The sequence below is a fragment of the Ambystoma mexicanum genome, chromosome 10 (assembly GCF_040938575.1).
Source record: "Ambystoma mexicanum isolate Mex_15411 chromosome 10, UKY_AmexF1_1, whole genome shotgun sequence".
Taxonomy (NCBI): Eukaryota; Metazoa; Chordata; class Amphibia; order Caudata; family Ambystomatidae; genus Ambystoma; species Ambystoma mexicanum.
In genome coordinates this window covers 1,200,605,944-1,200,678,032 of record NC_090932.1, presented here as the reverse complement: position 1 = coordinate 1,200,678,032, position 72,089 = coordinate 1,200,605,944, and positions in this window count along the sequence as shown.

Below are 72,089 nucleotides of genomic sequence, written 5' to 3'. Positions count from 1 at the left end.
ACACACACATCTATGAGCTCTCTGAGGACATCGTTCATAAAATATTGAAAGGCGGCCGGGGCATTGCAAAGTCCGAAGGGCATGACCTGATATTCAAATAGCCCATACTTGGTGCGGAAGGCCGTCTTCCATTCATCGCCCTCTTTTACTCGTACCAAGTGGTAAGCTCCTCTAAGATCCAGCTTTGTATATATGCATGCTTTTCTGACTTGGTCCAGGAGTTCAGGGATCAAAGGTAACGGATATCTATTCTTAACGGTGATCTGGTTCAGGGAGCAATAATCTATACAAGTTCGAAGGTCTCCTTCCTTTTTTGGAACGAAGAACAAAGCTGAAGAAGCAGGGGACTTGGAAGGACGAATAAACCCATTTGCCAGGTATTGATCCAGGTATTGTCGAAGGTGAAGGTTCTCCGGCTCGGTGAGGGCATAAATTCTACTACAAGGAGGAGTAGATCCAGGTATCAGGTCTATCTGGCAGTCATAAGACCTATGAGGAGGTAGAGAGTTAGCCTGATCCTTCCGGAAAACATCTTGGTATTCTAGGTATTCGGGAGGTAACTGGGGAGTCTCTGAAGAAATTGCTGCCAGTGCAACACCAGGTGGAGGGTGACAAGTAGAGACACATTCTGGAAACTGGACCGTTCTAGCTCGCCAATCGATCAGAGGATTGTGTTTCTCTAACCAAGGTATTCCTAGAATAATCTGAAACTGAGGGGCCTTGATCACATCGAACACGATCTTCTCATGGTGTCCATCTTGACTTACTAGCGTCACCTCTTGAGTGGTATGCGTTACTGGCCCGGAGGCTATCTCCGTACCATCCACCGTAGTAATGACGTCCTTTACATCCTTGGGACAAAGAGTTAGATTCATCCTCAAAACCATTTCATGATCCACATAATTGCCGATGGCACCGCTGTCGACGTAAGCTTCAATTGCATGTAATCGATCCGGATTATCAGGGCTAATGAGGACCATAGGTATCACGAAATGCGACGTCACGGAACTGGTTTTCACGCTCGGCAAGAGGACCTCTATTCTTGTCGGGCGAGGTCGTTTCCCTGCTCAGAGTTTGTAACTTTGGTAACTGCAGCTCCTACTGCCTTCTTGGCAGGTTTCACCGGACAGTCTCGAAGAAAGTGCCCTGAGTTTCCGCAATAGAGGCATAATTGCAACTGTTTTCTCCTTTCCCGCTCCTTTTGTGTTAGAGGACCTTTCAGACCCCCTATTTGCATGGGTTCCCCGGAGTCTACTCCTTTGGAAGGAGTTGGCGGTTTGGAAAATACTCGAGCATCAAACTTGGAACGATCGGCCTTCCTGTTCTGCAGTCTGTGATCTATTTGAACGACTAAGTCAATATAGTCCGAACAATCTTGTGGGGGATTCACTACTTGGGCTAACACATCTTTGAGCTCTCCACGTAGACCTCTATAAAACAGCGTAATCCTTTTGTCCTCAGGCCATTGAGTTTCCACTATCAGTCTGTTGTAAGACGCAATATAAGCCAAAAGGTCTTGATTACCTTGTCGCAACGAAAGAAGCTCATTGTCCAAGGCCTGCCCCTGTGAATGTCTTGCGAACAGTTTTTCCATACTGAGCTGAAAAGCTTGAAAATCATGGTGGACCGGATCATCTTGATTTACTAGAGGGATCGACCAGTCTGCCGCATTGCCACTAAGGTACGAAAGCTACTTTAGCTTGATCAGTTGGAAAGGCTGCTGGCCGGCATAAGAAATGCAACCGGCACTGATTGATAAATACTGCAAACCTCTTTGGGTCACCAGAAAATCGTTCGGGCGGAGCCAGAGGTACATTCCCAGGTAGGTTGATCTGCACTGGATTCATAGAGGATGTAGAAGGAAGATTTCCCCCAGATGCGGGTAACGGGGTCTGTCCGGCTTGTGACTGTAGCAATTGTCTAGCGAGATCATCTGTTCGCTCCTTGGAAATAATCAGTTCCCTTCTTAGAGCGTTCGTTTCCTGACGGGCTGCATGCACTTCTGCCCTTAGTTCCCCAAGTAACTGGGCTAGCTGGTCGGTATCCGAGGTTTCCATAGCGCCTGGACGGGAGTTTTGTGGTAGGCTTTGCGTTCTGTAACGCTCACCTGATTCCCGTAGAGGGGCCGGTCTTGACTGGGCGTATACCGTATCTTCAAAGGTGATGTGTAACACACGGCTGGCTCTTTGGGCTGGACCTCTGTGCACTGTATGTCTGACTCGAAGGGTAAGATGTCTGCAGATAGAAAATATGGGATTAAGGAACTGGGTTATTGAATGTCTCTCTCTTCTTCCCTTTCTCTTCTCCTGTAGGACCCCAAAGGTTAACGCTCTCACCTTAGGTAAGTGAACGCCGTGCTCTCCATCTGCCTCGGGGCAGGGTGTTGTAACCAGTTTCTTCACTGGATAAGGGGAGCAGGCCTCTTGACTTCAGAGGACTGCTGTCCGTCGTTTACTGCACGAACGGTAAGTTTCGAGTAATTCTAATGTCTTTAAAGTCTTTAGTAATGATGTCTCTTGTTTTGCAGGGTTCCGGCGATGGCGGATGACGGGCTGAAGTGAGTTGAAGATGGAGCCCGTGTGATGAATAGAAGCGCCTGGAAGCACGTAAGTAAGCGCTTGTTGCCTGCTTCATGATGCGCTCTAACTGTCTTTTTATTTTGCAGGTACAAGTTCGGAGCGGCTGCAGGGTGCCGGAATACCCACTGGGTTAGATGTGGAAAGGAGTAATGGCACGTGAGTATTAAAGTTCCCCAATGTCTTTAAACGCACCTTGTTTTGTCTTTCAGATGCGGGATGCAGTGTGAAGACCTCCGGAGCGCACGAAGAGTAGGTAAGCCTTTGTCTTTTAGATGCCGGAATGCAGCGCGAGGCGTTGGTGACAGCCGATGGACCAGGTGAGTGAAGAGCTGTCACTGAAGACCGTAATGCTAACCTGTTCTTTCTTGTCTTTATAGGTGTTGCTGAAGACTGGATTCAGGATGGTAAGCCTTTTTCCTTAGGCCCAGGATCAGATGCAGAAGACACGATGAGCGTTCTGCTGCAGAGGATGCAGAATAACGCAAAGCAAGATTCATCCATCGGGTGTGGTTTAAATAGCCTCCTGTAGTGCTTAAGTGTCTCCTTCCACAGCCACGCCTAGGTAAGAAAAGAGTTCCTGCTTTCCAGAAGAGTTCCAGTGTTCTGAATCTAGGGAGTGGCTCCTGCCCCACCCAACAGGAAAAGTAGTTCCAAACAGAAGAGGATCAGAGGCTCAACTGGCAGGCAAGTAAGCAGCATGGTCTGCTGCAGGTAAGTCCACCCAAGCATTATGAGCCCGGCGCTTCCAGCGCTGGGACTGGGCATATTTATGAGCCTGGTGCCACTGGCGCCAGGACTGGGTCCAAAAGGTCCCAATTGGGACTGGTTGGCACTCGGAACCTGGGTTATGGATCTGCTTCCAAGGGAGTTGGGAAAACCCTGACCTTTTGGAAGCAGAGATCATGACAATCACGTAGATACCTCGGCTCGAGGCCTTATGCTGGGGGTTCATACTTCACGACAGGCGTGGCTGCATGCCACCAAATTCTCAAAGGAAGTATAGGACAAGGTGTTGGACCTTCTGTTTGATGGTAAAGTGCTCTTTCATTCTACAACAGATGTAGAGCTAACCAAGACGAAGGATAGCACTCAGACAGCTAAATCCTTGTCGATCCTTGTTAAAACTCCTTTTAAGACACATCGGCCGTTGTCGCAAAGTCAGCCCTTTTCTGGTTTTAGGGGCTTCCTAGACCGAAATCTCGCAGAGTGGATACCCCTTCGGGGAATAACCGCCGGAGGCAACAACGGACTCGGTTTTTCTCCTACTCCTCAGCCTCCTCCTCGGGTTTAGGTGGCAACACCACCGAAAAACCTACAAAATGAGGGTTCTCCGCGCTCGCATGAGACCCCGGTGGGAGGACGCATTGTGTCTCATTGGGAGGCGTGGCAGACCATCACCGAAGACAGATGGGTCTTGTCAGTCGCTTGGGTGGGCTTCCGCTTACCCCTACCCCACCCTTCAACCCTCCCTTTCAACTGTCGGGTTCGCCCTCCCTCAGCGCCGAGGTTCAGAAGCTTCTGGACCTCAGAGCTGTAGAACCCGTTCCCCTTGGGGAGCGAGGGGAGGGCTTCTACTCCCGGCTGTTTACGGTGCCCAAACCCAACCAGGCTGGCCTGCGCACCATCTTTTCCTACCCCAAGAGAAATTCAAGATGATCACGCCCGGCCAGATACGGTCCTCCTTACAGATGGGCAATTGGCTCAGCGTGGTGGGTCTTCAGGATGCGTACATGCATATCCTGATTTGGAATCCACAAAGGAGGTATCTCCCTTTCTCCTTGGGAGAGGAGCACTTCCAGTTTCGAGTGCTTCCTTTTGGCCTCAGCTCTGCGCCGCGTGTCTTCACGAAGATGATGTTGGTGATTGCGGCCTATCTTCGTCTGCAGGGTATCCATGTGTATCCGTATTTGGACGACTGGCTCTTACGCAGTCCTTGCCTGTTGAAAGCAGCGTGCAATCTTCAGTCTCTCCTTCAGCTCCTGTTCCACCTTGGGCTGTCTGTGAACTGGTGGAAATCTTCCATGACGGTCTCGCAGGACTTGATTTTCCTGGGTTTTCGCTGGCACACGATCGACTGCAGAGTGTATCTGACCATGGACAGAATGGCAGATCTGTTAGCCACGTGTCAGATTTTTGCGCAGTCGGAGAGCATGTCGGCTTGGTGGTTCCAGAGGCTTCTGGGCCTCATGGCCTCGTGCGTGTTGGCTCTTCCTCTTGCTCGTCTCAAGATGAGGAGGACTCAGATGGCTCTTCAGAGTTCTTGGCGTCAGGCTGTGGACCCGGATTCCAAGTTGATAATGATTCCGGCTTCCATGAGAGTGGACCTGGAGTGGTGGTCATCTCTCAGCAACCTGTCGTTGGGTGTGGGGGTTCCAGGACCCAGCCCCTACGGTGACTATCACGACGGACTCCTCCCTTCTGGGGTGGGGCGCGACGTTAGATCTTCTTCCGGTCTCGGATCTCTGGTCGCCTCAGGACAAGCTCCTCCACATAAATCATCTCGAGCTTCTGGCGATCTTCCTAGCTCTCGGGGCGTTCAGGCCGATCATTGCCAACAAGTGGTCCACATATGCACGGACAATGTGGTGTCGATGTATTACATCAACAAACAGGGGGGAACAAATCCCCCCCACCCCCCTTCGTGGACCTGTCCATCCAGATTTGGGAGTGGGCTGTACTTCATGGTGTTTTATTGCTGGCAGTGCACATCCCGGGCCAGCTGAATAACACAGGGGATGCCCTCGCCGGCGGACAGTGGTCAGCTACGAGTGGGAGTTGAAGGCGGAGGTCCTCATGTATTTTCCTGCATTGGGGCACACCCGATGTGGACCTCTTTGCTACGGCGGTAAACAAGAAGCTTCCTCAGTATGCCTCCAGAGGGGGGCTGGGAGCCTCCTCTCTGGGGGATGCTCTCGAGATTCCATGGCACATGAGAGCTTACACCTTCCCGCCTCTGCCTCTAGTTCATTGAGCAATTTGCAAGTTGAAGAACTCGGTGAACTGTTCCCTTCTACTCATAGCCCCGTGGTGGCTGGCCAGGTTTTGGTTCTCAGACCAGTGACCCCCAATCTTCTTCATCAGGGGGAACAGCAACTATGGCACCCCCCCCCCCACAATCGCTCAGCTTGACGGTATGGTGCCTGAGTTCAAGTCTTTAGAACATCTTAACCTGTCTGCGGATAACATGCGTATTATCCAGGCAGCCAGGAAATCCTCGACTAGGTCCCAGTACAGAAGCAAATGGCTCAGGTTCTGTCATTGGTGTTTAGACAAGCTGTTGGACCCAAGGGGGGCTACAATTGACACAGTGGTGTCCTTTGTATCCTTCTTAGCAGAATCGGGTGTCCACATTCTGTCATGCAGAACTTGCCTTTCAGCGGTTTCTGCTTACCTCTCTACGGACCAATGCTCTTATTCTCTGTGTAACCCAGTGGTTAAGTGGCATTTTGCAGGCTTGACACGACTCTATCCTCCAATTCGTAGTCTGCACCCGTCGTGGGATCTAAATGTAGTCCTGACGGCGTTGTGCCATAAGCCTTTCGAACCGATGGCCACGGTGGACCTCAAGTACCTATCCTGGAAGGTGTCCTTTTTAGTCGCAGTTATGTCAGCAAGGTGGGTGAGTGAGCTCCAGGCTTTGTCGGTGGAGCATCCCTTTTTGTGTTTCACAAGGATAAGGTAGTCTTAAGGACAAATCCTGATTTCCTGCCGAAGGTGGTATCGGAGTTCCATCTGAACCAGTCGATCTCCCTGCCGGTCGTTTTTCCGAACCCTACCTCCGAGGCAGAAAGGGGTTCTGCATTGTCTCTATGTCAGAAGGGCTCTTAAGTTCTATCTGGACAGAACAGCCAAGCTTAGGAGTTCTCAATTGTTTGTGACGTTTGGTAACCCTCAGGGTAAACGGGCATCTAAGGCGACTATTTGTCGATGGATCGCCGCTTGCATTACGGAGTCTTTCACCGTCCAAGGGCTGAAGCCTCCTAAGGGTATTCATGCGCACCTGGTGCAGGGCAAGGCAGCTGCGGTTGCTTTTCAGAAATGTGTCGCCTGGGAATCCATCGCTAGAGCAGCTACTTGGGCCTCCCCTTCTGCTTTTTGCAAGCATTATTGTCTTCATATGAGCTCAAGAGCTGATGCTCAGTTTGGTCAGGCTGTGCTGAAGAACCTTTTTCAATAAGGGGTATTTCCATCCACCCATAGTTCCTGTAAGGAGTGCTTGGGAATCTCCCATAAGTATGGAGGAAAGGGGACGGGACGTAGGAGTATAACCAGGTTACTCACCGTAGTGACCACCTTACTCCTAGTCCATAGTCCCCTTTCCTCTATACGCACGCACGACCGCCGTACCCTCTAATAAGGTTCCTCTGTTATTGCTAATAGGTCTTAGACCTGGCGATAGAAAAGGACTGATGAGCGATGCGTGGGGCGGAACCAAGGTGGGCGGGGTTACGGCCACTTGCTAGGCTCCGCACAAGAAAGAGGAAGGACACATTTTTGCAACTTTTTTGGATGCTTTTTGCAAAGTGCTCCGGTCCCGTCCCACAGAACGTAGAGATGTCCCATAAGTATGGAGGAAAGGGGACTATGGACTAGGAGTAAAGTGGTCACTACGGTGAGTAACCTGGTTATTACTTCTGCTGTTGAATCACTCCTAAACCAGAGGATTAATATCTTTACTGTCAGCTACTGTACCACTCCTATACTGCTTGTGAAAAAGCCTGGCAAGTCCACTTGTTTTCTGCAAGAGTTAAGAGCTGTGAATGCAGTAGTAGTTCCATCATTCCCAGTGGTACCAAACCCTGCCACACTATCCTATCACGTATCCTTTGTGAGGCCACTCACTCCCTGGTAGTGGATCTTTGTTCCCCATTTTTCTCTGTCCCCATACACCCCAATTGTTAGTACTTTTTGCATTTTCACACTAAGATGACCAGTATACCTGGTGAAATTACCCGAGGGGTACACAGAGTCCTCCACTCTTTTCTCTCAGCAATTGAAGAAAGATTTGGATGATGTGAGATTGCCTGGAAAATAGTGCTCATTCAATACGTTGATGACTTTGATTGCTTCGTCTTTGGAGTTTTGTAAACTGGACACATACATTAACTTTGCTTTGTCTGAGAAAGGGCATAAGGCATCCAAACAAAAGTTACAACTATATATGCAGAGTACATTATTTGGGACATGACATTATGGAAAGTCACTGACTGATATTGGCTGCCGGGAATGAGGTTGTTTATAAAATCCCAAAGCCCTAGAATGTCACAAAGATGAGGGCATTCAGGGAAGAGGTTTTCTTGGTTACTGCTGACAGTGGATTTTGAATTATTGAAAGATAGTAAATCCTCTCCAGCAATATACCAGAGTCAAAATTGTGTAGCTGCTGCAATGGCCTCTGGGGGTTGAGGATGCCTTCTCGGGAATAAAGATTAGTTGAAGCACCAGCACTGGTGCTCCCAGATTACAAAAATATGTACTTTGTATTGTCATGAGAAGAAAGGGTTTGCACTGCCACTGTGCACCCAGAAGAACGATATCCACCATAGTCCATTGCATATTATAGTAAAGGAATTGATCCTATGGCTGTAGGAATGCCACTCTGTTTCAGATCTGTTGCTGCAGATGCATCAGTGGTAGAACAGAGTGGAAATATTGTGTTAGGATTTCCTTTAGAGGTGGCAGTCCTTGTTATTGAAAACTAAGATGCAACAAGCAAGCAAATATGATCTAGTTCTTTTAACTCTACATATATTAACCCGATGAGCTGCTCTGTATTGAACACAATCCCTACAGAACCACTTTGCAATACCCTAGATGGCTTTGTAGCCATTTCAGATTGTCTGTTAATGCCCCCTACCGATCTTGCTGACACCTCTCCTGGAGCCAGATCTGACTTACAATGGGCTGTGTTATCAAGACCAAATTGGTAGACTGAGGTGTATGCAGTGGTAGAAACTTGGGAGGTGGTGGAGAGTGTAAAGTTACCCTATGTCATCTATGTGCAGGTGGCAGCTTCTTACCAGAGCGTTTAGCTTAGTGACACAACAGTTGGTTAACATCTACATAGACTCATTTTACGGCTTTCGTCAGCTCTGGAAACAGGATTCCCAACATCAACAGGGACTCCCATTAAGAATGGGCAGTATGTGAAAGCCTTGCAAGATGCTACCATTTTACCTGAGAAGATTCAATCATTAAGTGTGCCGCACACCAGTCACTGGATGACTAGATCAGTTGTGGAATCTATTTTGCAGGCTGTACTGCTAAATTGGCTGCTGCATCAGATTATGAAGATACAGATATATATATTCTCCTTGTTGAAACCAGTAAAGAACTATCATCGTACACAAATTTTGAGGATTTAGGTGCAATGCAAGGAAATGTCTCATCTGGTGAAAAGGATAACTAGATTCGGAAAGGATGTTAGCTAAATGAAGACTGTCGGTGGATAGATGACCAAGGTCGACTACTGGCCCCTAGCATACTAATAGGTCACTTTGTAAGGCTGTACCACAGACGGGCACCAGTGGGGCAGAATAGAATGGTTATGTCTATGGACCGTACCTGGCTTGCCCTCAAGATGGAAAAAAATATTGTCAGCGATGTATATTTTGTCTTCAAAATAAAGTGGGCAAAACTGTGTCCTCCACACCGGAGGCACATCTTCATGGCCGCTTTGTGGGTGTTCAAATTGACTTCCTGCAGCTGGCACACTGCAATAGCTTTCAGTACCTTCTTGTTATTCTGGATGTGTATTCAGGATGGTCAGAGACTTCTCCAGCATGGGGTCTGGCATGGATTCTCATGCTCATGAATATTCCCTGTCGTCAGGCCGGGAATCCTTGGTAAAGAAAAAAATCAGTATCTGTTTCGTTTCTGATCTGTCTTTCTTAGTAGTAACCAATCACCGATCTATGGGTCATACTGCCCCCAGCCAATGACTGCTGTCTTCCCAAGCCCCTCCCCTGGCAGCCATCCTCAGATTTTTACCGCACGTTCAAGTGTTGGGAGTCCTCGTGTTTTAGCTCTCGAGCTTTTACTGCGTTTTCGTGCTTTTTCAGGAGAATTTTCTCATTTTTTCGGTTAATCGAGCCTCAAGCTCCACTGTTTCTACTTCCGATAACTGGGACCAGTTTCGGAATTCTTCTACGCCCCTCAAGAGTGAAGTTTTCATCGAGTTACGCTTCTTGGAAGATTCCGGAAGATCTGTGGCCTACCTCAACAGACCTGGCCCAGGACAAGGGTAGCTCGACGCCCAGATCCAAGCTGTTCAGGAGCTGCCCAGGATGCGGATTGCAAAATGTTTTCAAGGAGGACGACCATTCGAGATGTCTCTACTGCCTTCAGGAGGTCAAGACGCACGTGGAGAAGGACTGCGTTCTGAAAGAACCTGTCGGAATGGACCAAGCAAGATCGTCGTTCCCGCCTCGCTGCCTGGCTGGAGAAAGGCACAGCAGGTGAGAAGGCGAAGAAAAAGTCTGAGTGGTCTTCTAAGTCCTGTGAGGCCAAGCACCGCGAGTCTGCGGGCACCGGAGTGCCGAAAGGTCGGGCTCCTCGGCTGCCAGGCAGGGCGCGACTTCCCCGGCACGATCAACCACGAGCCAGCGCTCTGGTTCGGGGAAGAGGAAGTCCGAGAACCCGGGTAAGCTTCTGGAGAGGCCCGGTCGATCTCGAAGGGAGCCGAGGGAGAGCGAGGCGATGACCCTCCCCCCAAAGCGAAGGCACAGGACGCACCTAAGGTGGTGAGGGCCTTGATCCACCCGGCAAAGGCCTCTATCGAGGTTGTCGCAGCGGCCCTGGCGAAGCCGTCAGAGGCTACGCCAGTGGAGGCGGCCTCGGGGCCCAGAGTTTCCCTGCTGCCGCGGAGGGAATCCTCTTTCCAGACCATCGTTAAGACCCCCGTGAAGACCCCGGCGGAAAAAGAGGGGGAGGGGGGCGCTGGCCATTACAGACTCTGATTCAGCCTCCGAGGAGGATCGGATGGAAACCGTGAAAGGCCTCAATGAGAGGTTCGAGAAGGTTCGATCCCAGGGGGAGGTTCCCGCTGATGTCATCGCCATCGTCGCTATCTTCGAACACAAGGGCCCAGTGGAGCAGCCATCCCGTCCGTCGCAGCCATTACCCCAGCCCCAGGATAGCTCGGTGGCCATTTTGTTGGCAATCCAATCCTTATGTACTGAGATAAGGACGAGGTTACCACGGACCCCGACGGAGGATCCAGAACCAGGCCCGTTGGGAAGCCCTCCGAACAAGCGGAGGAGAGTCCACCCCGCTCCTCCCTTCGTGCCTGCGAGGCCTGTGGACCCCTCATCCCCCTCGCCGGACCCCCGGGAGGATACAGCGACAGATACTGTTAGGGAGAATTCTCTGTTTAGGCTGAATTTCCTAACCTAGTGAGTCCCCCAGCAACTTTGCTGGATTTTTGGGGTTTATATTTTTCTCCTGCCAAGAGTGAGACTCTTTTACCCTCACTCTTGGGCATGATTTGAGTGTGTTTCTTTGAATCTAGATGTGTTTAATGGGGTATTTTACTCCATAGGGCTTCATGTGTTATTGTGATGTGTGTTACACAGCACCCTCTGTGCAGTAACACAGGGGTGTCATAGTGACCTCCCAGTATAGACTCCATACCCTGGGACTGACTGCTGTCTCCCAGGGCATGTAAAGTCACCATTGACTTTACTAGTCTTAAATTCTGAACAGAACCGGTACAAACCATCATATTGTGGACGTACTGGCTGGGACAATTCAATTGCCCCGGGGTCTGTTAGTCAAGGGGGCACGTCTCCGCCCACCCTGATCGAGTTTTGGCTGGTGGCAGTGGATACTACTTTTTATATTCAACCGTGAATATTTTCCTATGGGATTTCCCATTGTTTTAGGCTAATATCTTTATTTAATTATTTACAGTAGCCTCGAACATACCGCCGGTTTATTTAATTAATATTAATTCTCCGGTTGGTATTTTTTGCCAAAACTTGATTCGAAAATGGCGTTTGTGTTCTCTTCTGTGACTCCAACCCAAGTCGAGCCCTTTGTTCCACTTTTAGGCGGGCTTCTCCACAGAAGCCCTCCAAAGTGGTGCCACTCTGTCTGGGGTACTTAGGAGGGGTGGAGGGAAATTTAGACACCCTGGACTGAGTTGCCTAGGCAACTCAAGTCGCACTCCATCCTGATTGGCCCAAGTGGTGAGCCAGCCAGCTCACCACTTAGCATGTTTGAGTGACAGCTAGGCTGAGTGAATGGGGGTTTTCTGCATAAAAGCAGGGCTTTGGGGACTGGAACTTCAGAAGTCGCCAACCTACCACTACACCACCACTGGTGGAGCCCTCCTGGACTGCCTCACCACTTTTCCCAACGACAGAGGAGATCTCCCGCCGAAGAGTCTTCTTCCTTTGACTGGTGGGGATAACCAGTTTCACCGTCTTTTCGCTTTTCCCGACGTACCTCGTGGCCGCCTTTCCCGTGCCAAGCACCCCGGCAACCGGGATACCACGTTTTACCACGACTGCGAAACAAAGGTACCACCTTTAACCGGAAAACTCTGCGGCTGGTTTCCGCCCTGGTAGTGCAACGACCTTCATCTTTCCTCCAAGTCGAGATCTTCTCTTCCCCTGGACGACGACGCAACTTGCACCCACTACCAGGAACAACTGCCACCGCTGGAGGATCCTTCCCACTTAAGGTACCGTGTCCCGCCTGGCTTCCCTTGCTACCGACTGTACCGGGTAGATTTAGCCCCCGGCTTTCGAACCTGGGTTAGCCTGGGACACCCTGGCTAAACTTTCCTAAGCCTCTCTAAACTCTTTTTGAACCCTCTGCAAGACTTTCTAAGCCTAGTGTAACTGTGTGATCTTGGGCGCATTTGTGCTCTGCTCTCTCTAAGAGTGGGCCCAGGCTTTGGACTTTGGCTCACCAGTGACTTTTGCTCTTCTGCCTTGCTAATAGTGTTCCTGAATCTTAGAGTGGTGTACCTTTCCATATTCTGTCTTTTTCCCCCCCTTTCTCACAAACTTATTGGAGTGCCATCTAGTTAAGCGCTCACCTCTGTATGAAAATAAGTGGTGTTTTACAGTGACTTATCTGATAAGGAAAAAGGGGTGTATATATTACAATAGTAACTGTGTTTAGAATATTTTACAATAAGAGTGCTGGAGTGTTTCAAACTGTGTTTTTAAATAAATAATTATATACTTTGATACCAAAGCTCTGGTCAGTGTTTGCTTGTATTGTTGTATCTGAGTGCCTATTGTGAATACTTTGCATACTGCCTAACTCTTCTTGAGGGAAGTCTGACTGCTCAGCCACAGCTACCAGGTAAATCTGGGTGGTGCAGACTGCTACCAAGTGGGTTTACTGCCAACACCTGTAGTCTTAAATCTTTTGCAGTGTTCCCTAAAGGAACTGCACAGGTTTCTGCCTAACAGATATGACGATGGGGACGGACGAAGGCGGCGATGACACAACGGACATCCCGTCATCACCCCACCCTCGGGCCTCTCCGCCTGCCGAAATTGGCTCTTTTCACGCCATGATAGCCAGGGCATCCAAGCTCTTCCAGCTCTGCCCTGAGGAACAGAAAAAAGGTTTTCTTTACCAACGACGAGAGGCCAAGAGAAAGACTGTCCTCGCGGTGCTGTTGCTCGACGACATCTGGGACTAAGGGCTAGCTATCCTCAAGAACCCTTCCACAATACCCGCCAAGAGGGACAGGTACGAGAAGAAGTACCGGGTCCCCCATGCCGCCCCCTTGTGCCTCAGGGTCCTGCCTACGCCGGACTCTGTTGTCTCGGCAGCGGCCAAGAAGAAAGCAGAGGGTGCGGCGGCTTCAACTTCCATTTCCCCGCCGGACAGCGAGGGCAAGAAGTTGGACTCCATGGGACGACGAGTCATCTCGTCGGCGGCGACGATGACGATTAAGGTGGCCAATGCCATAGCGATTGTGGCCCATTGCGACAGGGAGCTTTGGTTCAAGATAGCTCCTCTGCTAGACTTCCTGCTGGATGACAAGAGGGCAGAGGCGCTACAGATTCTGCAAGAAGGAGAGGTGGCGTCGGATCACGCCCTAACGGTGGCAATGGACATTGCTGATACCGGATTTCACCAACTGGGCAACAGGGTTTGCCTCCTCCGACGAGGATGGCTCAAGGCAACAGATTTTTGCCAGGACGTCCAGACCAGAGTGTTGGACATGCCGTTTGACGGCAACAACCTGTTTGGAAAGACGGTGAATGAGTCCCTCCAGGCCATCAAGACAGACACGGAAACAGTCCGAGACTTAGGAGTCCTTCAGCAATGGCGGCCCTTTCTGAGCTCTGGAGGCAGACAGGGAGCCTCCAAGGGATCCAGCGGCGGCTCTTCTACTTACCGCCAGGCGGCCCGCTCCTCGTCCCAGCAGGCCTACAGAGGCCACGGCAAGCAAGGAGGGTCTCGCCGCCGTCGGCAAGGCCTCTTCCAAGCAGGACTGAACCGGCCATAGCGTCGGGCCCCCACCGAAGCACCCCGGTGGGAGGCCGGCTGACGAAGTTCGTCAGCGTGTGGGAGTCCATCTTCACCGACCGTTGGGTGCTGGACACCTGGCCCGCGGACACTCGCTGGCATTTCAAAAGAAGTGTCCTCACATTCCTCCCATGGCCAGGTAGGAGAATCACGTCCCTCAACTGCTGTTGGAGGTAAGGGCGATGCTCAAGAAGGGTGCCATCAAGCTCGTTCCCAAGAGGCTCCGGGGCGCCGGAGTATACTCAAGATACTTCCTCGTCAGAAAGAAGACAGGTGGTTGGCGCCCCCATCCTGGACCCGCGTCGGTTGAACAAGTACATCAAGGCACAGTAATTCAGGATGGTCACCCTCCAGCACGTGCTGGGACAGCTGGAGGAGGGCGACTTCCTATTGTCACTGCACCTGGAGGATGCTTACTTCCACATCCCCATTCTAAAAGGACACAAAGTTCCTCAGATTCGTAGTCCAGGGGCGTCACCACCAATTCAGAGCCCTGCCGTTCGGATTAAAGTCGGCACCCAGGGTGTTCACCAAGTGCCTCGCACCTGTGGCGGCGCGGCTGCGCCTGCAAGGGATCCACGTCTACCCCTACCTGGACGACTGGCTAATCTGTGCAAGGTCAAGAGAACTCGCCGTCGAACACACAGCGAGGACCGTCCGCATGCTCACGGAGCTGGGATTCGCCATCAACTACCCCAAATCCCATCTGGTCCCGTCGCAGGTGGCACTGTTTCTGGGAGCGAAGCTCGATACAGTGAAGCGATTGGCATCTCCGTCGGAAGAAAGGACGAAGGCCATTTTGGGCAAGGTGCAGCGCCTGTTGGCCATGCATGTGGCCAGAGTGAGATCCATCAAGTCCCTCCTAGGGATGATGTCCTCGTGCATCTACCTTGTGCCCCTTTGCAGACTTTGGATGCGTCCGCTACAAGAGTTCCTCGACACCCGCTGGATTCAAGCGGCGGGCAGCTTCGAAGACAGGATCCCGCTCGATGAGTTCTGTCGGGCAATTCTATGGTGGGGTGCCTGTGCGCACCTCGCGGCAGGCATGGACTTTCAGGCCCCGGCGTATCAGGAGACTGTAATGACGGACGTCTCCCTGGAGGGATGGGGGGGGCCCACAGCGGAGATCTCCACGCAAGAGGCCTCTGGCTCCCGGAGGAGAGGTCTCTTCACATCAACATCCTGGAGCTACGAGCCGTGTTCAGGGCGCTCAAATCGTTCCTCACCACTTTGTCCTTGAGGGACGGAAGGATCTTCACCGACAACACCACCACGATGTTCTACATCCGGAAGCAGGAAGGCACCAGATCCCCAGCCCTATCCAAGGAGGCCCAGGATCTGTGGCCCTGGGCCGTCGCCCAGGGGATGTTTCTGTTTCCCTTCCACCTGGCAGGAATAAAAACACCATCGCCGACTCATTCAGCAGGGAGCTGCGCTCGTGCCACGAGTGGGAACTACGCCAGGACCAGGTGGAACGGCTCTTTCGACGGTGGGGCAAAGCCCAGATCGACCTGTTCGCGACGGCGATGAACTCCAGTGCCAGAGGTTCGCCAGCAGTTTCGCACAACCGAGGAGCATGGGCGATGGTTTCTCGTTCCCTTGGGACAGCCTGTTCCTGAACGCGTTCCCTCCGTTGCCGTTGCTGCTCCGTCTCATCAACCAGCTCAAGAGGTCCAGGTGCAGGATGATCCTCGTCACACCGGCGTGGCCGAGACAGATCTGGTTCCCGGACCTTCTGGACTTGTCAGCGTCCCCACCTATCAAGTTGGCGACAGACGCAGATTTTCTCTCCAGAGAAGGAGGCGCCATTCTTCATCACGACCCGGAGTCGCTGAACTTGCAGGCTTGGCTCCTGCAGCACTAGAGTTTGGATGGTACGATATCCCTGCTGACTGCAGAGAGGTTCTTGCAATAGCCAGGGCGTCCTCAACTCTCAAATGCTATGGACATAAGTGAAAGAGGTTCTCTGTCTGGTGCCGTGCACAGAAGATTAACCCTCTGCGGATTACGGCCCCTCAAGTATTGCCGTACCTACTGTCGCTGGACTGGCTCACACCTCCATCAAGATACATCTGGCTACCATTTCCCGATACACCAGAACTACAGGATGGGCGTCCTTGTGGTCTCATCGCCTGGTGAAGGAATTCATGAAGGGACTATTCCGATCGTTCCTGCCGGTGAGGGCCCCTGCCCTGGCGTGGGAGCTCAACGTGGTGCTGACCATGCTCATGGGTGTCCCATTCGAGCCTATGCATTCGGCGCCGTTTAAGTTCCTGTCTTGGAAGACAGCATTTACTTGTGAGCACAAGGCATCGATTATAGGGGATACAGTTAAGAGTTCCTTGGCTACTTTAAATAGCTTTCACGCCGGACAGGAAGCTTGGCTACAGTTGGCATAATGTTGGGATTTATCCAGCTTAATTGATTCATGATATCGGGACACTGACTGTTTATAGGTCAGTTTAGACCTTACAAAGACCTCTCATATTTTACTTTGTCCAGATGGAGAGACTGTTGCCCCATAACATCTTGGATGTCAGAAAGAGGTATTTGCTACCGGTGGACGTATCCTTTTGCTACAGTGTTTGAGGTGAACAAAGCAGACTACAGAGTACCTATGGAATCTGAGGGTCAACAGGTGCTGAAACATCTCACAGAGAGCGGGAAGGAAAAGGAAGGGGGGGGGGCTTCCGACGGCTGGTGATGGGGGACCGGGAGCCAGAAGCCCTGAAAAAGCAACAGAGTTCCCTGAGGGATGACATTCAGGAGGCTTAACACGACACTGCCGGTGAAATGAGGAGGGCACGGTGGGGTCATGGACTTCCTAATAGGAGTTCATCCACAGTTTGATTCAGATCACAGTTCTGGGTTCGGGTACATATTGTTGTTGGAAATGGTTGTATGTTGAGTGGGTTGGGGCAAGTCACCTCTGGTGGCCCGTTCACAGATGGGTGTCTCATGTTCTGGAAGGTTTGTATCAGGGAGAGGAAAGGGTCGGGGGGATGGGTGGGGTGTAGTAGTAGGGGAACATACAGATTCTTTTAAAGAAGAAGGGGCATGTGGTAATTGGTCATGGCTATGGTTGGGGTGAAGGTCATTCGGGGTGGGGCGTGTAGACCAATTATAGATGGGGTCGTTGAATGTGAAGGGTATGAACGCACCCACCAAGCACCCCCTCATCGCAAGGGAGTTTCAGAGGTTGAAGTTAGACATTCAAATGATGCAGGAGACGAGGATGATAGCGGGGGAAGAACGCCACATCCCTTGTGGGCAGTCTGGGCAGGTGTGTTGGGCTTCTGGAGAAGTGAAGAAAAGGGGAGTGGGGATTTTACTTCACAAAAGATTAAGAATGAGGGAAACACGTGCCTGGAAGGGAGCCAGTGGTAGGGCACTGATGGTTTCGTTGAGGTGTGTGGGGTGGTTGCCACAATATATTGCCCTAACCAGGGCTAAATGGGCTCCATTGAGAGGACCTTACCTCATATTCTATGGAAATGTAGGGGGCGCCTGTTACTTCTTGGACATTTTAATTTGTGGGCTGACATATCGATGGATCATCGTGCCCTGGGACACGAGTAGGAACCAGACCTGCCAAAGGGAGAAGATGGGGGGAAAGGTTCCAGGAATACCTGGACACTCAAGAATGGCAGATGTTTGGCAACCGCTTGTTAGGGAGAATTCTCTGTTTAGGCTGAATTTCCTAACCTAGTGAGTCCCCCAGCAGCTTTGCTGGATTTTTGTTTTTTTTTTTTCTCCTGCCAAGAGTGAGACTCTTTTACCCTCACTCTTGGACATGATTTGAGTGTGTTTCTTTGGATCTAGAAGTGTTTAATGGGCTATGGGGTCTTTTACTCCATAGGGTTTCATGTGTTTTTGTGATGTGTTACACAGCACCCTCAGTGCAGTAACACAGGGGTGTCATAGTGACCCCCCAGTATAGACTCCATACCCTGGGACTGACTACTGTCTCCCAGGGCATGTAAAGTCACCATTGACTTTACTAGTCTTAAATTCTGAACAGAACCAGTACCAACCATCATATTGTGGACGTACTGGCTGGGGCAATTCGATTGCCCCAGGGTCTGTTAGTCGAGGGGGCACGTCTCCGTCCCCCCTGATCGAGTTTTGGCTGGTGGCAGTGGATACTACTTTTTATATTCAACCGTGAATATTTTCCTATGGGATTTCCCATTGTTTTAGGCTACTATCTTTATTTATTTACGGTAGCCTCGAACATACCACCGGTTTATTTAATTAATATTAATTCTCCGGTTGGTATTTTTTGCCAAAACTTGATTCGAAAATGGCGTTTGTGTTCTCTTCTGTGACTCCAACCCAAGTCGAGCCCTTTGTTCCACTTTTAGGCGGGCTTCTCCACAGAAGCCCTCCAAAGTGGTGCCACTCTGTCTGGGGTACTTAGGAGGGGTGGAGGGAAATTTAGACACCCTGGACTGAGTTGCCTAGGCAACTCAAGTCGCACTCCATCCTGATTGGCCCAAGTGGTGAGCCGGCCGGCTCACCACTTAGCATGTTTGAGTGACAGCTAGGCTGAGTGAATGGGGGTTTTCTGCATAAAAGCAGGGCTTTGGGGACTGGAACTTCAGAAGTCGCCAACCTACCACTACACCACCACTGGTGGAGCCCTGCTGGACTGCCTCACCACTTTTCCCAACGACAGAGGAGATCTCCCGCCGGAGAGTCTTCTTCCTTTAACTGGTGGGGATAACCAGTTTCACCGTCTTTTCGCTTTCCCGGCATACCTCGTGGCCGCCTTGCCCGTGCCAAGCACCCCGGCAACCGGGATACCACGTTTTACCACGACCGCGAGAAAAAGGTACCACCTTTAACCAGAAAACTCAGCAGCTGGTTTCTGACCTGGTAGTGCAACGACCTTCATCTTTCCTCCAAGTCGAGATCTTCTCTTCCCCTGGACGACGACGCAACTTGCACCCACTACCAGGAACAACTGCCACCGCTGGAGGATCCTTCCCACTTAAGGTACCGTGTCCCACCTGGCTTCCCTTGCTATCGACTGTACGGGGTAGATTTAGCCCCCGGCTTTCGAACCTGGGTTAGCCTGGGACACCTTGGCTAAACTTTTCTAAGCCTCTCTAAATGCTTTTCTAAACCCTCTGCAAGACTTTCTAAGCCTAGTGTAACTATGTGATCTTGGGCGCATTTGTGCTCTGCTCTCTCTAAGAGTGGGCCCAGCCTTTGGACTTTGGCTCACCAGTGACTTTTTGCTCGCTGCCTTGCTAACAGTGTTCTGGAATCGTAGAGTGGTGTACCTTTTCATATTCTGTCTTTTCCCCTCCTCCTTCACAAACTTAATAGAGTGCAATTTAGTTAAGGGCTCACCTCTGTATGAAAATAAGTGGTGTTTTACTGTGATTTTCTAATAGGGAAAAAGGGGTGTATATATCATAATAGTAACTGTGTTTAGAATATTTTACAATAAGAGTGCTGGAGTGTTTCAACTGTGTTTTTAAATAAATAATTATATTCTTTGATACCAAAGCTCTGGTCAGTGTTTGCTTGTATTAATGTATCTGAGTGCCTATTGAGTATACTTTGCATACTGCCTAACTCTTCTTGAGGGAAGTTTGACTGCTCAGCCACAGTGACCAGGTAAATCTGGGTGGTACGGACTGCTACCAAGTGGGTTTACTGCCAAAACCTGTAGTCTTAAATCTTTTGCAGTGGTCCCTAAGGGAACTGCACAGGTTTCTGCCTAACACCGCTCCATCCAGGGGTAAGGGGTTCACTTTTTTCTCTCAGCCACATGATACTTATACTCGCATTGCCTTTTTATGTGTTTATAAAGAAATGAAATGGTCCCGTGAAATGGTCCCAGTCAGTGGAACAAACCATGATGTGGTGTGCATGGGATTCTCAATGGTAGGTCTACGTGTGCACTATTCTTTGTGGAAGTGTAATGACTCACCGTGGGGGGATGCAATGTTTCAAGCGGAAATGAATGAGGCAATCTCTAACTATTTTGAGGTGAAGGACACTGGGGAGGTAGACACTTGCACTATATGGGAAGCATTGAAAGCAACCTGGAGAGTTCCATCAATTAGGGAATGTGCAAATAACAAAAGGGTAAGATACCTGTTGGAAAAAACGTAGATCCAAAATTACGGCTTTGGATGAGAAGACACAAAGATGGTCAAGGGAGGAGGTAGTTGATAAGTGAAGTGAGGGATAAATAAGAGGGAAGAGCTGAAAGCCCTGGAAATTTTCAAGGTGGTCTGTAAATGTCAATTTAATGAGCGTGGAGACAAGGCAAATATTCCACTAGCGGCGGAATTGTCTTCGCAGAAGGCAGAAACGTGGGTTGATGGGATTTCTGATGACATGGGGAATCACTACACTGCTTCGGAGGAGATGGCGAGCTGGTTTACAGCGTTCTATGAGAGGTTCTATGGGGTGGAAAAGGGCAGGACGATCTGGGAATTAGAGGAGTATTTAGAGAGAGTGCCTCTCCTCAGACTGAGGGGTGATGTGGCAGTGGAGATGGAAACCCAGTCTACACATTTTGATGGTTATTCAGAGGATGCAAGGGGACAAGGTGCCAGGTGAGCAGGGCTATACAGTGGACTTTTAGAAAAAAACGTGCAGGAGTGTTGGTCTCTTACATGGTCAAATTGTTTAACCATATTGTACAAACAGGGAGGGCGCTCAGGTCATTTTGTTAGGCTCTCATAGCAGTAATACGGAAGGGAAAGATCTGAGATTGTTCAAGTCATATAGGCCTATATCCCTTCTTAATGTAGACGCCAGGATCAATGTGAGGGTGTAGGCCTCCCAACTGGAAGTATTGATGCCTCGATTGGTCTACTCGGACCAGGTAGGTTTTATAGTAGGGAGGCAAGGGGCGGACACGTTAAGGAAGATGTCACATCTTATGGATGCGGCGAGCGGGAAGGGAGGTAATCCAACACTCCTAGCCTTAGATGCCAAAAAGGCATTTAACAGAGTCGACTGGGACTTCCTCTATGCTGTCCTTCGAAAATATGGGTTTGAGTAGGCCATTCACAATGGGATTAAGACAATCTATTAGGAGCCAGGAGCAAGAGTGGTGGTGAACAGGAGAATTTCACGAGGGATGCCATTAGCTGAGCCGTTGAGTGGTACTGTTCAGGTCGAGGGACTAAACATGGGACAGAATTAATTTAAGTTAGGGATGTACATGGATGACATTCTGCTGCACTTGAAACATCTGCTGCTAGTCTTGGTCCCGGCAGCACTTTGATGTAATTGAGGAATATAGCACTTAGTTAGGTTTTAAGGTCAACTGGCAGTATTCAGTGTTGTTCCTCTCTAAGGTAGACAAGGGATGCGATGTCGAGTCTCTTTGGGACTTGGGGATGGTGATACAGTCGGATGGGATATGTTATCTGGGGGTGAAGATTACCACGGATCTTAGTAAATTGTATGGTGCCAATTAACCACCGCTGCTTGAGAAATTATAGGGGGAAATGACAGGTTGGAGTGTGAAAACTATTTCCTGGATGGGGAGGCATAATGCCCTTGAGATGAATTTCCTCCCGAGAATGTTCTGTCCATTTCAAATGCTCCCTATACAAACGCTGGATGCATTATTCACGGAAGTGGGAGGTTGTATGCTTTGTTTGCATTGGCAGGGGAGGAAACAGCGTGTAGCATGTTATACATTGATCTTGCCAAAGGAGCGAGTAATAGTGGGATTCCGGATCTCGGTCTATACTAAAAGGCGGCACAGTTGAGGGTGTTGGTACCTCACTTAAGGGAAGAGGGGGATAAACAGTGGGTCTACCTCAAAAACTATCGCATGAGACTGGTGACAGTAGGGGAATGGTTGTGGGTTCCTCAGGAAAGACTGCCAAAAAGGATATGGGAACACTCTGTACTGGGAGTGCTTAGGAACATTTAGAAATGTTGCCAGGGGATGTGGAGAGTCACTAGGTGACCGTCATCGCTCAGCCACCTATGGATGCCTGTGATAAGAGATGATATCCCACACCCGGGATGATATCAGAGTTGGTTTGAAGCAGGGTTAGCGAGAGCGGGTCAAATGTGGTGAAGGGTAAATGCATCACCATGCAGGAATTAGAAGCATCGTTACAGACTGACCCTTTATCACAGTAGCTGTGAGGTTTGGCAATAGGTTTCTCAGTATAGGCCTTTTTATTTTGACACAATGCCACTTGGACTGCCTTATTTTCATTTGATGGTCGACGTTTTCTCCCATCTTATATTCAGGTTTAGTTTAGGCATTTTTCCACCCTTCAAACATTGTTCAATAAACACCCTTGAACTGTGATCTCTTGTGTCTGTCTTTAGTGTTGTCACCATGTGTTCCTCACAATGTCCACACGCCACTCCTCCACCCTCGTGGAATACCATGCGCATGACCCTTCCACTTGGGGACCCGCCGCCATACACATACTGTCTCGCCCGGCAAATGGATGCCACAGAAGAAGTTGTAGACCCGATGTACATACCCATCTATGGGCAAGACAAGCCCATTCCTGTGCATACAAATTTCAATGGCCGCATGGGCACATTATCGATGGAGTGGACACACTCCCTGCGGCACAGGACTGCTCACCTGATAAACATGGATTTCCATGTGCATCATGACAATCGCAGAGAGCGCCAAGTGAAGGTGCACACATTGGAGAATAAACATACTTGCCTCCCATCTAAATGACACACAAAGCCATACCAATGGACAAACCTACTGTGACCATGTGCAGGGTCAGGCCCTACAACATTCCACACAGCACAACCTACATGGCCACATACACTTAACAAACTGGACCAAGGGGGGAGGGGGGGGGGGGGGGGGGGGGCGGGGGGTGTGTGTGTGTGTGTGTGTGTGTGTGTGTGTGTGTGTGTGTGTGTGTGTGTGTGTGTGTGTGTGTGTGTGTGTGTGTGTGTGTGTGTGTGTGTGTGTGTGTGTGTGTGTGTGTGTGTGTGTGTGTGTGTGTGTGTGTGTGTGTGTGTGTGTGTGTGTGTGTGTGTGTGTCCGTGTGTGTGTCCGTGTGTGTGTGTGTGTGTGTGTGTGTGTGTGTCCGTGTGTGTGTCCGTGTGTGTGTCCGTGTGTGTGTGTGTCCGTGTGTCCGTGTGTCCGTCCCCCTTCTGGGGACTTGATTTCACTGTGGGGACCTAAACCATGGTAATGACTTAAAAGACATCTGTGCCAATTTTTAGACCTTTTTAAAAAAATGGCTTTGTGGGGACCTGTGTTTATTTTGGTGTGTTGATTTTTTACTCAGCTCTGCCCCCGCAGGCTGGGTGTGGTATTGCAGTCATCAACACACGGACAGGAATTTAAACACACTTGATAAATCAGATGCCCTACATGCTTAGACAGCAGATTCATGGGAACCATTTATACACAAATTCAATTGTGTTTTAAATGGCCTGAACTCTGCGTTTAAATGAAAAAGAATGAAATTAAGCTGTTTTTTGTGTATTTTGTATGTTTACAGAAATTAATATAATTGATACGCAACATAAGTCTTCCCTCATTGCACAACACACTTCCAGATTCATTTTAAGCATTGGCTACTTTGTAACAAACCAATCACAATGTGACCTACTTTAGTTCCTTATTTTTCTGTGATTTTGTTGAAGTCCCCATAGGGGTGGTGTGTGATGATATTGAATTCCACACTGTGAAGACAACACATTATGTGCACTGATGTCATCTTGTCCACACTGTGAAGACAACACATTATGTGCACTAATGTCATCTTGTCTATAGTCTAATATGTGAATTAATTGAATGTTGGCATCACATTTTGTCTGATTACACAAACATATTCACAGGGTTAATGTTTAATTGATACTAATTTGGTTTCATTACAAGTTCATCTCTAAGGGTCAAAGTGGCAGTAGTGGAATTGCCGCCACTTTGATCAGTCTGCTGATATATGGGTTATTGAAAATGGACGCTAATTCCTCTGGTGGAATTAACCCTGAAGAAATTAGCACTGGAGGAATAAGCAATGAAAACCAGTGATAATTCCCCCGGGGATACATCCTCCAGTGGAATTAGAGCTGGAAATAAAAATGCTAATTCTATCCTATCTTCAGGTTGAAATACTGAACGAAACACAGCCAAAAATAGTGGCCGATTTTAACCAAAAATACCCAAAAGGCGAAGGAAAATACATTCAGGTGATGAAAATGAAGCAACAGATGCACCCAATTGGCCATACAAGGGTATGTGAATACGAATAGTATGGCATGATGCTGAAGTCCCCATAGAGCTGATATGATGGTACTGAGTCCACCAAAAGGATGGTGCGTGGTCATGTTCAGGTCCCCACTGGGATGTTGTTTGATGACAAAGACGTCCTCACAGGGATGGTGTGTCATGGCATATTAGGCCCCATAAGAATAGTTTGTAATTATGCTCAAGGTCCCATAGAGATGGAATGCAATGATATTGAATCCTCCAACTGGATGGTGTGTGCTGATGTTGAGGTCCCCACAGGGTTGATATGTGATCATATTTAAGTCCTCAAATGGATGGTGTGTGCTAATGTTGAGGTTCCCACAGGGTTGATATGTGATGATATTTAAGTCCTCACATGGATGGTGTGTGCTGGTGGTGAGGTCCCCACAGGGTTGATATGTGATGATATTTAAGTCCTCACATGGATGGTGTGTGCTGATGGTGAGGTCCCCACAGGGATGATCTGTGATGATATTTAAGTCCTCACATGGATGGTGTGTGCTGATGTTGAGGTCCCCACAGCATTGATATGTGATGATATTTAAGTCCTCACATGGATGGTGTGTGTTGTTGTTGAGGTCCCCACAGGGTTGATATGTGATGATATTGAAGTCCTCACATGGATAGTGTGTGATGATGTTGAAGTCTCCTTAATGAAGATGTATAATGATATTAAAGTTTTCATACGTGGGCTCTTTGACATTACATGCCTTACAGATATATTATGCTTCAAGGAAGAAAAAGAGAGGTTTTGTGAAGATTTTGAATAATTTAAGAAAGTATTTATAGGCCCGAGTGTGTTTTATGTTAATTTGAACTCATGTAATGGTAACGTTACATCAAGCTCTGCTTAGTACATGACCAAATCAGCATCCGAACGAAATCTCACCTGACAATGGGGGTCATTACAAGTTGGGCGGTATTCTGTCTGTAAATACACTGGACTTTCGGTTACTTCCACTTGGTCTGGCAGATTTACCGCTGGATTAGACGTGGTGGTGGCGGAGTATGTTTCCATTTTTTCACATTGGACTATATGGGGCATTTTTGGCAGAATTACTGCAGAAGTAATTCTGCCGCAGTAATTTCACTGAAAATGGGTAGAAAGTCAGCAGAGTTAGCTCCAGTTCATAGCTGGAGGTGAATCCTTTACATTTCTGCCAAACGTCTGCCACATTTCACCTACTTCACTGTGCCCATTTATTTAACATGAAATTCACGACTGTCCTTCTTTACCGGCGAAGGAAAATGCATTCAGGTGATGCAAATGAAGCCACAGATGCACCCAATTGGCCATACAAGGGTATGTGAATACGAATAGTATGGCATGATGCTGAAGTCCCCATAGAGTTGATATGATGGTACTGAGTCCACCAAAAGGATGGTGCGTGGTCATGTTCAGGTCCCCACTGGGATGTTGTTTGATGACATAGAGGTCCTCACAGGGATGGTGTGTCATGGCAAAGAAGGCCCCATAAGAATTGAATAAGAATTTGCATGGCATGGCAAAGAAGAATTGGCATATTCATAAGAATTGAATAAGAATTTGTATTGTCATGGCAAAGAAGGCCCCATAAGAATCTTTGCAGAGCTGAGCGGGTGCGAGCGGTCGCCGCTAGCCCAGACTGCCGTTTCCAGCCCAGCACGGGCCCCGGGCCTCCAGTGAGTGTTTTTTGACTATTTATTTATTTTTATATATTTTTTCAAGGCCCACGCTCTTAGCGCGTTGTTTCTCCACCCCCCCTCCCCCCTGCAGCCACTTACTGGTCCTCCCTCCCTCCCGCCTACTGGCCCGCCCCCCCCACTCTGATTGGTGGCTTGTTGTGTCCATCCTGGACTAGTCGACGGCTGCTCTCCCCGCTCGCTTCTTTGCAGATCTGTGCAGGTGTGAGCGGTTGCCGCTAGCCCAGACTGCTGTTTCCAGCCCAGCACGGGCCCCGGGCCTCCAGTGAGTGTTTTTTGACTATTTATTTATTTTTATATATTTTTTCAAGGCCCGCGCTATGAGCGCGCTGTCTCTCCACCCCCCCTCCCCCCTGCACCCACTTCCTGGTCCTCCCTCCCTCCAGCCTACCTGCCCGCCCACCCCCCTCCCCTCCTTCCCCTCCTATTGGGTGCTTCTCTGGTTTAAACTGTCCCTCCTGGGCAGCCCCCCTGCCCGACAGCCCCCTCGGCAAAGGGCGGCTCCCTGACAGGCGGCTCCTGGTGGTGTCTGCAGGTGTCCGCAGGGGACGCCTGTTGCCTGTTGTCACCCTGCTCATTGGTCTGGTGCCCCCTGTCCACTGTGTCCACCTGGTTTGACCAACTAAGTCAGCTGTGCTCTCACTGTTTCAACTATGCACTGTCACCGTATTTAAAGTTGCTCTGTGAAACCTAGGCCTTTTTCGCCCTCTTTAGGATTCTCTAATTTAGGTGGGATTTTCTACCTGTTATAACATGCACTGTCACCGTATTTAAAGTTGCTCTGTGAAACCTAGGCCTTTTTCTCCCTCTTTAGGATTCTCAAATTTAGGTCTGTCTCCTTTCCTGTCTTAGAATGTCCTGTGCCTCTCTTGCGCTCGCCGCGTAAGTACCGTCGTCCTGTGCCACTCTCCTGCTCACTTGCCTCTCGCTGTCTTGTCTGCCTACTCCTTGGACCCCCTCCTCTCCCACCTACTCTATGGTGCTCTCTGTCTCCCCCATCTTTTCAAACTGTTTCACTATTGACTATCCTGCTCTTTTCTGTCTGGTAGGAAAAAGTTTAAAAAGGACATCCTGGTCTCCAACCCAGGCCTCCCTATCGCTGACACCTACATCAGTGCCTCCTCCAAGGAAACTCTCACCAACATCCTCTTTGTCGTTCCTTCTCCAGATCTATGGACCCCACATATGGTCTCTGTTCTCTCGCCTTTCTCCTCTTCTCCCATTAATGGTGGTACCCGTTGGGATGCCCTCCTGGCCTCCTTCCTTTCCTCTAAGGTCATCATTAATGTCTACTCTAATGGAACCATCTTGGTCCAAGGCCCTCAGGCCAACCTTCATCTCTTTGATAGATGCTTTCCGCGCCTCATCAACTTCCTTTCTTCTCCTGCTGTCCCCTCCCCCCTTTCCTTGGCTACCTTGCCTTCCCCACTCTCTCAATGCCCCCTCTCGGGAGCTTTCTACACCTCCGCAGGGCGTACCTCTGATCTGTACCCCTCCCCGGAAATCCTTCAAGGAGGGCAACCTTCTCCACATTGCCACTCTTAACTCCTGCTCCGCTGTCAAACACTCCTCTGATATCTGCCGCCTTCTTGAAGAACTTGACCTCGATGTCCTCGGTCTCACTGAGACATGGTTTACGGCCAGCTCTGTCACCAGCTTTGACACGCTCCTACCTGATGGCTACAAGATCCTCTCCGTGCCCAGGCCCAACCGATCTGGTGGGGGCGTAGCCCTTATCTTCCCTGAGTGGATTCCTGCCTCTATCATTCCTACGCAGGCCTACTCCTCTTTTGAATGCCTCGTCTGTAGGCTCCCTCTCTCACCTAGCCATTCCCTTACTGTGACTACTATCGGCCACCTGGTCAGGTTTCTTCCTTCCTCTCTGAGTGGGCAGACCTCTCCTCCTCACTCCTGGCCTCAACCACTCAACTCCTCCTTCTCGGAGAATTCAACATCCACCTGGATGCCTCCTGTTCCCCTTCTGAACTCTTTCGTGACCTCTGCGACTCTCTCTCACTCACTATTCTCCCCTCTGGCCTGACTCACTCTGCAGGGCACACTCTCGATGTTCTGATCTTTTCAGACCTTCCCCTCTCCATCCCTCTCTCCACTCCTCTCTCCTGGAGTGACCACTTTCTCCTATCCTCCCACCTCACCCTCCCTAACCCGCAGGCCAAGCCACCTCCGTCACTGCCACCCACCTTCTCGGTCACCCGACCCATGAAGCGCGTGTCAGTTGAGGCTTTCGCTGCCACCTTCTCACCTCCTCCTCCCCCCCTGGCTGACTCTCACCCTGACACAGCCCTCTCCACTCTGCTATATCTGATACTCTTGACATCCTTGCCCCTGTCATGAGAATCCGCCTGAAGCCCAAAGCCAAGTGCAACTCCTGGTATGACTCAGACCTCGTCAGCCTAAAACGCAAGTGCAGGGTTGCCAAGAGGAAATGCTGTGCTTCAAGTTCATCCTCTGACAAACTGGCCTGCCGCCTGCTGCAAAGGCAATACCGGCTCTCCGTCCTCACCAAGAAGAGAGCTCATATCCAAGCCTGCGTCTCTGCGGCATCTAACAACTCGGCTGAACTCTTTAAAATCTCCAAGGAACTGGCCAATCCTGCCGCAGTCTCTACCTCTCCTGTCCCTTCCCAAGCCCTCTGCACGGCATTGGCCTCTCACTTCATTTCTAAAACTCAGGACATCCTGTCCTCACTCTCCTCCTCTCATCCCCCTCCCGCTATTCCCTGCTCTTCCTCTGGCCCTTCTGCTGCCACCCCTCTTCCCTCCTTCCCTACCTTTCCCCTTTTCTCTCCAGACAAGGTTTCTAGACAAGTCCGATCTATGAAAGTCTCGTCGAAACAGGTTCACCCCTGTTCCTCCAAAACTATCAAGGATCACATTGACTCCCTGGCGGATTTCTGCAATCACTCCTCCGCCACTGGAGTCTTCCCTTCCCCCCTGAAGCACTCCCTTGTGCACCCTCTTCTTAAGAAACCCTCTGCCGACCCCTCCTGCCCGGCTAACTATCGCCCAATCTCCATAACTCCCTTCCTGGGCAAGCTCCTGGAGAAAATGGCCATCTCCCAACTGAATCTCCACACTGAATCTGTTGGTTGTCTTCATGACAATCAGTCTGGCCTCAGAGCTGCCAGAAGTACGGAAACTGCTCTCCTGAACATCCATGAAGACCTGCTCTCCAACCTCGACTCTAACACCCCTTGCGTTCTTATCCTGCTTGATCTCTCTTCTGCCTTTGACACTGTCAACCATGCCATCCTGCTCAACCGTCTCCGTGACAATCTGGGTATCACTGGTCAGGCTCTGGCATGGCTGACTTCTTTCCTCTGCGACCGACCCTGCCCGGTCAAACTTGGGTCCTTCCTCTATGACATCTTTTTCTCTACCTGTGGTGTCCCCCAGGGATCTAACCTCTCTCCCTGGCTGTTCAACCAATACCTGGCACTCCTTGCACACCGCATCACCGCTCTCTGTCCCAACTTTCAGAGCTATGCGGATGATACCCAGCTCATTTTCAGGCTACCCTCGGCCTCCTCCTCTCCTTCCCTCATCTCTGATTGTCTGTCTGCCATCCAGGATTGGTGTGCCGCCAACGACCTCTGCCTTAATGCCAGTAAGACTGAGATTCTACTCATCGGCACACCCACTCCCTCCTTCCCTGCAGCTCTCTGGCCGGCCTCTCTTGGCCCTCCTCCCTCTCCCACCTGCAAGGCAAAAAACCTTGGGCTCATCTTCGACTCTGCACTCTCCTTCTCCCCTCACATCTCTGACGTCTCTAAGAGGTCACACTACCAGCTGCACCTCCTTGGAGGTATTCTTCCTTTGCTATCCTGCCCCTAGAAGCTCACTGTCTCCAAAGCCCTGGTCCTCTCCAAGCTGGACTACTGTAAAAGCCTCTATCTAAATCTTCCTGCCTCCACTCTCCGCCCTCTGCAACTTATCCAGAACAGGACTGCGAGACTTGTCCTTGGCCTCAAGCCCAGGGATCGTATCTCTCCAGGACTGAAATCTCTGCACTGGCTCCCAGTGGCTGCGAGGATTAAATTCAAAACCGTCTGCATTGTACACAAGGCCTTCTGGGGTCTGGGGCCGCAATACCTTCAACTCTCTCTTCCTAAATATCTTCCTTCTCGAGCTCTTCGCTCATCTGCCTCCAACTCCTTCAGGGTCAGTCGCTTCTCCAAGCAACGAGTTGGTGGCAGATCACTCTCTCCGGCAGGGGCCTCTCTGGAACAGCCTTCGTGCCTCCCTGAAACTCAAGGAGAACCACCTCCGGTTCCGGAAACACCTCAAAACCTTCCTCTTTGCTTCTGCTTTCTCTCCTCCCCTCCCTTGCTGAATTCCTGACTGAAATTGCACTGGTTACCTGGCCACCCTTTCTGATCTCTGGCCCAGGCCCTGTCAACTGCCCACCTGAACTGCCTCCCTGGCAACCTCTGCACGTGGGGACCGTTTTCTGTATCCCTTCAGTCCCCTTTCCAGCACTTTGTCTGCACTTCCTTGCACTTGCCTGTTTTATGTGTTTTATTTATTTATCTTATTTATTCCACTTCCCATTTACTGCACTTTCCCCTCTCCCTTCCTCCCTCGCACTTTTCCTTTCCCCCCTTCCCATGCACTTGCGCGATCTGAATGACACCTGGCCTAGTAGGATCGTTGTCTGTCCTCCCTTTGTTCCCCCCCTTGCCTCGTCGCGCCTTGAAACACTTGTGTATAGGCGCGTTATAAATGCCATATCATATTATATCAATAGTATGTAATTATGCTCAAGGTCCCATAGAGAAGGAATGCAATGATATTGAATCCTCCAACTGGATGGCGTGTGCTGATGTTGAGGTCCCCACAGGGATGATATGTGATGATATTGAAGTCTTCACATGGATGGTGTGTGCTGATGGTGAGGTCCCCACAGGGATGATATGTGATGATATTGAAGTCTTCACATGGATGGTGTGTGCTGATGGTGAGGACCCCACAGGGATGAAATGTGATGATATTGAAGTCCTCACATGGATGGTGTGTGCTGATGATGAGGTCCCCACAGGGATGATATGTGATGATATTGAAGTCCTCACATGGATGGTGTGTGCTGATGGTGAGGTCCCCACAGGGATGATATGTGATGATATTGAAGTCCTCACATGGATGGTGTGTGCTGATGATGAGGTCCCCACAGGGATGATATGTGATGATATTGAAGTCCTCACATGGATAGTGTGTGCTGATGATGAGGTCCCCACAGGGATGATATGTGATGATATTGAAGTCCTCACATGGATAGTGTGTATTGATGTTGAAGTCTCCTTAATGAAGATGTATAATGATATTAACATGTTCATATGTGGGCTCTTTGACATTACATGTCTTACAGATATATATAATGCTTCAAGGAAGTAAAAGAGAATTTTTGTGAAGATGTTGAAATAATTTAAGACAGTATTTATAGGCCCGAGTGTGTTTTATGTTAACTTGAACTCATGTAATGGTAATGTTACATCAAGCTCTGCTTAGTACATGACCAAATCAGAAATCGAACGAAATCCCACCTGACAATGGGGGTCATTACGAGTTGGGTGGTATTCTGTCTGTAAATCCATTGGACTTACCATTACTGCCACTTGGTTGACAGATTTACCGCTGGATTACACGTGGTGGTGGCAGAGTATGTTCCCATTTCTTCAGAGTTCATTGGAATCTATGGGGCATTTTTGGCAGAATCACTGCAACAGTAACTCTGCTGCAGTAGTTTTGTGGAAAATGGGTAGAAAGTCAGCAGATTTACCTCCAGTTCATAGCTGGAGGTGAATCCTTTACATTTCTGCCCAACGTCTGTCACATTTCACCTACTTCACCGTGCCCATTTATTTAGCATGAAATTAACAACTGTCCTTCTTTACCGGCATGTTGAAGCTGTCCCTTACCTCTCCATTTAGGAGATTTGTTGTTGCTTCAGAGACCACAGCCCAAAATTCAAAAGATAACTTGGCCAAGGTGCAGGATGTATTTAGTGCTTTCAGAGCAAGGATGCCCGTAGTTAATATCTTGTTCCCGTAAGCATCCAGTCCCTTGCTCCCCCTGTCAGGAGACAAAAGGGGGAAAATTTGGTTTGGAAGCTAGCCATCATGACCATCACCACCAAACATTATGGGGATGCATGGGTGGAGCGCGGCAAGACCAACCCCCTTACATTTCTTGGAGGCACTGCTGAGCTCACCTCTGGTGTGCCTATACCTATCCTATCCTACCCTACCTACTGACCTAGCCATGCATACCCTTTCTCTTCTCGGGGTTAGTGTACATATTTCTAGTGTAAGTCCTCACATGGATGGTGTGTGCTGATGGTGAGGTCCCCACAGGGATGATATGTGATGATATTGAATTCCTCACATGGATAGTGTGTGATGATGTTGAAGTCTCCTTAATGAAGATGTATAATTATATTAAAGTTTTCATATGTGGACTCTTTGACATTACATGCCTTACAGATATATAATGCTTCAAGGAAGTAAAAGAGAGGTTTTGTGAAGTTGTTGAAATAATTTTTAAAAATATTTATATGCCCGAGTGTGTTTTATGTTAACTTGAACTCATGTAACGGTAACGTTACATCAAAAAAAAGTCAAACTTCCTACTGCACCTCCTCAGAGGTACTTTGCCTTTCCTCTCCTTCCCTCAGAAGCTCACTGTCTCTCAAGCTCTGGTTCTCTCTTAGTTGGACTTTTGTAACAGCCTCTTTCTAAATCTACCTGCCTCTACTCTCCGCCCTCTGCAACTTATCCAGAACAGGACTGCAAGACTTGTCCTTGGCCTCAAGCCCTGGGATCGTATCTCTCCAGCTCTGAAATCTCTCCATTGGCTCCCGGTGGATGCAAGGATTAAATTCAAAACCCTCTGCATTGTCCACAATGCTTTCTGGGGCCTGGGTCCAAAATATCTTCAGCTATCCCTCCGCAAATACCTCCCCTCTCAAGCTCTTTGCTCCTCTACCTCTAACTCCCTCCGGGTTAATCATTTTTCACAGAAACAAGCTGGGGGTAGATCTCTATCTTCGGCTGGGGCCTCCCTCTGGAACAGCCTCCCTGCCACTCTAAAACTTGAGGAGAACCATCTCCGGTTCCGGAAGCACCTAAAGACCTACCTCTTTGTTTCTGCCTTTTCTCCCCCTCTCCCCTGCTGACCCGCTCTCTCTTGGCACTGTGCACCTGGCCATCCTCTTTCCTCTGGGTCCAGGTACCTGCTCACCCTGCCGCCCTCCTGCACTGCCTCCCGGCCACCCCTTGCACTGGATGGACTGTATCTGTACCCATACAGCCCCCCCACCCCATTTTCTTCTTTTATGCACTTATCAGACTTACCCAGTCTTTCGCCATAAACACAGCACTTGCCACATGCTGGCTCACTGTTTATTGCCTCCTTTCTATTTTTTTTTAAATTAATTATTTATTTATCTACTCTCCTCTGCTGTGCACTTTCCACTCCCCCCCTTCCATGCACTTTCTCCCTTTTCCCCATCCCATGCACTTGCGCGTTCTCAATGTCACTGGGCCTCGTAAGATCGTTGTTGTTTTTGTGTTCTCCCTTGTTTCCCGTCCCTTGCCTAGTCGCGCTCTGAAACACCCGTGTAAGAGCGCGATACAAATAAAATATATCATATCATATCAAGCTCTGCTTAGTACATGACCAAATCAGAAATCAAACGAAATCTCACCTGACAATGGGGGTCATTACGAGTTGGGCGGTATTCTGTCTGTAAATCCACTGGACTTACCGTTACTGCCACTTGGTCTGGCAGATTTACCACTGGATTACAAGTGGTGGTGGCGGAGTATGTTCCCATTTTTTCAGAGTCCATTGGACTCTATGGGGCATTTTTGGCAGAATTACTGCATCAGTAATTCCGCCGCAGTAATTTCACTGAAAATGGGTAGAAAGTCAGCAGATTTACCTCCAGTTGTTAGCTAGAGGTGAATCCTTTACATTTATGCCAAACTTCTGCCACATTTCACCTACTTCTTGTGCCCATATATTTAGCATGAAATTCACGACTGTCCTTTACCGGCATGTTGAAGCTGTCCCTTACCTCTCCATTTAGGAGATTTGTTGTTGCTTCAGAGACCACAGCCTAAAATTCAAAATATAACTTGGCCAAGGTGCAGGATGTATTTAGTGCTTTCAGGGCAAGGATGCCCGTAGTTAATATCTTGTGCCCCTAAGCATCCAGTCCCTTGCTCCCCCTATCAGGAGACAAAAGGGGGAAAATTTGGTTTGGAAGCTAGCCATTATGACCTTCACCACCAAACCTTATGGGGATACATGGGTGGAGCGCGGCAAGATCACCCCCCTTACATTTCTTGGAGGCACTGCTGAGGTCACCTCTGGTGTGCCTATACCTATCCTACCCTACCTACTGACGTAGGCATACCTACCCTTTCTCTTCTCGGGGTTAGTGTACATATTTCTAGTGTACGTTTCCATTTTTCTTTCGTGCATATAGTTTTTTTGTGCACATTTGTGGATAGGGGTTTGTTTATATTGTTGTAATAATTGTGATTCACCACCACAGCAGGTAGACAGGCACTATCTTCAGAAATCAGGTTCCACTAGCCAGCTGGGCTGAGCGTGAGGGGTTTAAGACTGACCATTAATTCATTATAGGTGATGTCGCATGCAGCACACCCCTACAACAGGTGCTCAAAATTACGGTGTCCCTAGAGTCCCTTGAGTCCCTCACAGGCTAGGTCAAGTGCCTGGGTAAAGACCTTGGCCTAGCAGGGACCAGCATCCTGGTCTGCCATGGCCCTAAGAAATTTGACCCTGAGACATTGCCCCTTACCTTCCACAGGTGTGACTCAATAGTGTCCTATCCTCTTTGGGCATTAAACATCTGGCCAGTGTTAAAGGCTAGCCTATCATCCACACCAGCTATGCCTAGCTCAAGCCTTGCCCTGCCTTGACCAACACTGCATGCATTCACCCTGCAGTGACCACTGTAGGTGCCATCATAGCTGCACCCACAAGCAACCCTAGAACACCTGGGTGTAGCATGCACCAGTTCTACACCAGAGGATAGAGGCACTATACTGAACGACACCCCCGCAACCCCGTTCCCATTATAGTTAGCAAGGAGAGCGGGGGATGCCCCTGCAACCCCCATTCTCCTTGTTTGCTATAATGGAACCGTATGGCCTAGTTGACCGAATTTCTGATTGTACGATCATTTCGTACAGCCTAAATTTGGTCAACTAGGCCAAACAGTAATTTCTTTCGGTCAAATTGGGCTATTCCAAATCACCACAAGGATGGTATTAGTCATTAGATGAAAATAAAGCCCTAAAAGGGTAATGCTAAAGTCTGCGAAAATATGGTGTCTGCTGACTATCTGTGATGATATTGAAGTTTGTACAGGAACGTTGTGTGATAATAATGAAGAGCGGGATGATGTTGAAACCCCAACAGCAGATGCTGTATGATCATTGTGTAGTGCTCACAGAGATGGTGTGTGATGACTCTGAAGTCCTGATAGAGTTGTAAATCATGATATTGGTTTTAATGTTGTGATGATGATAAAGTCCTCGCAGGGAACATCTGTGCTAATAATGAAGTCCCAAAGGAATTGTTTGTGATGATACTGATAAAGGATGGTGAACGCTAAGATCCTCTAGGATGGTTTTCAATTTGTCACAGATCGATAAGAAAGACTCAGTGTCTCTCTGATGTGTCAAGTTTTTTTAAAGGTTTCTTGTGGCCCTGAGGCTGTCCCTCTCTTTCTCATGTAGAAAAGCACCTCCTCCGTAACGAGGGCATACCTAACCCCAGTTTAGTAGATATGGATTATTGGCACTTGCTATCTAGGTTCTGTCTTGTACTAGAGATGAAGACTGTGACGAACCTATGGATGTCGTCCCTATGCCCCTAGATGGGGACCTTTCCCACAGGGTAAGGGTGGCACATCCACAATACAATAGTCCCCCTGAGGGTGGAGTACCGGGGGAGGAGCACATGGAAGGGGAAACCCCTTATGGGATTAGGGACGACCATTCCCAGCGAATGTGGTATTCCTCTGCTGCATTAGACTTTCCCTCCTTCCCCAATCCAAACTCTCCTTCCCTGTTCGTAGTCCATGCCAATATTTTCTATTGTGAAGTCAAACAACCTAGTAGGTCAGACCCAAATAAGGCCTCTGATAATACATCACCATCCCACGCACACTCCTCCCCTGGTCACTTCACTTCTGTACCAATCTTCCCTCGTTTGTCGGAAGGATTGAGAACTAAGTCCCCTTCAAAGGTACTGGGATGAGGAAGAACAGCAACTACCTAGATAGAGCCTCATTACCAAGTACTGAGATGAAGAAGATCCTATTCTACCCTATGGAGAGTTCAAAGATAGATAATGAGATGAGGCGGAATAACAAAACCATGAAGATTACTCTTAAGGGCCATAATGAGTGGTCTAGTGGTTGCCGGCTACTTATTGGTTCAAACAGAGTAGAAAAGGATGAAAGAATCAGGAAGCAGTCTTTCAGCCCTCCCTGTAGGAGTCCTGTGCAGTAGCCGAAGTGGCTGTGGACCACTGCACCACCCAGAGAGAGGGAGGAATCGAGAGCAGTCGTTGAGCAAGTAAGCTGGGCAGACGCTGACCCAGCGTACCTGGATCTGAAGTAAGAGACCCAGTGCACAGAGTTGAGTGGGAGCGAGAAAACAGGCAGAGAAGAAGAAGCTCCTTTGTGCGCTACCCAAACAAACCTCTGGGTGTCCCGAAGCTTCAGAAGCTGTCTGGAAGTGAAGCCCTGTCCCACGCAGATGGAAGGGACTGGCAGAGTGGCCACCATCAAGAAACCAAAAAGAAACTGACCTGCAGACATGCTGCTGACCGAGGCAAGTGACCAAATTTTACCAGAGCCCCAAACAGAAACGCCACTGCCTGGAAGACACACACCAGAGAAACAGGTGTCGGAGAGCAACAGGAACAAGAGTGTGAGAGGGTCTGGGACCCTGAAAGAAGCAGAGAAAGCACAGAAGGGAGCAATTACTTGGCAGGAGAGTGAACCAAGCTATTGCAACTATAGGAGTCTGGGACATGCACCCATAGGAAGACAGAGTCTGGAACCCTGAGAGAAAACGGGAAAGTGCAGAAGGGAGCGTAAACTTGGCATGATAGTAACCCAAGCAGTTACAACTGCACTTAGTGAGTCTGGGACTCACAGCCACATAAGAATAAGAGCGAAAGAGGGTCTGGGTCCCTGAATAACACAGACACACTACAGAAAGGAGCACAAGTTTGGCAGGATAGTAAACCAAGTAATTTCAAGAGAACATTGTGAGTCTGGGACCCACACCCATATGAAAGTTAAAGAGGGTCTGGGACCCTGAGAGTTAGCAGCCAGACTGATCTTTCTTCTGTTCGGCTTTGCACTTATTAGCTCTACCACTCCTTGGTCCTCATTACGAGTTGGGCGGTATTCTGGTGGTAAATCTGCTGTAATACCACCCAATGGAATTATTGTTAACACCACTTGGTCTGGTGGATTTACTACCGGATTACAAGGAATGGTAGCAGTGTTAATCCCCATGGATCTTGGCGAAATTACTGCTGGCAGAATTACTGCCATGGTTAGTCTGCTGAGTTTGCTGTTTTGTGGTGGAAAGTGGGAGGATTTACTTCCAGCACGATGCTGGAGGTAAATCCTCCACTGCAGGGTCAAACTCGTAGTATGGCGGAATCGGAAAAGAGGCAGTAATTCCGTTACCACCACTTTTTTGCTGCACCGCCATACTTGTAATGAGATTCTTGTCTTTAAATCCATCAATGGCCAACCTGCTCCCTCCCCATTACCTGATTGAATCCCAATCCCATTTCTTTTGTGCTCAAATGTTCTATGCTCTAACCCTATACAAGCATTCTAGTCACATTCCCCTCCATCTGTGCTATCTCCCACGACTGCTCATTTCCTGTAGTGGCCCCTTAATAGCATGCACTCCCCCCATCGACATCTAAGCTGTTAAGTCTGTGTAAGTATTTAAGATGGAAATCTCGAGTCATCTGCTCGCCAGTAAAGGGAAATCCCTAACCACCTCTAAGCCTTGTCAGACCTCTCTGCCCACGCAGAAAATAAGCTAAACAACTGTAGGTATGGAGTTATGTAACCAATGATGCAATGCCTAAATGTAAATCTGTTATGAATATCATTTTCATATATTTACCCCATACTCTGACTCACCATTATCCACATAGTCATTGAGCTAGGTGAAGACACCCTTACATGGGATTGCCTTAATGTCCTGTTTGCTTCCTTGTCAAAGTGCAAATCTTGCCAACCATTAACATAATTTAAATAATGACACAAAGGATATCTGCTCCAAAGGATTGGACCTTGAAAATAATATGTACCCTGCTTGGCAAAGCACAAAGTCGTCTGTGACCTAGTCAGTGGCCTTCTGTCTTTAGAGGAACCAAGGATAGCTGCATAGGTTGCTAATGAAGAGGAAGATGGTTTGCTTCCTTTGGATGCTCTAGTGACTCAAGGCTGACAAGGTGAACAACAGGAGCTTCATTACAAGTTAAGGTAATGGAGTCTTAAATATGTTTGTCTGACATTGTTTTCTGATTAGTGTGATAAGATTTGGTGCGCACCATGCTCAGAGTGAGAGCAGGATACATGTGCCTGCATACTCAGACTTTGGGGACGTTACGGGGAGAAGCAAAGAAGCAGAGATGTATGAGAAAGGCACTTTTGTAAAAGTTTAGGAAGGCTCTGAATAATCACAAATAGTTCCTTCTCCCAATGAACAGCAAACCACAGAAGTTGCACACTGGAGGCAGGTGACTCTCCTGAACTTACTGTTGGTGCTTCCTCTCTAGCTGCCCTTGTCCGCACACTTCAGAGTGAGGAAAATATTGGATAAATTTGCTCTTCACTTTTATTTTCTGATAGTATCCAGGTAGAGATTCACAGCAAGACTTCTCAGATTGTTTAGTTATATGGCAAGTGCAGGTGGCACTGCCAGTACTATGAGAGCCCTTTGAGAGTGTATGGATTAACATCAGTGATCCTTTGATCTGCCAACTACCTCTATGAACCACTTCATATTGGTCGTTATGGGCATGGAGCCAGGTACTTTGCAGCGAGCCCATGAGAATCATTCTTGGCTTTGCAGTAGCAAACACACCACACAGGTTGGCACTTACGCTGATGTTTTTAGATGCCTGTTTTTGTCTAATCTGACTCAAAGCCTAATTTCTCAAAATCAAAACGCAACATCTGTTCATACTAGGAGCCGACGTGCAGCCTGAGATATCCTATCCAACTCTCAATGTCCAATGTTTTTCAGCTGGTGGAAATATGATTTGAGATGTTTTCTAATAGTATACTGGAGCTAGATGCTCACATTATTTTTTATAACTCTTCTGAACAGCTATCAGAAAAGCTCCAGGTGTCAGTTTATTTTATTAGTTGAATTTACATTGCGGCTTCTGCTACAACTGGATCCAGTAGAAAAACACCTCTTAGATATCACATGGAATAGAGTGAGTTATTCAGAGTTGAAATAATAGCACATAGGTTATCCTAGCCCTCCCCTAACTAGACTCTGCTGTCTCATTTTTTAAATTGAATACTGGGTGAATTGGTGGAAATTCTACTTTACTTTTCCAAATGTTTCCTACTGGATCCAGCTATTGAGATATAATAATGATAATTTGATATTTATATAGTACTTTTATCCAAAGCGCCTTACATATCTACATACATTTATGTAGATATGATTCTTAGGCTATCTCCTGAAATGCTGTGTGTTAAGTTTTAAAATGTATTTCTGTCAGTTCATTGGCACCTTCCCACTCTATATTTGTATATCTGCAGACCGAATCCTGTGAGCTCCACTTTTTCACTTCCTCCTCGACCCTTTTTCTTGCTGCTCATTTTTCCTCTTTTAGTTGCCCCTCATTGCCCGTTTTCCCTCACTGACAATCTTTTGCTTGCTTTTCACTACTCCTTTTTCCCTCTATAGCCCTCTTTCAATCACTTTTACAGACCATCCCATTAATGCCTATTCCAAAACCAGAACTATTGGCTTTGCCAATGTTTTCTTTGTTTCATATGGACACTCTGGGTTCCCTACTCCTGCATTCAGATCAACTTAAGGAGCAATCAGAGTTAATGCGCTTGATCTGCTGTAGCGTTTCACGTGAACATGTGTGCAAGACAAGCCTTTTGCGAGGTCAAGTAATGCCACCTATCCCAGTGCAGCAATATACAAACTGATTCCCTAACAGAGCAAAGGTAAAAACACCCAGTAAAGAAAAGCTTTAATTTTCCTTCTAGTGTGTTTGCTTTCGTCTTCAGTTAGCATACTGGAGAGTAGAAAATGCACATGTAAAAATTAAACAATACATTCATTAACTATTATGCCTAGGTCTATGGATTTGGCATAGCATAGCAGGCCAAGTATGTGTGTGTGCGCACTATAAGCACTCGCACATGTGCTGATGGAGTTCACAGCACAGATCGCAGGCTTGATACAAAATAACGCACATGCGTTTCATGTTTTGAATGCACTCACGGGACAAATAGCCAAAATAAAAATAGCAAATTCCATCCAAATCGTCAGCTACCAAGCTCCTATTCAGAAGTTGGAGGTCAACAATCATGAGGAGGTGGGGGCAGGGCAGAGGAGGTTACCTTGGAAGCAGAGTAAACTGCAAGGCAGAGCCTTTTGTCATGCAGAATCGGGCGGGCTGCTATTCGCACCTTGCCCAGCTTCCCAGACGCATTACAAAGGGCGTTTCTCTGCCATGGAAAAGAGGTTACCCAGCACACTAACAGACAGCTGGGGGTGGGGGCTGCTTTATAGAATGTGTGTCAGCACTTGGCTTGAGTAAAAACAGTTTCATTGAAAATGTTGATAAGCCCATATTGACTTGTGGTACATGATTAAATGGTTGTAACATTTGCATTTTTTATTGTTCACCCATACGGTTTAAACATCTTTTTTTTTTTTAAGTTTTCAAAAGTGTGTACTATTATAAGCACAGTATTAGCTTCTTGACAGATGGTGGTTCTTCCCCATAAGTGCAGGCATGCAATACAGTAGCACAAAACATCTGAGACCTGCTGCTAAGAAGTGCTAGTATTCACTTTAAAAATTAGAGCAGGTCACCAAAAAAACGAGCAATGGTTTCTTTCTGGTTGATTTTGTTTTAAGCAATGGCCGTGCAGCTGATCTTGGAATATATCAATCCTTAGATAACTCTGATTGCTTTACAAAAATAATGTAAATGCCTATTTCCCTTGGTTATTGGTCAACCTGAATTCACCAACTAAAGCACATCACAAACTTTCTCAGTGACAGAGCCTGCCAAATGCTATATTAATGAAAACAACCTTAATTGGAATAAAACAATTCAATAGCATAGGTTAAAGTTTGATGAAATGCTGTAAGTGCTTAATTTAAACTAGCAAATGCATTGTTTTTGATGGGTTACTAAAATGTTTAATATTTTTCATGTATAGAGTTCTTGGTATTTTTTAACATTTATTTATAACATTTTTGTAACATCCAAACCGAAGGGGATCACTGCGTTTGTACAGAATAAGCAAGATTGTTGCACAACGAAAGGTATGTTACGTGCTGTGATTGTTTGTACAGAAGCAGAGTGTCAGTAATCGTATTTATTGAAGAACTAGGTTTTCAAAGGTTCCTTGAAGGTAGTGTTGGAAGTTTCATCTCTGATGTTTGAGGGAGGAGAGTTACTGATTGAGGGGGCAGTGCTAACTCCTCCAGACCTAGCCTTTTTGAATCGTGGAATGGCAGTAGTGGTGTTATTGACTGAGCGAAGAGCATGAAGGAGGTGTTTCTGAGAGATGCTCTTGTTTAGGTACTTAGCAGCAAGATTGTAAATGCAGCGATGTGTCAGTGGTAGAGTTTTGAACTCTATACATGCTATTATGGGTAGCCAGTGGGCTTCGCGCCTAGAGGCAGAGATGTGGTTGGATTGGCACAATCCCAGGGCAGCCTGAAGAGCTTTGTTTTGGAAGTTACAGCTTGGCTAGGTTGGCCATCCAAGTGCCTATGAGAACATTTCAATGGTCAAGCTTGCTGACAATTGCACTGGCAAGCGCGAGGCAGTTGGTTGGCAACAGGAATTACCTAGTTATGGAAATTAATTTTGCAGTGTAGGCTGTAGAGGATGCAAGGGTGTTAATGTGTTTAGTTCAGCGTCCAAATAAACTCCCAGCATTTTGAATTGTCTGAGGACAGGGATGGAGGTGCCATCAATGGAGAAAGAGGAGAAGGTGGAGGCAAGCTTGCTGAGACGACAAGGGAAAACCACAATTAGTAGTTTGATTTTATCGTTGTGTAAGTGGCCCCATCCAGTTTTGGGTGGTGGCGTAGATCTTGTTCATGCTCAAACAGTCCTCAGAGTGGTTGCCCCTGATCGTGATGAGGATTTACATATCCTCAGCAAAATTGGTGTATTTGATATCAAGAGGGTCAATGATGTAGAACAGAGACTTTGTGTAGGTGTTGTAGTGGGTGGGGCCAGGCAAGACCATGAGGAACGTCCAGAGGATCTGGAATGGAGTCACCAGCAAAATTCCAAATCATATTCTAGACGTGCGATATCCCAGAAAGGATTTAACCTAGGCAATTGCATCTGAAGAGAAGAGGAAGTAAGAGCTGAGGTGTCAGCAGAGCGTATGGTGATCAACCAATTCAAAGGCAGAGTGAGCCAGTGGTGGAGCGACAGGGGGCAGGGAGGGAACAGGAGGGGCTTCGTGCAGAAGGGGAGCCTAGAGTTTCTGGCTGATCCCAATGGATATGTGGGTCCAGGCGAGGTCGTAGGAGATAGTAGGATTCTGGCGCATAGCTCATGGAGGCGGTCTGTGCCCATAAATGGTTAGAAGTCAATGGCTGGGCTTTTTATATGTTGCAGAGTGGTCTGGAGATAGTAGGCTTTGGCGTGCCTGGTTCTGGAGCTGTTGTCAGGGAGAGGCTGGTGGGTGGAGGCTGGTCTGAGTCTAACTGGCAAGGGAAAAACTGGGCTGGTTTTGTCACTGCTTGGGTTCGGCAGTGTAACTAGGGTGAACTCTCCGTCAGAAGTGAGCATGGGGGAATTAGGTATTGCGGACACCCTGAGAGTGGTTCTGGCCTGAATTGGGAGGGCAGGAGGGAGGGAGGGAGTGGGAGGAGGGGTAAGCAAGGCAGTGAATAGGAGGCAAGGCCCGGATTGTGTCTCGAAGAGCAGACTTGACTAGGGAGATTTTGCATGGAGGCCCTAAGTTTGCAGACAAGAGGGAGATGAGGGGAGATGGGAAGGTGCGTACAGCAGGCAGGGGGTAGGAAACAAGATGGGGAGGAAGGTGGATAATGCTAGTGGATGTCAGGTAAAGACAACACCACTTATGGGGAGTAGATTGGCATGTAGCTGCAACAGTGGCTGTGCTGAAAGCACTGCAGCAGGGGTTGAAGCGTGTAGCAGGGCAGCTAAACTGTCATCAGGGGTGATAAGGTGAGCAGCATTCCGGCATAAGGCAGACGGTATGCATAAAGTAATATAAGAGCAGCTCTTACCTGAAGTGGTGTGTGTTAACTAGCCAGGCTCCATGAGAGGCGAAATCGCAACGTGTGAGTAGGTCTAGAGGAGAGGGGGAGGGCTCAGGCGGGGCAGCAAGGCAGGTACAGCTGATTGGCCAGACAGGAGATTATGATACTTGCCTTATAGTGGGGCCGGCTTTGCCTGCTGGCTCCCATGGGCACCAGAAGAAACGGCATCAGGCAACCAATACGACGGAAGCAAGGTGGGCTCGTGGGAGACACGGCCTGCAGGGCAGAACACTTGCAATGGTGTTAGACATTTTAGAAGGGTTTTGGTCATCCGAGCACAATGTTAGGAATTCAGGTGAACTTGAATCAAGCCCAGCAAGGCTTACCTTCGATGTAACCACAGGTGCGTCAATGAAGGTGGTAGCATGGCACTGCTGCTCCTCGATTATCACAGGCAGCATGGGCCAGACAGGAGATGATGCTGTCATCATGAATTATGGGACTGTTTCTGTGGCTACGGTTTTCTTTTTTTAAATTCTTTCATCATCTCTATCTGCTGTTTGTTTCTTCTATTATAAACAGCCCCATTGTCTAGGTTGCTATAGCTTGTCACACAGCAAAGAATGCTGAAGATGAGTATTCAATTGCAAAAGACACTGCAAGCAGTAGTACTGCAGAGAGAACAGTGCATTTTATAAAACATGTATGTTTTATTGAAATTAATTTATGACTCCAATTGTCTGTTTGGGCTGATTTTAACCGTACTGTATACTTTTAGTTGGTAACATACTGGTAACGAAGCACTGCTTCAAAAAAGGGATGACTTGTTGATTTTCTTTTGCAGTTGTGCATCTTACTAACACGGTTATCAAATGGCTCTACTATGATGTAACCAGAGTGGACGAGTGTTTTGTTGAATAACAGGAGATAGAAAATTCAAATGTTTTACAATTCATTTTGATCCAATGCAAATGTATCCAAGGTAAAAATATTGTGCCTCATTACGTGTTCAGTGGTAATTGTGTTTGGCAGTAGTATTTCAATTATTTTCAAAATTAGTTGCAATTACCACCTCTTTTAACTGTTCTGAATCTGCCAGATTACTAGTGGCAAAATGGTAGTGTTACTCGCCATTTCCAGGGCTCAAGGTGCTGCTTGAAACAGCCGGAGATGAAAGCGCTGCAGCTTAACACAGTGTACCTTGAGGAACCACGAGGGAAGCCGCAACTGTCCTGCACGGCATCAACACTTAACTAGTCCCTTCAGCAGCGTGAAGTGGACTGCTCCTGCTGTTCCCCACTGACACAATGCAGAGCCCCAACGTGCTCAATTGATCATCTGGTCTCAATCGTGGATCAAGGTACTTATGTTTGGAGGCTATTTTATGCTGCCAAGCCTGTGCATTTGGTAGGTGCGGTAATGGTCACCATCTGAATTGAGTTCAGCCGCTGTGGTATCTCAAGTATGACTGCGGAGTTTAACTGTGAGGCAAGTTGTTGGTGAATCCATTGCTGGACTAGTGCACAGATAAAAGTATTGGGTGTCTGCTAGGCAGTGCTCCCATTGAGAGGCCTAACAGGAACTGCCTTTGTTAGGCAGAAACCTGAGCAGTTCCCTTAGGGACCACTGCAAAAGATTTAAGACTACAGGTGTTGGCAGTAAACCCACTTGGTAGCAGTCTTTACCACCCAGATTTACCTGGTAGCTGTGGTTGAGCGGTCAGACTTCCCTCAAGAAGAGTTAGGCAGTATGCAAAGTATACACAATAGGCACTCAGATACAATAATACAAGCAAACACTGACCAGAGCTTTGGTATCAAAGTATATAATTATTTATTTAAAAACACACAGTTTGAAACACTCCAGCACTCTTATTATAAAATATTCTAAACACAGTTACTATTGTAATATATACACCCCTTTTCCCTTATCGGATAAGTCACAGTAAAACACATTTTCATACAGAGGTGAGCGCTTAACTAGATTGCACTCCAATAAGTTTGTGAAAAAGGGAGGGAAAAAGACAGAATATGGAAAGGTATACCACTCTAAGATTCAGGAACACTATTAGCAAGGCAGAAGAGCAAAAAGTCACTGGTGAGCCAAAGTCCAAAGGCTGGGCCCCCTCTTAGAGAGAGCAGAGCACAAATGCGCCCAAGATCACACAGTTACACTAGGCTTAGAAAGTCTTGCAGAGGGTTCAAAAAGAGTTTAGAGAGGCTTAGGAAAGTTTAGCCAGGGTGTCCCAGGCTAACCCAGGTTCGAAAGCCGGGGGCTAAATCTACCCCGTACAGTCGGTAGCAAGGGAAGCCAGGCGGGACACGGTACCTTAAGTGGGAAGGATCCTCCAGCGGTGGCAGTTGTTCCTGGCAGTGGGTGCAAGTCGCGTCGTCGTCCAGGGGAAGAGAAGATCTCGACTTGGAGGAAAGATGAAGGTCGTTGCACTACCAGGGAAGAAACCAGCCGTGGAGTTTTCCGGTTAAAGGTGGTACCTTTGTTTCGCTGTCGTGGTAAAATGTGGTATCCCGGTTGCCGGGGTGCTTGGCACGGGCAAGGCGGCCACGAGGTACGTCGGGAAGGCGAAAAGACAGTGAAACTGGTTATCCCCACCAGTCAAAGGAAGAAGACTCTCCGGCGGGAGATCTTCTCTGTCGTTGGGAAAAGTGGTGAGGCAGTCCAGCAGGGCTCCACCGGTGGTGGTGTCGTGGCAGGTCGGCTCAGCTTCTCCCTCGTCGGATTCTTAGGTCCTGTGGCGACTTCTGAAGTTCCAGTCCCCAAAGCCCTGCTTTTATGCAGCAAACCCCCATTCACTCAGCCTAGCTGTCACTCAAACATGCTAAGTGGTGACCCGGCCGGCTCACCACTTGGGCCAATCAGGATGGAGTGCGACTTGAGTTGCCTAGGCAACTCAGTCCAGGGTGCCTAAATTCCCCTCCACCCCTCCTAAGTACCCCAGACAGAGTGGCACCACTTTGGAGGGCTTCTGTGGAGAAGCCCGCCAAAAAGTGGAACAAAGGGCTCGACTTGGGTTGGAGTCACAGAAGAGAACACAAACGCCATTTTAGAATCAAGTTTTGGTAAAAAATACCAACCGGAGAATTAATATTAATTAAATAAACCGGCGGTATGTTCGAGGCTACCGTAAATAATTAAAGATAGTAGCCTAAAACAATGGGAAATCCCATAGGAAAATATTCGCAGTTGAATATAAAAAGTAGAATCCACTGCCACCAGCCAAAACTTGATCAGGGGGGACGGAGACGTGCCCCCTCGACTAACAGATCCTGGGGCAATCGAATTGCCCCAGCTAGTACGTCCACAATATGATGGTTTGTACGGGTTCTGTTCAGAATTTAAGACTAGTAAAGTCAATGGTGACTTTACATGCCCTGGGAGACAGTAGTCAGTCCCAGGGTATGGAGTCTATACTGGGGGGTCACTATGACACCCCTGTGTCACTGCACGGAGGGTGCTGTGTAACACACATCACAAAAACACATGAAGCCCTATGGGGTAAAAGACCCCATAGCCCATTAAACACATTTAGATCCAAAGAAACACACTCAAATCATGTCCAAGAGTGAGGGTAAAAGAGTCTCACTCTTGGCAGGAGAAAAAAAATAAACCCCAAAAATCCAGCAAAGCTGCTGGGGGACTCACTAGGTTAGGAAATTCAGCCTAAACAGATAATTCTCCCTAACAGCCTTTTTTTGGAACTGGAAGGATTGAAGCTTGGGGGAGCCCCAAGAGTCCCAGAGATATTGTGAACTTTATTGACTTGCTGCAAGAGCACTACGTGGAAGGTTCCGAGGTCAACCTTTTTTCAGTTTAACTATTTTTGAAACTGGCGCAGAACAACATCTATGTCTAAGACTACCTGAAACCAGCTGTGGTTTACATTTCTTTTTGAGCCACCATTTTACCTTAAGACGACCCCATATCATCTTTTGTCTAAGAGTGAGGGCAAGCATAGGTTTTGACACAGGCAGAACTTTGGTTTTGGACTTTCGGACATCGACAGCCCTTAGAAGCATCATTTGAGGGAACAACTCCCTTAGAGTTAGAGCCAGTTAGGCATTACACCAACCCAACAAAGTTTCACAATAAAGGTTTTCAAACTGTTATTTTTGAGAGTATGTGTCTCTCCTGATACCATGCCTGTCTCACGATAGTTGGATGAAGGTGAGGGATAGATAAGATGTCCAGGAAGGCATGCAAAGGAAAAGGTAGAGGAGCTATGTGTACAATTGGACCAAATTAATGTGGGACTCAACTGTATTCTATGGGGCGCAGCACCAAGAGGAGAGATGGCTAGAGAGGAGGTGTCCAATGCGCAAGGGGGGGGGGTATGTCTGGAATGTACTCCCTGAACGTGGGAGCATGGGCATGTTATTATTTATTTATTTGTTTTAATTTGTATAGTGCACTTGCAGCCCGGAGGCATCGAGGCGCTGTTACAGGCATTTTTTAAGACATTTTGATTCATAGGTTAAATTGTGACCCAAAGGTCTCTTAGTTACAGGTATAAACTACATGGCAAACAGGTGTGATTGGAGTTACACAAGGTGATCAGAGTTACACACAGATAATTAATACAGTGGGGTCATTGATTGCTTTGCAGAATGCTTGGTGGGACTCGACTCGGGTGGCTGCCAAGGTAGGAAAACTGGAGCCCCCAGCGCGGACTTTTCGCGTCTTGGGAATGAGAATCATGTTGTAGTATCCCTTCCTCAGAGATCTTATAGCGGTGTGCTTGGTGATTCTTTGAGCCAGGTTCAGGGGGTGCAAGTGTGTGAGGGACAAGGTTTTGAAGACAATTCTCTCTTTGACAGGGAGCCAGTGAGCCTGCCTTCTCACTTCAGAAATGTGGTCTTTTCTTGAGGTTCCTGTGGCCACCCTGAGGGCGTTGTTTTGAACCAGTTGGAGTTTGGCCAGATTTTTGCACGAGGTCGGCGTTACAATAATTAAGCCTAGATCCAATTATTGCCATAGCAATGGTGAGGCAGTTCTGGCGTGATAAGAAGGGTCTGGCTGCATTAAGGACTTTGGAATAATAGGCTAACGAGGAGGCGATGGCTTTAACCTGTCTATCCATGGTCAGATCCGAGCATAGGTAGACTCCCAGTGTCTTAACGTTGTTGGAGACCTTAATGGGAATATTGTCAATGGTGAAGGAAGTGTACTGCTGATCGAGGTTGCCCAAGGTGGTGGGTGACCCTATGATCAGCAGTTCAGTTTTTTCACTGTTAAGGCATACCCAGTTGTCTGCCATCCAAGATTGGATGGTGGAGTAGATGGTGGTGAGGGTGTTCATGTCTGCTTCATAGTCACCAGAGAGTGGGCGAAGCACCTGTGTGTCATCCGTATAATTAGTATACGATACGCCCAGGGAGTCGAGGATGCTGAACAAAGATCTTCTGAAGAGGTTGTAAAGCGTGGGTGCGATACAAGAGCCCTGTTGAACTCCACATTTGATGTGGCTGGGGGTGGCACATGCTGAGTCGGAAAAGACTTTCATGTTGACGCCATGCTCATGAAAACACAGATGGCAAAGCCAATATGCTTACTTCCTTACGTCCCCAACAACATTTTGGAGAGGTTGTATGTTAGAAATTTGAATTTCCAAATAAAAGGGTAATGGATTGGAGAATATTCTGAATAATGTGTTTTCCTTAATCAATACAGTACTAGCTAAAGTACCATTATTGAGACAGCCTTTAAACAGTATATAAAAATGAAATCTTATATTACTTTTTCTGAGTTCCTGCAAAGCCCAACAATAAAAGCATTCAGGGGAACCCTTCATTTATCAGTCATATGTCTGTAGGGTGAGCAGGCATCCCGGTTTTGCTGGGACTGTCTCAAAGTTAAGCACTATGTCCCCTGATCTGAGAGTTTTTCATTTGAAAACCCCAACAGAGAGGAGATATATGATGCTATAGAGTAAATCTCACCAGAGTCTCTCTGAACCACACAAACACTTCATATTAAATGCATTTTGTCATAGTTAAAACACTCCAACAAATTCTATTGCAAATCATCCCCCACACATGATTGGTCAAACCTATACAAAAGAAATCCAATCTTCTCTAATTCCCACGTTCTCATTGGTCACATTTATGTAACTACCAATAGCAGTTTCTATTCATAGCACACCCTTTTTCCGGAGTCCACTGTGGTAGGTCTTGGCATCAACACATAGTTACACATTTAAACACAAACATAAATCATTACATGTTTCAGCTGGCCTGGCACCTTCTAACCCCAGTCGTGATTGCAGATGGTTTACAAGAAAAGCTCATACAATTTGGGGAACGGGAGAATAAACAGGCTTCCTTTGAACTGGTGATAACTATCTAACCTGACCAGAGTTACTGGCATATTGTTTCACTATAATCTAAATGACTACTTATTCAACGCGCATGACCTCAGGACACAACCTGAGAAAATAATCAAACCCCATAAAGTGTTGGTCAATAATGACCTTATGTACCTCTTTATCCCAGCTTTATTACTCAACCACAGAAAGATGGCTGGACCTATATGGACAATGAATAACAGGCTCTCATGTACTTCAAAATATTTCATCTCTTATCTGCAATACATCTGATAATGTTGCAGCTACTCATTGCCTTCCCTCGGCCTCTAACCCTGCAAAAACTGTTTCCGAGTCACACAGAGTTCACCCCGTAAACCCCGACTGCAGAGCCCTTTCCAAACTGAAAAACACACGACATACAGATCTGTACATTTGAATGTATTTATTTATTTATTGCATAATTTATAAAGCGCTTATACAACAAGAAATTGTGTTTCTAAGTGCTCACAGGGCAAGGGGGAGGGAACATGGAAACAACAGGCAGGTAGAAATAAAACTGATGGACAGGAAAGATGCGGTCCTACCAGGCCTTGTGAGAATTCAGAACATCGAAGTGCAGAGAGAGAGAGAGAGAGAGAGGGAGAAGGGAAGGGGTAAGTGTTAGGATAATCCACAGAGTAAGACAGTTGCAGGCAACAGGTAGGTACATGGCCGAGATCATTTGGTAATTAGTGATCACTTGCTTAAAGTAAGTGCAGGCCTGTGTGTCAGCACAGGCCAATGGGTGCCTAAGGGCAAGTGCTGGGAGTGGGCTGAAGGTGATTGGGAGGGATGCCAGAACCCGGAGGACACAAAGGTCCTGGCCACCAATCTCAACAACAGTGGGGTTTAGCATGGGAGGAAGAGAGGAAAGGCGGAGGTGAAGAGGAAAGTCTTAAGGAGCTTCCGAAATTTGAGGAGATCTGGCTCAAGATGGGGAGGCAGGTGGAGGCTGTTCCAGAGAAGGGAACCAGTAGAAGAAAGAGAACGGTCTCCAGCTCGCTGCTTGGATAAATGCTTTACACACAAAGAGTTGGAGTCGGAAGAGTGTAGAGATCTGGAGGGAGAGTATTTAGTGAGATTAAGTTGTAGATAGCATGGTCCCTGGCCCCAGACAGCCTTATGGATGATACAGAGGGATCTGAATTTAATCCCTGCAGCAACCAGGAGCCAGTGAAGAGATGTTAGGGCTGGAGAAATACGATCCTTTGGCTTGAGGCCAAGGATAAGTTTCACATCCCTATTCTGGATAAGCTGGAGTGGGCGGAGAGAGGAAGAGGGAAGATTAAGGAAGAGGCTTTTGCAGTAGTCCAACCTTGAGAGTACCAAAGCTCTAGTGACAATGAACCTCTGGGGAAAAGTGAGGAACGGAAGGATACCTCTAAGGAGGTGGAGTTGAAAGTGGGCCTTCTTTGCAAGGTCCAGGATATGAGGGAGGAATGCGAGGGAGAAGTCATAGATGTCTCCAAGGTTTCTGGCTTCAGATGAGGGAGAAGGGGGAGAGCCCATTGCCCATAGCCCTGTTGCAAAATGTTTGAAAGTGCATGATTTTTGCACTAGGAACATTTTATATACCATGAAAAACGGCAATTGCCAAGTTGGAAATGTTTTCCTATATGGACGCAATGTTTTTTTTCTCTAGGGTAAACAGGGTGGGTGAAGACGAGTGTGGGGATCACTTTTGCCCAAGACTGTGAATAAAGAGAATTTGATTTGTCATAATGTTCTTTCAGTCATCTTTAAGTTGTGTGGTTATACTTGGTTCCACAGATGTTCTGCATACTGTCTCTGTTACCCTTGGATACTTGACGATCAGAATTCATAGGCCAATGAACTAGGGTTAAAAATGAACTCCTGTAACACCTTTGCTATTACTTTCCTTCTTAACTTTTATTTGAGCAATAATAATGATGATGTAAACACCTTAATGCATAACACACAAACCTTTTTATTTGCCTAGTTTCTGCTTTAATACTGATCAATTAAACCAATATTTCCAAATGACAACAACATTAAGGTCCAAATGTTTTGCACTCGGATACCATCCTAACAAATCTTGATTGTCCAGCACACCAGATATTTTGTACTACTGAGCATGTTTTCAAAGCTTCAAAAACGCACATATTACATAATTATACAGACCAAAGGGGAAAACGAACACAGTTAAGGCATCACTATTAACTGGCTGAGTTTACATTAGATTATTAACAAATGTCAGCATTATGAGCGATCTTATTTATTTTTTAACTAAAAGACATTCCTGGCGCTAAGTGTTTAACGGCGCCGTAAAAGGCTGCAGCGCCGTTAAACACTTAGCGCCTTACTACGAGGTCCCTTTGCGGGACACGCCCTTAACGGCTGACCTACACCAGCCGTTAAAGTTGGGACCCGCAAAGGGACCTTGGTGCTAAGCAATTTGCGGTACCGTACTTAGCGCCTTCCCCATTCCCATAGAGCCCTATGGGGCAAAAATGGGTATGGGGAAGGGCCATGGTTCAATGGGGAATTACCGCCCCGCCAACCTTGGAATGGGGTGGTAATTCCCCATTGAACCATGGCGGACCCGCTAATAGCGCCATGGTTTAGCGCCGGTGTTGTAATGAGGGCCATTGATTGAAAATTAGACAGTCCATTACCACTTAACAAAATGTCTTTACTACCCACTTTATATATAGATATTTTTCTAACTCAAGAATGTAAAAGGCACGTGTATCTTTACATTCTACATTATTATACATCACCATTGTCACACAGCAGTGTGCGAGAACTTTATCATCATTAAAATCACACACACCACCTCTATGAAGACCTAATTATTATCACACACCACCTCTATGGGGACTTTAACTTAATTATCACACACCACCTGTGAGAACCTGAACATCCACATCATGGCGCACAATCTCATTTGGGGCTTAAACACTATACATCTAATCTGTGTGAGGGTTTTAATAACCTGATAATCACACGCCATCGCTGTGGAGATGTCAACATTGGTATTTCCATACAACATAATTATTTATCCTCATCTTCATACCACACCATGTCCATCATTATTAATGCAAACTATCCCTGTGAGAGACATTTACATCACCATTATCACACACCATCTCTATGAGGACTTGGAATATTTGTGAACACACACCATCCATAGTGTGATGATACAGATTGACCTAAAGAATGCAATGGGCCCGATTCATGAATATTTGTCCAGCTCAAAGTGAATTTGCACTGCGGAAAAGTGACTTTGCACTTCCAACACAACCCCTGATTCATGGAACTGTGCAAAAATGACTAAGGGCTGACTTTGCCCAGCAAAAATACACTTTGCACAGTTGCATGAATCAGGGTTTGTGTCGGCAGTGCAAAGTCACATTTCAGAAGTGCACATTCACTTTGAACCAGGCAAATATTCCATGAATCGGGCCCTTCATTATTATACTGCAATCCTTACAGGGTCTAAAATAATATTAAAGTTGGCACAAGATTGATGTTCTTTTGTGTTAACCATACCAAATGGATATTTTGTTATGATGTTTGGATCCCCAACAGAGGTAGTATTTCATTATATTGAAGTTCCCAAACGAACAATATCTCAAAAGGGATGTTGCTTGGTGATAGTAAAAGCATTAGTGGTTTCCAGTCACCTGGCCACGAGGGTCTCCTGCCCAGCAGGGAGAGCTTTCTAGTTCCTGGCATATGCACAGTGGAGATGTGCTCAAAGGCGCCTCCATCTCTGCTGCAAAAAAAAATAATGATTTCCTTTGTGGCTCGGGGCAGAGGAGCTCTGGGGCCAGGCAAATGGAAACCAGTGATGCTTTTACTGTCACCACATCCATGGGGCCTTCATCTCCTGCTGCAAAACAAATAGTTATGTATTTCCTTTGCAGTGCGAGCTGGAGGAGCGAGGGTGCCTCCATCTCGCACCACAAAATAAATAGTTTCTTTCTGAAGTCCTAGATGCATGCACTTGAACATCAGAAAGAAGGGATTTCTTTCTGAAGTCCTGCTCTCCCCCCCAGAACATGGTGTGGCAAGGTCCCTCCCCCACAACATGGGAACTGCCGGGTCCCCCACTATGGCAATGACACCACAGGTTAATAGGATTACATGTTAGGGGGCAAAGTAGTTCTGTGTTATGTGAAGGCATCATGAATTAAGAAACAGATAACAGATTCACTTTTCTAAAATTAATGTTTTGGGAGTAAGCTGCAGTGTAAGCTTCAGTTCTTGGCGTTGCATTCTGTGATGGTGTGCCCACTGGAGCAGTCTCCCTTCTGTGTTCGTTGGAAGAGGGTTTTGTTTTTTTTACAAATACTAACCCCTAGCGCGTAGCCAGCGGAGTAAGCTGCAGTTTGTGGCTTAGTGGCTCAACACTGGGTCAAGTAACTGTGAGTTAGGGGGAGCAGCCTTGTTGTACTGGAAGTTGCTAATGTTATGCGCCATAAGTCGCCTGCTGCTTTCTTTGATCTCCTTGGTTTCATCCTTTGGATATGAACATTTATGATCTGCGGTCACGTTTGAGCCCCCGTGAGAGGATTCTACTCGTGAGAGGATTCTACCTTCCAATAAGGCCCTGGTTGTGACACAGCAATTGAAGCAGTTGTCTGTTTCCCCAGTGACAGCAGTGAGTGATTCACGCTCCATGCGGAACAACATGAGCGCGAGATCTTTGAGGTCAAAGAGGTCTTTGCTCCTGTTAGAGGCTGCCACGATAGTAAACAGCTTTGACCCGGTAATTTAATCTCTGGCGTGGAGAGATTTGATGTTGGTGAGATCTCCAGGTTAAGGGTTTTTGTGACACCGTTTCTCTAGGGATCTGATTGGGAATTTGTTGGAGGTGAGCTCAGGGGTGTAACAAGGGACAGATGGTTTGGTCTTAGCGTGGTTGATTTTTAAGGGGGCATGAGTGTCCAACAGCTTCATAGCAGAATTGTTGAATAATTCTAGGATGGCTGAGGTATTCCCTGTGGTGGGGAAGTCTGCAGTTTCCTTCTAGCTTATTTTACCAGGAAGGTTTTAGAATGGGTGGTGCTAGGTGAGTGAGCATTTAGCCTGAACTTTGTGGGTCATAGTCGAATGAGTGATCGATTGTGGGATGTCAGCATTGTCAGATCAGTGAGATAGGGTCTGTGCAGGTTATGACATTGGATGATGTAAAGACCAAGGATGTCATTACGAGGTTGGAGGTAAGTAACTGTCTTTACCGGCATGGAGCAAATATTGTGTCCATGTAGGTAAGAGCCACTAATAGAGGGCTATTACGACTTTGCAGGCACGAGCATGCCGCTAAAGTCCCGAAAATGGACCTTAGCAGCATCATGTATAGTGCAGATTTCACTACCGGCATGAAGCAAGATGGCATTAGCGGTCACCACTAATAGCGGTGCTCACTATCAGCGTTGAAGCGGAACCGGAAGTAGCGTTATTGCACAGGAACAGGAAAGAGCACGGCGGCCATCTTTAAAACCCCAATCCATTGCCATCCTCAGCAGCCAGGACCTGTAGTGTACTGCTGTGTGGCAAAATCAATCCATAACAACACTATACCCAAAGCTGTGAAAAAGGGCGTCTCCCGCCAGCGCAAGGAGCACTTTAATGAAGATGAGCTAACCATGCTTGCGGAGATCCTGGCAGAGAATGCCGATGTGTTTGCCCGGAGCCTCAAGAGGGAGGCTGTCATCAGAAAGAAGCAGATCTGGGCACTAGTCGCAGAAAAAGTCAGCGCGGTTGGCAACACCCCCCGCACAACTAAGGACTGCAGGAAGAGGTGGAATGACTTGTGCCTGCGAGGCTGCAACATCACACGAACGTCGACTATGAACGCCACATTTTTCATACGATCAGACAAGAAATGGGAGAGTCCATAGACAATTTTGTAATGCGCCTTCGTATTAAATTGAAACACTGTGAATTCCACAAATACTCCAATGAAGAAGTGCTCAGATCGCAAGTGATTGCAGGATGCCTCTCACAACCATTTCGCAAACAACTTCTACAAAAACAGAGATCCCTGGAGGAAATCCTAGCACTGGCCCGCATGGAAGCTGCAGTTGACTCACAACTAGACAATCTAGGAAAAGTGTCCCTACAACAACACGGCGAAAACTCCAAAACAGTCAACAAACTCTACTCGAACCCCACTCAAGGAGGTAAATGCCTCGAGGCCACATGCTACAAATGCGGGTACGAATACCGCCATGCCGGGGAATGCCCGGCCATAGGACAGCAATGCGCTGCATGTGGGGGCATGGATCATTACAGGGCCATGTGCAAGAATGCACCGTTACACACGCCAGGAAAACCGCGTACTCAAGATAGGCGCAGATACATGTGCCAGAATTCACCCAGGTCCAGAGGGGAAAGCGACCAAAAACCCATGAGGAGAGAAGACGGCGATCGAAAAAACCGCTACACTCGGGAAGACAGACGCTCTTCCGAAGACACGAGACGCTCACACAGAAGGCGTTTCGTAAGATACATGGAGACACGGTCCGCCACCAGCAGTGGCTCCCACGTATCAGTGGCCTTGCGGCCTGTGTGCCTGCGAATCTCCTGGCAGGGGTTCAACAGGGTGTATAAGTGGGAATCATAACATCGAATTTCTTTTGCGAATCCTACCACATTTTATTGAAAATAAATGCAGGGGGAGACCCTCCCGACCCCCACAGCCCGCCTACATCCCTCCCACCTTAATTAATACCCCAACCGAACCCCCATCTATATTTTCGATGAAATGTGTTAGAATTCACTCAAAAAAAGGTGTTATGTGGGTCGCAGTAATGGGATCGGATGTTTTGGCAGGATACCGATGTGCAGAGTCCTATGCTAGTTAATGTCCTGGGTTGAAGATTCTCTGATCGGTTTGACATGGAGTCTTCAGGGTCATGGCAGCAAAGAGGCACGTGAGTCCAGCGTTGCAGGCATTGTCAGGAACTTCAGAGAGACAAGGCCTTTTAACAGGGCTGAGATTCAGCTGTCCCCAACGTTTGAGGGGAAAGGAGTCCCGTTGGGTGTTCTGGTTGTTCTGGAGCAGTACAGCTTCCCTGTTGGATTCTTTGAGCATCAAAGGATGCTGGTACATAGTTTCTGCCCTTCCTCGAGCAGTAGGACCTTCAGATTGCAGGTTCATAGATCCAGATGTTGACAAGGTGAGTGGGCAAGAGGATCTGATTTAATCCCCCTCAGGAGGCAGAGTTAACACATTTCCAATCACACACCAAGCATCACTTAAAGAGAGTGGTGGTAAGCCAATTGCCAACCATTCCTCCAAGCACACACATGCATTTGGAAGGGTCAGACACCCAAAGGGGTAAAGCCACACAATCCCAGACAGGAATCTACATAGGTCAGTGTTAAGGTGGCCCAAAAGTCCCAGGTAAACCCAGAGGAAACAGAGTCAATCCAAACCAGACTCAATGACAGAGTAGACAAGGTGCATGGCAAAACCGAACTTTATTCATATCGAAAAAAAAAGCTGCGACAGCATAAGCATTCAAATCTTGTCACTATAGACATACTTATAAAAGACAGTAGCTTTAATACTACAAATGTGTCATCAAAGATGTCATAACATAATATCAGTTTACAAAACCTACAGGGAAAGGGGATAGGTTAGGGGCTTTGACTACATATAGATTCCATACAAGTTAAACAGTTAATTGGGTTACACATACCTGATGGCTCCACCTGGAACCATCCCTATATCGATAAAGGTTAAACTACATCATCTTCATGGCAAGGGGTTGGTTGGCATATTACTTTATGAGCAGCATGTTTCTAAGGATTTCTATAGGTTGGCAAATTACTTACCAACATTGAACACTAAGCCTCTCATTCTGCACCTTTGTTGCATATGAAGGGCATACTTATGCCTTCTGTATAAGGTTGGAAGCAATGGAAAAAACAAAAGGTAATTGCCTGTTTTTACTGCCCCTAATTATGAAGTCAGTGGTCTTTACAGCATGCAATAATCTTATGAATACAGCATGCAGTAAATACTGTCTTCTTTGAAGGTCAAAGATCCCATGAAAAACCCTCCAATGTTTACTTCCATTGGAAAGTTGCAGGAAAGAATTGTATGCCAATCCCGGACACCCCAAGAGTTTGAAAATTTTGATGGTTGGTATTGAACTCAGATATGAAAGAAACCTGTGTATTCTAAAGTCTAAACAATTGCAGACTGGTTAACCAGAAATCCTTAGCTTAAATCTTAAACTTGATGTTTTGCCAGTATCAGCTTTGGGTCTGTATCCCCACTTTCATTTTGCTTTCTTTTGGTGAAAAATGTGGCCTTATCTTTACCAAGTTCATAGGTGCAAGCTAGCTTGGCATGTGTCGGTCTGACCCACAAGTAAAGGTTCCCCTTCAGGCCACGAGTCACGCTCAATGATTGATGCAAGGCAATGTTATTGTCCAGCACTCGTGGAGTGGCCAACAGAGAACTCTGAAGATTTCCCAGTGGGTCTGAACCCCAGGGGCATCTTTTGTGTGGGTATCCTAGTTATGCGCTCCTCGGATAGCTCAGAGGCAAAATGCTCGCCTTGGCAGCAAGACAACACAGTGCAACACAGGTTCGATTCCCGGGTCCGCGCTTAGAAACCTCTGGGTATTTAGCGCATTATATATAACCTATCATATCATATCTTACCTTTTCTCGCTCATCACAAACCCCTTTCTTTCCATCTCTCATCATTCCCCACATACCTTGTAAGCAAAGAATTTGTTATAAATCTTCCAGTTTGTTTTTCCTGAATCTTAACAAAAATGTTTTACCTTATATAGAGACGCATGTACTTTCAAATGCATCATTTGGTCGCATTTTTGAATACTTTCTTGGACAGAGTACCATCCAGCTATGCTTAGTGGGGTTTGGCTTTCTTGCACAGTGTAATCTGGTGACACTTTAAAAAACATCTCCTGGGCCACATTTTGTTTGCAGTCCATCCTTGTTGTCCTGTCTGAAGATCTCACTTTGGCCGTTTAAAAAATAAATATTAAGAGTCCTAACAGCAGCCAATGAGTTTGTGAACCACACAGGGCATAGCGTATACCTAGCTATATAAAGTCCAAGAGTACTGTGCAATGAGAGAATGGGGCACATAGCTTAGAGGAAGATGGTTGTGCTATGGAGCAGGGTGTCATGGTCATCATCAGTAACCTGTTGTCACTGGGCAGTCTTGGAAGAACAGGGTCTTTCATGTATTTGTTTCTGAAGTATAGGAAGGTGGGGAGCCTGCGTAAAGTATTTCAGTTTGGTGTTATAGAATGTGGGTGTATAGAATGAGTATGTTGATGTTTTAAGTGTATACGTTGTTGTCTTGACTCCTGGGGTTACATTGGGCTCAAAGGATTGCGAAATTCTCTGGTAGGAAAGATGGTATGTTGGTGCATAAGTCATCTCCATTTCCTGTACAAGGAGACGATCTAGTGATCCCACCAAGAGGTAAACTACCAAAGAGCTCGAGATACATTTAAATACCTGGCCATCCATGTATGCAGAGACCAGCAGAACTAGTAACCTCCTGCTTTTCTTGGGATGCTAAACACTGGAAATTGTTATCGATATCACTGTTAGGGAGAGCTACTCTTTATAAGATGCTGATGATACCTAGATGTGTGTATATCCTGCAAAATACCCTCATCGCTAGCCCTAAAATTGAATTTGATATAGATGACGCTATCCTGAGAGACTTGCTCTTACAAGGTTCCTAACCTCGAATTGCCCTACTCACTTTACAAAGCTCTCTCTCGGAAAGGGGAATTGGATTACCCAATATTAGCACAACTAGCGATGTCCAATGAGTGAGATGGTATATGGGGTGACATGGAGACCCCCAATCACCCCATAAACTGATGGAATGTGCAGGGATTAGCAATCTCACGCCATTGTAATTCCTAAATGGGAGAAAGGGGTTGTACACAAGTCCTACAGCCACGTAAGAGGTCATTAAGACTAGGAGAATGGTCATGAGATGTATGGGCTGGGCAAGAAAAATCACGCTTTCTCAACCATTATGGCAGAATTCAGAGATTATAAAGATGAGTACCCTCTTATTGTTTATTCATAAAAATATCCTTATTTTAGGGGATATTGTGGAAGGGGGAGCGTTCTCATCTTTCTGGAGTTGAAAACTAAATATGATCTGCCAATGTCTGAACACTATCATTATATATAATTTACTCCCGCTCTACACTGCCACATTGGTTTACTCCAAGGAAGGGTTCCTTGGTCTAGGCGCAGTTGTTGGACCATGCGGTCCACCCATCATAGGTCATGCAAATGATAACCGTTGGCACTTTAGAACAGTTCATTCTTCCTGATAGGACTCCCTTGACAACACAGGTTTCCTCTCTGCATCTGTGCTATAAATCCACTTATATTTCTGGTTCACTTTACTGGCTTCTTACCTCTCTCAACATGTGACTATCATACACTGTCCTTCATGATATCTCTTCTGGTTACCACCTTGATTTCACACCATCCAATAGTTTTATCTTTTCACTCTTTTCACTTTGCTTGCAATTTCTTTTTCTTTCAATTTTGCTCGTTTGCAAATGTACTTTAATTTCAGTTTCATACTTTCAATATTCTCATATCCTTCTCCTTAGTTCAGCAATCAAAACTTATTCAGAGCTTTTCAACTTGCTCGTTATTCAATAGTTCATATTTGGTCATTCAACCCATTTAGCAGTATTCAAAACATATTACTTGTTTGGCAATTCGCTAAGTATTCAATAATCAACTTTTTGGTCTCCAGACCCCTTTTCCATATGTTCTTGCTTGTTCAACATTCCTTGCAACCCACACCATGCCCCTGGAGCACCCCGGCCTGAGTGAACCTTCCCAGTCACTCACTGGTGTGTGGCCGCTCCTCTGTGTGCACTGGTTTCGCTCTTGGGTTCTTACTCGCTCCGCTCTCGTTCCCCAGGAGCTCCGGCGAGCAGCGCTCACCCTCTCCAGCTCTTCCTGCAGCAGTTGACGGTGTCTTCATGTTCCCCACTCCCAACGGGGAACACAAGGAAACAGGCTTTGTGCTGCTCCAGACCCTCTTGCAGCCCGCAATGGCCTCAGCGTCTTCCTAGCTTCATGGTTGTCTGCGTCCTTTTCATCGGCCCATATTCGGCCCGCTCAACCTCGGATGTCTGTGCTCTCCGGCCCAAATGGTTCTCTTCTCTGCTGGTTCTCACTGTTCTTATACAACTGCAACCATTTAACAGGTTGCATGTGTGAACACTTAGTTTCACTTGCCTGGCCATAGTTATTGGGCCATGCCTGACCCTCACAGCAGTCATCTGGCCTCCTCCTCGTCTCAGTACCAGAGTGGTGAAATGACCTGTTAGTGTTTACTCTTAGTCCCCTCTTCCTCGTCCCAGTACTAGAATGGTTTTGGATGCAAATGACAGAGATAAGTTTAAAGGCTGCGAGGGAAAAGAGAACCTTGGCATACCATCAACATAGAATCCTGTTCTTCCCGGACTTGCCACCAATGACAGAAAAAAGGATACTGAACTCTATAAAGAAAGCTTTCCTAGCACAAGGATTCAAGGCAGGATTGCTCAATCCGGCAAAACTCCAAGTTAAGTGGAAGGAAAAGGAATACATCTTCTGGAATGCCGAGAAGGCTGAGGACCTACTAAAGTCTATCCCTGTAAAGATTGCTACTCAGGCGAAAAAGGGTTGATAGTCCATGGAGTACCTGAGGGTGAAGGTTGACCTTGTGACTACCTTGAGAAAGTTCATGACCTCTCTGATACTTGGGCTCCCATGCCATGTAGTAATCTCCTGATTATGTCAAATTCTACATCTAGAATATATGCTATTGACAGGATGTGAAGCTAAGCTATGTGGGAGTTGTAACCAGGCCTGATACTTATTTTGGTTCCTTATTGTCCATTTTACTTGATAGAACAAGATGGGAGAGGTTGGCGGCCTACTGTAATGGTGTTCTGCTGCTGATATCAATATAAATTCATGGCACAGAGTATTTTGTGCATCTGTTTTAAGATATTTATAGGGCCTTTGGTGTGGGAGTAGATGAGGGATTGCCCACTGAGGATGACCGACGACTCAGGAGTGGGTTAGGTTGCTTCTTGTCTGGCTAGTGAGTTGTGCTATGGAAATGGTACTGGATGTTTCTCAGTAAATGAGACCAAATATATTTCTTTTAATTCTGATACAGCCTGTACTCCATGTGTACAGTGTTGTGTTCATCCCTTTCAGGTTTAAGGGGACTTCCAGTGAGACCCCTCCATTTATCTTCACAGTGTTGTTGCTTTGTTATGCATTCACATTGAAAAGTGGCCTGGCATGTTAAGGGCTCCTCTCTTGTTTATGGATTAAAAGTAAAAATGTTAATAGACTTTTTTTTATCAATGCAAGAATGGCAGCATTCCATGCATTTACAGTTTGCTTTTGTGGCAGCATATGCAATGATATATTTGCAAAGAAGGAGGGGGCAAGAGGGATGAAGTAATGAAAGATTTAACCATATAAATAAATCAATGTAATACATATCTAGGGGAAAGCCAGATGTTCTGCTATGTTCTACTGTATCTGTAAGAATAACCAGAGACACATTTAGGTATACTTCTGTTATATTTGCTAACACAATTTGAACGATATCTCTTTTTCACAAGGTCAGGGGACAGGTCCATTGAAACATGTGCATAGCTAATTATTTTACAGAAAACAAAATAGGCAGCGTGCTAAAGGTGGAAGAGAACAGAGTCATGCACTAAACAGTGAAAAATTACCTTTCAGGATCAGACAGAACTGATCTGGTTATATTAAACATATATTACCCATTAGAATTGCACTGCATTCCGGTGACTGTGCCATTGGAACAATATGAATGTGTTCCTTTCTTTGCTCTACTTTACAGAATGTTTTCCCAATTCTCATGTTTTAGGTGTTGGCTCATCAGCCATACCTACTATAGCAAACAACAAATACTTTGAGTGTGAATAGGGGAGGATGCTGTTCACGGGTGGCAAAATAAATGACATTGGTTTCACCCTGCCCTCATCCTCTCCACACACAAGCTGTTCACACATTCATGGCCCTCATCACAACAAGACATGATCAGCATGCAACATTTAACTTTTGATGTCATTCAAATGCATCTTATTGGCTTATGGTTTCTTATCTGAATTTCAGTGCAGAATAAAGTGTGTTGTGACAAATTAATAAGGTGCATAAGTAGTACAAGTTCACTTTGCTCGGTCAATAACAACTTTGAGAAATAATGCATCTAACAGCATAGATCTTTAATGTATTGCCACTTCTGATTGTGTCTATCACCAGTGGGCTACAGGAGTCTTCATTGAAAACAAAGCATGCATATGGAGATAGAATGTAAGCTGTTCTTCTGGGTTTATTAGGCAACATTACCTAGAATATGTGGAATGACGTTTCATTACAGGTTTTGTTTTATAAAAGTCATTTAGCTTTGTTTTGTTGCATATGTTGAATAAAAAGCAGGTAGAAGAAATGTTGTATCCGCAGAAATGCATTTTCATACATACAATACAATAGCCTCAAAAGCCTAATGCCACAACTGTATTTAATACACCCTTACGTTGGGACACCCAAGTTAGCCCCCTTGCACTAATATAAAGTCCAGTTAAATGAAGATGTTTTGAACTGGTTCCAGTCACTCACAAATGGTTGTTTCTACAGCTTTCAAATTGCTGCTATGAATGTCACCGGGAGGATATTTTAGAAGCTACATTCATTTTAAATCTGCCAAAAATCCCACTGGGGTACTATGGGCTCCATAACTGGGGAATTACACTACCCTACCACCACATGTAATCCCATGGGAAACACAGGGGACCAAGTGGCAGTAACAGTAACGGTAAAAAGATCATGGTGGTAATTACGCAGATTTCCTTCCATCCTCAAACCTCTTTTCCTGGCTACACACCGCCCCTTTTAGTCACTCCACATTACCCTTTCTCCCTCGCCACATCTCCTTTCCTTGCCCCTCATCACCCCTCTTTCAGTCATTCCACGCAGATCCAATGTTCAAAGCATATATTAAAGCCAAAGCAGTTGGCTTTGCCAATGCTTGTTTTTAGTTTGATTTGTTCGTGCCTTGCTCTTCTTTCTACTCTTGTTGCCACTGCCGCATAAAGTTAAGAAAACAACCTGCTTGAGACCTTCTGTGTCTGACAGATGCACTAATGCTAATAACACCACCTGACCAGAATGCAGCAATTTACAAACTGCTGTTCTGTACACACAGAACACAATTGTAAGACATGTTTTCAAGTGTAACTGCTCCAGCATTTTAGCTTTCTGTTTCACAGGCAGTGTAACTTACACTCAGCGCGTGCTGATCAGGAATATTATTTTAAGTAAAACCTTTAAATAATGAACAAGTAAATAAAAAAAAGGTTTCTTATGCTCATTTGAGTATTGTAGCCCTATTGACTACTTGCAGGCCCTCATCACAGAGAGTATCTGTCCTGCAGCTCAGTCCCACATGTGCAATTCAAGAGCACAACACAGAACTTGCCCATTGACAGTAAAAAAAAAAAAAAAACTGTCTTTGAATTCACTTTTTTCTGCCTGCAAACAGAGCCAATAATCGGCAATACTCCTACAAAACAAGTACACATATAATAAAACCAGATCCAAGTTACGTTTTCATTTGTGAGAACTAGAGGGAAAGTTTAAATGTCAAGCTCCCTGTGATTTGAGTGGTTTTGGGGTTACAATAGGTGAATCCTGTAGCCGTGTAAAGTGCAAGGCCGAGTCATTCAGGCAGGGCCTTTGTCATTGAGAATCACTAATTGGCTGCATTGACACCTCGCCCTCTTTCCAGATGCATTACAATGCGCGTTCCACAGCAATGTGGAAGAGGCTGCCCAGCACACCAACAGAGGACTGGGGGAGGGGGCTGCTTTGCAGGAAGATTCCTGGCTCTTCATTTCAGTTTGAGTGAAAAAAAGCAGTTTAATTTTAAAAAGTGAATGCCCGCCATATGTTATACTCTCCTCTCTTACACATACAATTAAAAACGAACAATATGTGTGTGTATTTTCTTATACAAGCAAACTTTTAAACATTTGCATTTTATTTTTTAGAGTCTTCAAAAGTCGTTACAATTATTAAGTATTTGCTTCCTGACAAATGCTACTGCTGCCCCATAAGTGCAGGCATGGCAAATTAAAATATACATTTCACAAAGTGCTAGCACCTTCACAAAAAAGGAAATCTAATTTGTTAAAACGGGTTAGTGCTGTTTATTTTCAGTTTTGCAGGCCTATTATGTGGATGAAGGAGTAATGTCCTTGCAGCTGAATATGGCAAGCCCCTTGATTTCAAGCAACTCTAGATAATACAAGGGAATTAAGAGACACAGCGGAACTATCAACTGTGCGTTTGCTACAGAGGTAAACCACTACTGATCAAGTAGGACACACTGGGCCTCATTGCGAGTTGGGTGGTATCCCGGTGGTATTACCGCCGGGATACCGTTGGGGCTAATAGTGTTATCGCAACCCCCACCCCGGTGTTATTAGCGGCACTGGATCATAGGTTTGGCAGAACAGTAATTCCCCATTGTGCCTATTCGGTAAATTTGAGCGCAACTACCGTCGGCGGTATTACCACACTGTAATTGCGTTGAAAATAAGCACATTTACGGCGCATTTACCCCCAGATGCAGGCAAACGTGTGATTTGCCAGACCCTTAAATGTGACTGTAATAGCGTTACTGCCACATTTAAGGGTTACGTGATGTGTACAGTTGGACCAAATTCATCGTCGGGCTCAGCTGCATATTATGGGACGTTGTAACTTTACCTCCAAAAAGCAAAACATATGCAGCGGGCCCATGATAAATCTGATAAATCCCCTTGGAGTCCTATGGACTCCTACAACGCAGATTAAAACTCCCTTCCTCCACTGCTTTGGTTGAGGCTGGGGGGTGCCAGTTGAGGGATAGGCATCCCATGAGCGAACCGCTGGGACGGTGGTAGCACAGATGCATGCAGACTCCCGAGTGCTGAATGCCCCACTCCATCAGCAGATCCGTTGCACACACGACATTGAGGTCACTGGCCTGTGAGGTAGCCCCATTTGGAGAAAAATGTATTTTTCTTTTTGATTTCACTTTGCATTCATAAAAAAATTATTTTTGTAACAGAAATGTCTTTATGAAGGCAGAGTGACTACAAAAAGAAACTTTCTTTTTGAAGTCCGAGGGATCCCTCCACCCCATGCAATGGAAGACCCGAGGCTGGAGGCCTCCATGTCATGGGTTGGGGAAGCCCTATGACTTCAAAAAGAAACAGTGGGCCTCATTATGAGTTTGCCGGTCTGTAAACAATGGAACCGGTAAGCTTGCCGGTTCCGTTGTTTCTGGACCGGCAAACTAAGAGTTCTGCAAGCGAGTGCCTTTCAGCCCACCAGGTCTGACCTAGCGGTCAGAACGCACCGGCGCGCACAACTCGACGGATGCACCGGCACCATTCATGAATTGTGCTGGTGCATCCGGCCTCCCCATTCAATTGAGTCCAATGAGACTCAAATGGGAATGGGGAGTAATATTTTCCTGCACCTAGGAATGGGCAATTACTGGGTTCGCCGGGGCTGGAATGCACTGGTAATTGCCCATTCCCGAGCAGCGGAAAATTCCTGACTCCCGTGGCGGTATTTACCGGCACGGCTACCGCCAGGGTCATAATGACCCCCAGTATCTTTTTGAAGTCACTCTGCATTCATAAAGAAATAATTTCCGTTATGGTTCAGTCCTTAATGGAAATAATTTCTTTCTGAAGTCAATGGGACTTCAAAAAGAAACAATTTCTATTTGAAGTAATAGGGCTCCCCTTAACCCCATGACGGGTGTGTGTGTGAGTGTATGGTGAAAGCGTGCACACTTAAATGTTTAGGTGGCTGCCTGTGTGAGTGGATGGTGAAAGGGTGCACACTTAAATGTATAGATGGCTGGGTGTGCATGTGTGTATATGGCGAATGGTGTGTGTGCTTGTGTTCTGGGGTACAACAAAACCTACATTTCGGCGGGGCTAACCCTTCAAATGTTGGGAGAGGCGCTAAGTTCACGGGCGGTGGGGGAGGGCCGTATTTATTTGTGTGGGGGAATCCAATTTCTTTACGCATTTTAATGGGACTATTCTAGTGCAGCTTCAATGTTACAAGCAGTTAACTCTCTCCTTTAAGGTTTAAAGTTCCCACTTATGGACTGCTGCGAGAATTGAGTGCTCAAATGTTCCCTCTCTACCCTTCCAATCACTCCCCTGGCATAAAAGTACTAAACCCACATCACGATTTCAATTGGCTAAATAATTTGGCATTTGAATGCAGGTACTAACAGTGAAATGATTTATGTTATTAATTCCTAGGCTCTTGTGGACAGCAAAACCTAGGTGCCGTTTAACATCTTTGTCCTATTCTGTCCGGCAACTGCTCTGAAGGTCAGCCAGGTCGAGTCAACATAGCCCAACATTTCGGGGGGGAGGAGTGCTGAATCCCAGTCAACTCAATGGTGTTGCACCACTACTTGTGTTTAATGTCTTGATTATGTATTAGTAATATTCGTTACTCCTAGCCCTATTCTTCCTCGTCCCACTATTTGTGTATGAGGCAGTGTGCCTCATACACAAGTGCTGGGATGTGGTAGAGGTACATGGAGGTAATGCCTCACTTAGCTACCTGTAATCTTCATTACTCCTAGTCCGACTCTTCCTCATCCCAGTACTTACCAATGAGTGAAGGAGCCTCCTATGTATGCCCTGGGACAAGGAAGAGGGACGTGGAGGTAATTCTGGGCCAAGCATCTGATTTTGGAGGTTGGGGAAGGGGTGGGAGGGAGAGGGAATGTTTGTGGGCGGGGCGGGATAGTGTGACAAATCATAATGGTTGTCCATGTCCAGTCTAAGCAGGCATGATATGTGGTATTAGTGGCTAGAGAGGCATTTTGGTTCTGCCAGTGTCGTAATTCCTCAGTTTGGCATGACTTTTTTTGTAACTGGGCATTTCTGATAAAGCAGTCCTGCTAGGTGTAATTACCTGGCTAGACTGGCATTTGGGTGCTGCCAGATAAGTCGTTTCTCACTCAGGCATTGTATATTTGTCTGGGCACCTGTGATAAAATGATAAGATACAAGGCATTAATAACGCGACTGTACACAAGTGTTTCTAGGCGCAACAAGACACGGGAGGGAAGATAGAGGGAGGACAAGACAAACTATTTTACTCGGCCTTGTGTCATTCAGATTGAGCAGGTGTGAGAACGAGAAGTGAAAGGGGAAAGGGAGGGGGGAAGTGCAAGGGAGAGTGGAGGGAAAAACAGGGCAGTGCAGCTCTGGGTAGTGCAAGGAGAACAAGGGAATGTAGGGTTACAGTTACAGCTCCTGCGTGCGAGTTAGGCCCAGAGGCAGTGCAGGGGTGACTGATCAAGAAACAGTCTGGACATAGTGAGACCCTGACGGTAGCCCAGCAACAAGTCGGTACAGCAGACAGGTAGGTCAGGTAGGCCAGGAGGGGAGAGAGAGAGAGAGAGAAAGCAGAGGAGAAGATGAACGTTTTGAGCTGCTTCCGGATCTTCACGTGGTTCGGCTCAAGTTTGATTGGGGCAGGGAGGCTTTTCCAGAGGAAGCACCTGCATTGGAGAGAGATCTACCCCCACCCACTCTCTGCCTCAGGAAGTGTGTAACCCTGGATGCCCTGAGTTTTAGCAGAGCGGTGAGAGAACAGAGCCATACAGAGGGCCTAGGAGGGAACAGGAGCGGTAAAGACCGCAACAAGATTGACCAGTTACTTACAGATTTTAAAGAGTTTGACCGTGTTGTTAGAGGCCACAGAGACGCAGGCTTGAATGTGTTTTCTCTTCTTGATGAGTGTGATTGCTTCAACTGGCATTTTGGTGCAACCAGTCTAGGCATGTCTAAATGTGGCCTGGCATGCTTTACTATAATGTTATTACACTAGTCTACATTGTGCAGCCAGTTGGACATGTTTTCATTGTGGTTTGGCATTTTTAATAGCAAAGAATTAATGGTCCTGTGCACTGTTGGTGAGTTGCATGTATTGGATTGGTGTTACCCTACAAAACCATTGCAAACACTCTGGCTTTTTAGACAGTTATTCTCAGAAAGTGTGCTGTATATTGCATTAAAACACATATTTTTATCTTTCTCCTAGTGTAGTATGTGGCATACCCCTTCAACAGCAGATTTGTGCGTATTGCGCAAGCGTGACAATCTAGGCAACCCAGAGTGTGACAAGACCCGTGATTTGTTGCTGAGTTGGGGGAGTGGGCCCTCAGCATGGCTCGAAGTTGGGCCCCCACATTTTGTGTTACGCCACTGATTGAGGTGGCACACATAGCATGCATGGCACAGCAGGCCTACATTCACGGCAAGTATGCAATGCCCCGCAGGGTTTGAGGACCCCCTGGGGATAATGAGTGCCTAAATACGAAGTGTTCTACCCAACTGCCCATGAACCTGGGTTTAACAACTCTGCACCGATTTATGACTCTAACCTGCTGCACCCAGAGTTGCTGCATCACCATTGGAGACTGGAAAACAAAGAAGCTACAACAATGTCCAAGCCAGCTCGCAAAACATAAGACACCAAACATACAGGCCTTTATATACATGCCTTTATGATTGCCTCAAAACAAATGCAAATCCAAGACAGACACACTGGGGATGAAGACGCTATAGAGGAAACCTCATACGCTGGAACCCCACTTACCTCTGACTTTCTGCTGCTGTCCTTAGAATCCTTGAAACAGGACATTAGAGAGACATTTCAACCCGAAATGGTGGTTCTACGGAAAGACATGCTGGAATCCATCGGAGAGCATAAGAGAGACCTAGATAGTCTAGTAGAGCGGGTGGACCAGAATGAGATAAGCATTGCCCAGCTCGAATCAGATCTGCCTTAAAGTGATTGAAAACTTTGCAGCCCTAAAAGAAACCAAAGCCCTACAACTGAAGTTATAGCCCATATAACTAACTAACCCCCAAGATTCCATTCCACAGCACCAGGTGCCCTTTCACCACCAACCCCAAAGTAACAAGTCCTGAAATGTTCAAAGAGGACAGATATTGCATGTCTTTGAGCTATAATCATATGATTTGTATCGCAAGGTGCTGGGAGGTATACTTTACAGTTCGAAACGAGGGTGGAGACCTTGGAGCCGGATGGCGCAGAAGGGAGTGAGGGAAATGTGTGTGTGAAGGTTAGAGTGCCCCAGAACCTCCTGTGTGCCAGTCTTAAGGCCTGCCAGGTGCACAGTACAATGATAAAGTAGCATTGTGTTAGGAGCATAGTTAATTCATTCTTTGACCTTCATCAGTGAGAAGAACATGATCTCCACGGCAGCCACGTGATGGAAGACGGACGGACTGGGCTGAAACCAATGACCTGGCATCCCTTATGGGGCAGGCGGATCTTGTATAGATGCACACCAACCAGCCGCGCAGGTTTTTACTGTATGTATTTCATCACTATGACAATGTGTCTCTTCTTAAGACTCTGCTTGTACCCTCTCTTGGCAGAACGTTCTTAGCAGCAGAGTTCTATGTGTTGCTCGGATCTGGGTGTGAGATTAAAACTTGTTATCCTTACAAAATCTATTTGGGCCTTCCTTCCTTAGTATTCTCTCTGGTGTGAGCGGTCAAGGACTTACCTTCACATGGTTACCGTAAAGTCAAATAGTTTGAAGAGTGACTAAGATCATGTGGTCATTTGTTTATCTGGCCTTACTTATTCATTTGCGCAAAAATAGAGGGGCGGAAACTAAATGTGGATTATATGCCTATTACTCAGATATTGTTACCATGGAGGTACATTTGCGAAGTATGAGTGGTGGTTTGGCAGATTTAGACCCAATCATAGAGTGCATTGGACTACATTGTTATGTTATGTTATGTTATTTTGCATTTGTATAGTGCCTTATGTACCATTGTTATGATCTCAAGGCGCTGGTAGGTTGAACGCCCTCGGGAACCGCAGTTCGAGTCAGTTGAGATAGAGTCGTAAAGTGCATGGGCGCACCAGGTATGTGTGCAGCTGGTGTGGTTGTTGCATGATAGCTGCTTCTTAACGGTAGGTGTGGAGCAGAGGAGATCAATTGAATGTGTTCAGTCTGGAGGGTGGACATTCAGACTGAGTTCTGGCTGCGTTAGGCCTGAGGAGACGCCTAAGCTAGCCGGTGGGTGCTAGCTATCTGTTTTATAAGGATGATGGGTAGTTTGATGGGTAATGTTAGTATGAGAACAGCTTTACCGAATGTGTCATAGTACTGCTGTGTTCTAATTGAATGCTGGTGTATAGGAGAGAGTAAGCATAGTACTGGGATATTGTGGTAATCAGTAAAGTGTATGCGACCAGGTACACTCAGTGAAAGTTGGGAATACCTAATAAATTCATTTCTACTACAGTGACACTATTAGTGCATACTTCGGAATTCAACTTTAACACAGTGACGCTATTGGGCACACTTCATCCGCTCGACGCACTTCATGCATTCCATCTGTTCCATGATCTCCCTCCGTTGTATGCACTCCAGCAGTTCTATCCGTAACATCTACTCCATCTGTTCTATCCGCTCCATCCGTTCGATCCACTCCATTTGTTCCATGCGCTCCATCTGCTCCATGCATTCGATCAGTTCCATGGACTCCATCCGTTCCATGGACTCATTTCTTCCATGTACTTTATCGAATGCAGTCATCTCTTCCATGATCTCCATCTGTTTCATGTACTCGGTCTGATTCATGTACTCCGTCTGTTCCTTATACTCCATCTGTTCCATGCACTCAGTCTGTTTCATGTACTCTGTCTGATTCATGCATGGTCTGATTCATGCACTCCATCTGTTCCATATACTCCATCTGATCCATATACTCCATATGATCCGTCCACCCGTTCCATCCACTTCATCTGTTTCACCCATTTCATCTGTTCCACCCACTTCATCCGTTCCACCCGCTTCGTCCGTTCCACCCGCTTCATCCGTTCCACCCGCTTCATCCGTTCCACCCGCTTCGTCCGTTCCACCCACCTCATCCATTCTATCAACATCATCCATTCTATCAACATCATCCCAACCACCCACATCATCCGTTCCACCTGCTTCACCCATCCCATCCACTTCATCTGTTTCACCCATTTCTTCTGTTCCACCCACT